This window comes from Lactuca serriola, chromosome 1 (genome assembly GCF_051521515.1).
Source record: "Lactuca serriola cultivar US96UC23 chromosome 1, Lser_US96UC23_V15, whole genome shotgun sequence".
NCBI lineage: Eukaryota > Viridiplantae > Streptophyta > Magnoliopsida > Asterales > Asteraceae > Lactuca > Lactuca serriola.
Window position 1 is genome coordinate 3922277 of NC_136408.1, and position 61128 is coordinate 3983404.

The 61128-nt window shown below is 38.1% G+C and overlaps 3 protein-coding genes across 7 annotated transcripts; 2 read left to right on the forward strand and 1 right to left on the reverse strand.

Annotated features, from left to right (window-relative positions):
• Nucleotides 1-26694: 26694 nt before the first annotated feature.
• LOC145084102 (O-fucosyltransferase 7-like) lies at nucleotides 26695-30683 on the forward strand. Of its 5 annotated transcripts, none has more exons than XM_079023427.1 (12): nucleotides 26695-27099; nucleotides 27720-27806; nucleotides 28074-28173; nucleotides 28266-28333; nucleotides 28463-28551; nucleotides 28643-28823; nucleotides 28931-29059; nucleotides 29142-29275; nucleotides 29372-29585; nucleotides 29706-29890; nucleotides 29967-30062; nucleotides 30203-30683. In XM_079023427.1, the coding sequence occupies exons 1-12, from the start codon at nucleotides 26941-26943 to the stop codon at nucleotides 30357-30359; spliced, it is 1599 nt and encodes a 532-aa protein (XP_078879553.1). In that variant the 5' UTR covers nucleotides 26695-26940; the 3' UTR covers nucleotides 30360-30683. The 5 variants fall into 5 exon arrangements, with proteins under 5 accessions (XP_078879553.1, XP_078879561.1, XP_078879575.1 ...); XM_079023442.1 differs by having other exon boundaries at nucleotides 27085-27099; nucleotides 28065-28173; XM_079023435.1 differs by lacking the exon at nucleotides 27720-27806.
• Nucleotides 30684-32800: 2117 nt separating this feature from the next.
• LOC145084682 (histone H3.3) lies at nucleotides 32801-34575 on the reverse strand. Its single transcript, XM_079023466.1, has 5 exons — nucleotides 34438-34575; nucleotides 33656-33727; nucleotides 33415-33491; nucleotides 33239-33329; nucleotides 32801-33139 (listed from the first exon to the last, which is right to left on the reverse strand). The coding sequence occupies exons 2-5, from the start codon at nucleotides 33725-33727 to the stop codon at nucleotides 32969-32971; spliced, it is 411 nt and encodes a 136-aa protein (XP_078879592.1). The 5' UTR covers nucleotides 34438-34575; the 3' UTR covers nucleotides 32801-32968.
• A 4288-nt stretch (nucleotides 34576-38863) lies between these two features.
• On the forward strand, nucleotides 38864-41554 carry TL29 (ascorbate peroxidase 4). Its single transcript, XM_079023477.1, has 11 exons — nucleotides 38864-39025; nucleotides 39107-39205; nucleotides 39511-39607; nucleotides 39798-39832; nucleotides 39971-40036; nucleotides 40131-40171; nucleotides 40255-40385; nucleotides 40483-40589; nucleotides 40682-40819; nucleotides 40936-41070; nucleotides 41210-41554. The coding sequence occupies exons 1-11, from the start codon at nucleotides 38933-38935 to the stop codon at nucleotides 41318-41320; spliced, it is 1053 nt and encodes a 350-aa protein (XP_078879603.1). The 5' UTR covers nucleotides 38864-38932; the 3' UTR covers nucleotides 41321-41554.
• The last annotated feature ends 19574 nt before the right edge of the window (nucleotides 41555-61128 follow it).

Below are 61128 nucleotides of genomic sequence, written 5' to 3' on the forward strand. Positions count from 1 at the left end.
AAGCCTGGGCACTACGCCAATGAATGCACCCTCAACCAGAAAGCATGTTATGGGTGCAATGAAGAAGGGCACATTTTGAAGGACTGCCCGAAGAAGAAGGAGACAGGAAGACCCAACATACCACCGAAGCCGAAGGCGAGAGCCTTCCAGATGACGCTCGAGGCTACAAAGGAGGCAGCAGACGTCGCTTCAGGTACCTTTCTTGTAAATGGTTTGCCTGCAAATATACTATTTGATTCCGGAGCCAACTACTCCTTTGTATCGCATAAATTTGGTGGGAAATTAGCATTGCCTGTAGAAAAACTAGATAATGCCCTGATTGTAGAAGTTGCCAGTGGCAAATTCGTACCTGTTAGTAATCATATTAGGAACATCGTCATTGACCTAAACGGAAACGAATTCAACGAAGAGCTATTACCCATAAAGTTAAACGGTTTCGACATTGTTTTGGGTATGGATTGGCTTAGCGCTAACGATGCTGAGATTCAATGCCGAAAGAAGATAGTAAAGGTGAACCCACCCGGAAAGGAATCATTTATGGTGTACGGGGACAAACGCAGAGTGAATTCTGGAATCATCTCCTTGATGAAAGCCAGGAAATGTTTGTCCAAAGGATGTGCATCATACTTGGCATTCGTAATTGATGCCAAGAAGGAGAAGAAAGAGGTGCAGAATATACCGGTTGTGTGTGATTATCCGGAAGTCTTTCCCGAAGATCTTCCCGGATTACCACCTGATAGACAAGTGGAGTTTCGTATAGACTTGTTACCAGGAACAACACCAATAGCAAAGGCACCTTACCGATTAGCACCGACGGAGATGAAGGAGCTCATGACGCAACTTCAGGAGCTGTTGGACAACGGTTTTATTCGACCTAGTTCATCACCCTGGGGAGCTCCGGTGTTATTCGTAAAGAAGAAGGACGGAAGCATGAGGATGTGCATAGACTATCGAGAGCTGAATAAGGCAACGGTGAAAAACAAGTATCCATTGCCGAGGATTGACGACCTATTCGATCAGCTGCAAGGTTCGAGCTACTTCTCAAAGATCGATCTTAGGTCAGGATATCATCAGCTGAAGGTGAGAGAGCAGGATATTGAAAAGACTGCATTCAGAACAATATATGGACACTACGAGTTCTTGGTTATGTCATTTGGACTAACCAATGCTCCTGCAGCATTCATGGATTTGATGAATAGGGTTTGTAAACCATTCCTCGATAAATTCCATGATAGTGTTCATCGACGACATTCTCATCTACTCGAAAAGCCAAGAGGAGCATGGCAAGCATCTACGGGAAGTATTAGAAGTGTTGAAGAAGGAGAAGATTTTTGCAAAGTTCTCCAAATGCGACTTTTGGATACGGGAAGTCCAATTCTTGGGTCATGTTGTTAACCAGGAGGGAATAATGGTTGACCCCGCAAAGATCGAGGCTGTAATGAAGTGGGAACGTCCAAAGAGTCCCACGGAGATTCGAAGCTTTGTAGGATTAGCCGGATATTATCGACGATTTATCCAAGGCTTTTCTTCGATAGCTGCTCCATTAACAGCTTTGACTCATAAAGGAGCTACGTATACGTGGAGTGAGAAACACGATGAGGCATTCGAGAAGCTAAAGAAGAAGTTATGTGAAGCACCGATACTTTCTCTACCCGATGGAGTCGAAGATTTCGCGGTTTATAGTGATGCTTCTGGAGTCGGGTTGGGTTGTGTTCTGACCCAAAGAGAAAAGGTGATAGCATACGCATCTCGACAATTGAAAGAGCACGAAAAGAACTACCCCACTCATGATCTGGAGTTGGCAGCGGTAGTTTTTGCCTTAAAGATATGGAGGCATTACCTCTACGGCACGAAGTGCAAGCTCTTCACTGATCATAAGAGTCTCCAGTATCTCTTTAATCAGAAGGAGTTGAACATGAGGCAACGACGATGGCTAGAACTTCTCAAGGACTACGATTGTGAGATACTTTACCACCCAGGTAAAGAAAATATTGTTGCTGATGCTCTCAGTCGGAAAGTCAATCTGGAAAGGAAAAGGCCAAGAGCGTTAAGAATTGAAGTCGTTTCAACGATTGTCGAAAGTATCAGGAAAGCTCAAGAAGAAGCTTTAGAGAAAAATGACCTAAAGGAAGAACGTTTGGGAAGAACGTTAGTGTTCGGTACAAACAGTCGAGGACTGAAGGTATTCCAAGATCGAATTTGGGTACCTAAGACGGGAGGAATAAGAGATCTTCTGATGGAAGAAGCACACAAGACCATGTACTCGATTCATCCCGGTAGCACTAAAATGTATAGGGACCTAAAACCCTACTACTGGTGGCCGACGATGAAGCTCGATGTTGCGAAGTATGTGGCCGAGTGCGTAACATGTGCGAGGGTTAAGGCACAACATCAGAAACGGTATGGGAGTTTAGAACCTTTACTTGTACCCATGGGTAAATGGGAAGACATCACCATGGATTTTGTGACTAAACTGCCCAGGACGAAGAACGGTCACGACATGATTTGGGTAGTCGTGGATCGTTTCACCAAGAGTGCACACTTCATAGCAGCCAACGAGAAGTGGTCTATGGATAAGCTCGCAAATACTTACGTGAAGGAAATTGTAAGACTTCACGGTGTCCCTCTTACGATTGTATCAGATCATGATAGTCGTTTCACGTCAAGGTTTTGGAGGAGTCTACAAGAGGAGTTGGGTACAAAGTTATGTTTGAGTACTGCTTACCATCCGCAAACTGATGGCCAGAGCGAAAGAACGATTCAGACACTGGAAGATATGCTGAGAGCATGTACCCTCGAGTTCCAAGGAAATTGGGACGAGCACTTACCTCTGGTAGAATTCTCCTACAACAATAGTTTTCACTCGAGCATCAAGATGGCACCTTACCAAGCCTTGTATGGACAAAAGTGTCGTACGCCGTCTTGTTGGCTTGAAGCCGGAGAGAAGCAGTTTATGGGCCCCGAGATAGTCCATGAGACTGCCGAGAAGTTGAAGGTGATTAGGGAAAGAATGTTAGCAGCTCAGGATCGTCAGAAGAGCTATGCTGACAAGAAAAGACGACCGATAACCTTCGAGGTTGGGGATTCCGTTCTGCTTAAAGTCTCACCATGGAAGGGACTTATACGATTTGGGAAACGAGGAAAGTTGAGTCCAAGGTTTATTGGACCGTTCAAAGTTCTTCAGAAGATTGGGAACCAAGCTTACAAGCTGGAACTGCCCGAAGAACTCAATGGTATTCATAACACTTTCCATGTGTGTTACTTGAGGAAATTCACGGGAGATGTTCTCGACATAATTCCAATCTCAGAGTTAAGGATGGATGAGAATAAAAGGCTGATCGAAGAGCCTGAGGCAATTGTTGACCGTAAGACTAAGAAGTCACGACGCAAGATGGTCGACTTGGTGCTAGTCCGATGGAAACATTCGAATGGGCCGAATCTCACTTGGGAAACAGAGGATGACATGATGAGTCGCTATCCACATCTGTTTGCTGATGCATGATTCCGGGACGGAATCATCCTAAGGGGGAGAGAATTGTAACGCCCGGGTTTCAGGGCTAAGCATTTTTGTCAATGTAATAGTCTAGGTCGACTCTTGTAACTCTTTTTAAAGTAATAAAGATGATATATTTGAGTATTATGTGAATTATGTGTGTTTATGTGTATATTATCTAATTATAAGTGTATAATTAATAAATAATAAAAATAAGCGTCAAAATTAAAGTATGAGATAATCCCGATATCTCTACATAAAGTTATAGAATATGTCTCAAGGTTTCCGTACATATAAAGAATGCCGAAATCCGAGTTATAACGAAGAAGTTATGACCCGTCGAAGTTTTACGGTAAAACCGGCACGGCACCGGGAAGCGTAAATAGTAAATTTACGATAGAGCGAGATTTAGCCTTAGCGATCTAAACGAAAGTCGTAAAATATGTTAAAATAAGAACATCGATAAAAAGAACGCCCAAATCTGACTTCGTATGAAGAAGTTATGATTTTTCGAAGTTTCGGAATAGCAGTGTACAGCCCGAAATTCGAATATTAGATCGAGCGGTTTTTAGCCGACACGACCTGAACGAGAATCGAAGATCTCGTTAAGGGTAGCGTAACGAGAAAAAGATGGGTGAAAACGGATGTCGGATGAAGAAGTTATGAGGATTTAACGGACCAATCGTGTCCCGGCCCGTTAATAATATAAAATTTAAAATCGAGCCAAAATTAGCCGACGGAGTCTAAACGAAAGTTGTAGAGTACGTTCCCACCTTCGCGTGGATATAAAGAACGTCGAAAACGGAGGTCGTACGCGAAAGTTACGAATTTTTAAAGTTGAAGTATGAAAATGCGAAGTCTGTTGCGAGGCTGATGACGTGGCTGCATCTGGGCCGCCCATCGCTGATGAAGGAACGCGCTTCGGATGATGACACCTGCCCTCGCTGTACGCTCCGCGTCCGAAGCCAGTACGCCCCGCGTACCCTCGCCCTTATCTCTTCCGGAGTGCTAGCCAGCTGGTCCGAGGTGGCGCTCCTATCCGATGACTACGCCCCGCGTAGGTCCGAGGTACGCCCAGCGTACCGAGGCCTCGCAGGGCTATAAAAAGGGGCCGATTTTCCTTCATTTCTCACACCTTTTTCACTTCTCTCTCTAACTTCTTTCTCTCTCTACAACCCCAAAACACCTCTAAACCCTAGTTAAGCCCCTTAGCACCCTAGGGAAGCCCCGAGGCTCCCGGAGTCCCGAGAAAAAGGAGTTTTTCGGTTTCGAAACGTTGCTCCAATCAAGTCCCGGTTCTCGATAAAATTCGCTGTAAGTGTGCTACGCTTACGCAATTTTTAATATAGCTTTCAAATAATTATAGGAATGTTATTAGGTCCTTAAAATAATTATTTGGGCTATTATTATGAGTTATATCGAGTATTATTAACGCTTAATAATACTCGGACTAATTAATTTGTCGCGGTTATCGTTAAACTAAACCCTAGTGGTATCGATACTAGGTTTTATCGAAGGAATATCGTTTTGAGAGTATCGAAGCGCTGTCCGAGTGCTGAGTCACCACCTAATCAGGTGAGTGCATAGTTACTTTCAGCTTACACATAGATATGAAGTATTTTATATAAATTACGTGCTATGTGTGCATATTATCTGAATACTTGCTATCTATGATGGATGAACGTTGTTATACATGTTTTCAATGATTTAAACTGTATATGTATTTTATATCTACGAAAATGTTGGGGTAAAACATGGGTAGATGCAATAGGTGATGTGTGATAAAATGATGAGAGGCCTCGATGTTGATGTTGTTGATTCTGTCATCTAGCGGAGTATGGATGACGACCACGGACTCTTCTAGACAGTCCAGTGGAACGCTAGCAGGCTCGCAACCTGTAGGTGTTTGTGAACGACGTGTTCACCGGTGTACTCCATCCCCCACATGGTTGCCTTTAGGACATTTATTGCTGAGGAATCCCCTTAGCAGTAGTGTCCGTCCCAATGATGATCCTTAGGCTAGGTCCCTTATGATAGGTGTTTAGGGACGTAAAGTGAGGATAACGGGAACGGGTAATCGGGTTATTGTTGATTGATGAAATTAATAAACTTATTTATTGTGGGTTGAAAACCCTATGTGCTCACCAGGCTCCCAAGCCTGACCCACTCAGTTTTATGTATTACAGGTAGTGGCGCATGAGCATAGATGTGATGTTTTGGACGAGGGATTACGGATATAGGCCTGTAGATATGAAATAATGTAGTAAGGCTTATATTGTACTGTTTATGCTTTTGATCTGTACGGACATAACATCCCGAGTCTTTTAATGAAATACATTTCTATGGAAATGCTTTTGATAAATCTTTATCATATTTTTGTTTTGGGACAAATTCCGCAACACTTTCATTTAAAATGTTACTCTGATTTTTAAACAAAGCATAAACAAACCGGTCTTTTTTGGCCGTGATTTTGGGGATGTCACAATATCGGGGCCCCAACTTGCCCCTCTTCCTGAATCGAATCACTCATTTCCAAGGAGAGACCTTCAAGAGCACAAAATCGCCGACCTGAAACTCAAGCTCGGACTAGCGTCTGTCCGCATAACTTTTCTGATGACTCTGAGCGGTCAACAACCTCTGTCTGACCTGCTGGATCTGCTCTGTCGTCTGAAGTACGATCTCGGTACTACCATCACGTGCTGCCCTACTTCTCCCCAACAGATAGGGGTCCGACACCTCCTCCCATACAACAGCTCAAAGGGCAGCATACCAATGCTCGAATGATGGTTGTTGTTGTAAGAGAACTCTGCCAATGGCAAATACGTGTCCCAACTTCCGCCGAAATCCAACACACATGCTCGGAGCATGTCATCGAGCGTCTGAATCGTCCGCTCACTCTGCCCGTCGGTCTGGGGGTGGTACGCAGTACTAAAATGCAGTTTCGTTCCCAATTCCTCATGAAACTTCTTCCAGAATCTGGAAGTGAAACGTACATCTCGATCTGAGACAATCGAAATCGGCACTCCATGCCACGATACCACCTCTCTCACGCACATCTCCGCCAACTTCTCCGCAGAAGAGCTCTCACTGATGGCAAGGAAGTGAGCACTCTTTGTCAACCTATCCACAATCACCCAAATTGCATCGACACCCCTCACGGTTCTTGGCAATTTGGTGATGAAGTCCATGGTAATCTGTTCCTATTTCCACTCGGGAATCTCTAATGGCTGCAACTTACCATGTGGACGCTGATGCTCGGCCTTAACCCTGCGACAGGTCAAGCATCTCTCTACGAACCATGTGACATCCCTCTTCATACAGGGCCACCAATAATCCTTTTTCAGGTCCAAAAACATCTTAGTGGCCTCGGGATGGATCGAGAATTTCGATCGATGAGCCTCCTCCATCAAAATGGTACGCATCCCGCCCACGGACGGTACCCAAATCCGAACCTGAAATGTCATAAGTCCCCGGCTATCGGTAACGAACTCTGATACCAGCCCGACAAATCGTTCCCTCTTCTGGCTCTCAAGCTGCACAGCCTCAGCCTGGGCCCCTCGAACAGCATCCAAAACTGGGGTCATCACTGTCAATCTCAAACATACATCTCGCAATGGGGCGCTCTCCGCCCTACGGCTCAGTGCATCGGCTACAACATTAGCTTTGCCCGGGTGGTACAGGATCTCACAATCATAATCCTTGACCACGTCCAACCACCTCCTCTGACGCATATTTAGGTTGGGCTGATCCATAAAATACTTCAAGCCCTTGTGGTCCGTGTATATCGTACATCGAATCCCGTACAAGTAGTGTCGCCAGATCTTGAGAGCGAACACTACCGCTCCTAGCTCCAAATCATGCGTGGGATATCTCGACTCGTGAGGCTTGAGCTGCCACGAAGCATATGCTATCACATGCCCCCTCTTCATAAGCACCGCTCCCAATCCAGATATCGATGCGTCACAATAAACCACAAAATCCTCCATCCCTTCCCAAAGGGCTAACACTGGGGCTTCGCATAACTTCCTGCGAAGTGTCTCGAACGAGGTCTGCTGCTCCGGACCCCAAGAAAACGCAACACCCTTCCGGGTCAACTTGGTGAGGGGCACAACGATCTTGGAGAAATCCTTGATAAATCTCCGATAATAGCCGACCAATCCCAGAAAACTCCTGATCTCGGTGGGTGATCTCGGCACCTCCCACCTCATAACCGCCTCAATCTTGGCCGAGTCGACTAAAATCCCCTTCTGGTTAACAAGATGCCCCAAGAACTGAACCTCTCGTAACCAGAACTCACATTTGGAGAACTTGGCATAAAGCCTCTCCGATCTCAAAACTCCGAGGATCTCCCTCAAATGCTCCTCATGCTGCTCTCTGGATCTCGAATACACCAGAATGTCGTCGATGAACACGATCACCGAGCGATCCAACATTGGTCTGCACACCCTGTTCATGAGATCCATGAACACCGCTAGTGCGTTGGTGAGTCCGAAAGGCATCACCATGAATTCGTAATGCCCATAATGAGTCCGGAAGGCTGTCTTCTACACGTCCTCCTCCCGCACCCTCACCTGATGATACCCAGACCTCAAATCGATCTTAGAGAACCAAGATGTTCCCTGCAACTGATCAAACAAATCATCGATCCTTGGAAACGGGTAACGGTTCTTGACCGTTAGCTTATTCAGCTCACGATAATCGATGCACATCCGGAGTGAGCCATCCTTCTTCTTGACAAAAAGGATAGGCGCTCCCCAAGGCGAACTGCTCGGTCTGATAAACCCCTTCCCCAGCAGTTCTTGAAGTTGCGAGGACAACTCCTGCATCTTCGGAGGCGCAAGGCGATACGGCGCCTTAGCGATAGGCGCAGCTCCTGGAACCAACTCAATACCGAACTCTACCTGCCTCTCCGGAGGCACACCCGACAAGTCCTCTGGAAACACATCCGGAAACTCACGCACTATCGGAACCTCATCAACTGACCTCGGTCTCTCAATATCAGCCCTCACATCCATCACATATGCCACAAAACCCCTACAACCCTGTTGTAGACTCTGTCTCGCTCTGGCGGCCGAACAAAATGCTGACCCTGAACGTGTACCCTCGTCGTACACCGAAAGAACTCCCCCACTAGGGTCTCGAATCGACACCAATTAACGCTTGCAGTCTATCATAGCTCCATAACGGCTCAGCCAATCCATACCCACTATACACACACGTCCCCCATCGCGATCAGGACCAGATCTATCGGAAACTCCACACCGAAGATCTCAAGGACACATCCCCTAATCACATCCGAAGCATACACAGCTCACTCATCAGCTATGGAAACTCGCAGAGGCCGATCCAATGCCTCTCGACGGGTACTAATACGCTGACTAAATGCTATGGAAACAAACGACCGACTCGCACCCGAGTAAAATAACACCAATGCAGGCACAAAATTCACAAGAAAAGTACCTACGCATATGATCATATAAGCATAAAATCTCAACTTAAATAAAAGATGAAAAGAAAATACATACCGGCCACAACATCAGGCGCTGCGCGGACCTCCTCCACGGTCAACTGGAACGCTCTCCCATGAGCCCTCGGGGCCTCGGCCTTCGCCGGCCGAGTCTCGGTAACCCTAGCAGCAGGCGCAAATCCCTGTAAAAGTTGCGGGCACTCGGCCTTCCGATGGCCGGTCTGGTTGCAATGAAAGCAAACCGAGAATCCCTTGGGGCATTCTCTCGCGATATGCCCCTCCTTCCCACACTTGTAACATACTCCAACCCTGCAAGACCCCTCATGACTCTTACCGCAGTTCCCACAAGTGCGGCCCTTCGCGCCCCCAGATCTCGAATCAGCGGGTCTAGCCCGCTTGGCTGCCGGCTGAGACTGAGCCGAATGTCGATCCATCCTCTGAGACTCGGCCTCCTCCTTGGCCTGAGTCTCCAGCTCGATCTCCCTCTTCCGGGCATTTGCTTGGAGCTCAGCAAATGTCTGGTAAGTCGAGTTCGCCATGAACTCTCGTATATCTCTCCTCAGAACACCCAGATAACGGCTCATACGAGCCTGCTCAGTCGACACCTGCTCAGGGCAAAACATCGCCCTCTCATGGAACTTCCGGGTGATGAATGTCACTGAATCAGTACCCTGCTTGAGGGTCAAGAACTCCTGGATCAACCGTTCCCTCTCTACCGGGGGAACATACTCCTCTCGGAACATAGTAGTGAACCTCTCCTAGGTCACCTCAGAAATCTCAGCCAAAGTGAAATTCGTCGTCACGAACTTCCACCAATCCTTCGCTCCCAGGCAGAGCTGGTTCAAGGCGAACCGAACCCTCAAGTGCTCTGGACAAGAGCACGTATAGAAACATACCTCGATGTCAGAGATCCACCTCATAGCGGCAATCGGGTCCTGTGTCCCGTCGAACTCTGGTGGCTTCGTGTTACTGAACTCCCGGAACAGCAACGAGTCACTTCCCTGGGGTCTGGCAGCAGCAACAGCAGCAGTAGCTGCAGCTGCAGCAGCCTCAGTCAATGCGGCGTACCGCTCATCAAAAGTCTCGATCAACATGGTCTTGATGTCTCCGAACATCTCAGGAATCTCAGCCCAGATGGCAGCAGCCACCTCCTCATGAATCATCCGACGGATCTCCTCGTCGCTGACACCACTGGTCCCAGGTGTGTGTCGAGTCCCAACCATGATGTCTCTGAAATACAACCAAAATTATCAGAGATTCAATCGAACATGCTCATACTCGATAACGCAACCCTACTTGTCCTCCGTCGTCCAAAAGATTCTTACTTGAAATGCCCACTGCTCCGGTGTCTTCAGTAGTACGGGCCCAATACTACTGACCACACCGCGCCAGCATTCACTTCAAGTCCTCCTCCTTGGATCTTGGATTACAAGTACTTTATTCTCATGAGCTCCTAACTGCTATCACTCGCTCTCAAAGCATCTCAGCAACAGAAAACTCCTAGGCTAAGGCATCACAAATCAGGTCACTCTAGTCCTAATATGTATACTTAGCCTACTCTAGCATTCATAATATAACATATCTCATAACATATAAAGTAAGGGTACTTTTGGGGAATTCGTAGCTCGGGCGCTGGCTGATCGTACACACGGCTCTGCTCTGTTTGTCTCAAAACTCTGATACTCTTTTCAATAATTTTATTTTATTATAAAAATTCTCCTCTTCCTCAGTTTGAGTTCGGATACGCCCGGAGATGCATTCGAATCCCTCAAACCAAGGCTCTGATACCAACTTGTAACAACGTAAGTTTTCAAAACAAATTTTTCATTTTCAAAACCATCATTTTTCACAAAATAACATCAACACATTGTTTTAAATGTATTTATTACAAAACATCTCCCCATAATCCATAACATAAACTCCACAAGTGTGTATGGATCATGCCGGCGCCTTCCCGCGCTCATCACTGGTACCTGAAACACATCACCCAACAACTGTAAGCATAAATGCTTAGTGAGTTCCCCAAAATACCACATACAACACATACGCCACTCGAGGCTATAATACGACCCTCCGGTCGATGTGTCTCAGCGGGACCCTCCAGTCCCGTAGCTCGTTGGACCCTCTGGTCCGTTCATAGCTCGTTGGGCCCTCCGGCCCGGTCTGTATCGTTGGACCCTTCGGTCCGGTCTATATCAACATACAACATACACATAGCACATAGCACATAATCTCATACATAACACATAAGACCCTCCGGTCTACACAATATACCACTCTAGGTAAGTATAGTGAGAAGACTCACCTCGATGTCTCGGCAAATATCTGTCTCGGAATAAATGTGATCTAGCCTCCGCCTAATCACACAAGGTAATACACTCATAAATACAACTACACTCAACCCTAAAGGTCAACGGTCAACTTTGACCGGACTCGGCGAGTGCACTAGGGCGACTCGGCGAGTCTATACGTGTCCACTGACTCTCTTGGATCCTCTCTTGACACGCCGAGTACTTCTCTGACTCGACGAGTTCCACCTGGCATGAATCGCGGGGCCACCTCGACTCAACTCGCCGAGTCTCACGAACAACTCGGCGAGTTCCGGATTGACTCAGTCCCCCCTGACTCTCCCTGACTCACTGAGTCGACCCCTCAACTCGACAAGACCACTCGCTGAGTGGTTACGGGCAAACTTCATGCTACTCGCCGAGTCTGTTCTTCAGACTCGGCGAGTTCATGCCATGCATAAACTCAAACTCACTTCTGAGGTCAGATATGTTCCATACAATCATAGATCTGGCCTCCCCAAGCATGATAATCACGTAAAGTCCAAACCTTGGTGCTCAAACAACAACTATTTGCTCCTAAATGATGTTTTAGCCCCATATCTCATAACCCTTGGTCAAAACTCCCATGAATCCTCATAAAGCTTAAGGAATAAAGCTTCTCTGGACCTCTATGGATCCCATTTCAAGCCTCATCACATATAGGGACGAAATGGACATCAAATCTAACCAACAAAGGGGGCAAGAAACCCTAAACCCCCATGATCATCATAATAACAGATAAGGGAGCCAAAATATACCTCCAAATTGATGCTCTGGACTCAAAAATCGAAGGATGTCCACTTCTCTTGCCTCCTCTTGGTTAGAAACTCCTTTGCCTTGCAAAACAAAGCTTCAAAGGTCAACAATGGCCTCCTCTCTCTCCCAAAACGCTCAAAATCTCCTTAGGGTTTCTCTCTGGGGTTGGTGGCCGCAAATGACGACCATAAGCCCCTTTAAATAGGTCTCAAACCCTGGAAATTAGGGTTTCATTAAACAGCGTGTACTCGCCGAGTCCACTTTTGGACTCGCCGAGTCCAGACACGAACCTGCGTGCCAAACCGCGATCCTACTCGGCGAGTTTAGACTTCAACTCGCTGAGTCTCCTCACATCATTCAAAAATTAAAAGAATAAAAATAATACCTGGGAATCCGGGTGTTACACTTGTGCTTGGTGAAGGACTTGGAAGAACTAAAAGGTCATTGATCTTGAGGAGAAGCACTAGATTTGGGATCTCATCCGTCTTTGGCTACTATTTGAGGTAAAAAGTCTCAAACTTGATGCTTAATGGCTTAGATCTCTCTTAGTCTAGTTTTATGTGTCTTTTTGACCCCATTGTTGGAAGCATGATAAACCTTCATAGTCCTGATGCTACAAACTCCCATTCTCAATGTTATTTGGTCCTTAGATCCAAGAAAAGACCATGTCCATAGAAGTAGGTTGCTATATCTCGATATTAGGTCTATTTGAGGCATGCAAATCCTTCAAGTTGTCGACTTTACATAAATATGCCATGGAAACAATGTAGATCTATATTCTGGAACCTTAGATATGAGGAAAGGGCTGAATAGACTAGAAATGCGAGGAACTCGGTGAGTTCATAAAGGAACTTGACGAGTTGAGTCGAACATTCCCGATTCTGTTAATGGAACTCGGAGAGTCCACAAGGGAACTCGACGAGTTGTAATAGGAAAGTCCCATTTCTGTTGAGAATGAGGAACTTGACGAGTTAGATCGCGATTTTACGGTTCTATGATTCATGAGAACTCGACGAGTTGAAGGGTAAACTCGACGATTTGAGTCAACTCGGAGCGTTAACTTTGACTTGACTTTGGCTTTGACTTGACTATAGTTGACCATTAAGGTTTATGAGTATGGAATGGTATCTAAGGGGTTGTTTTAGTTCAGGGAGGGAGTAGAGCTGATTCTGGGCAGAGACGCTTAGTTATCATCCGACAGTGAGGTGAGTTTCCTCCTTTATGAATGGGTCGAAGGCACCAATGCCGACCCGTATATGTATGCTAGTATGTTCCGAGCTAAGGTCCGATGTCGGGCAATGCCCGATGTAGATTTATATGTTCTGGGTTTCGATCTGATGTCGGGCGGTGCCCGAGGAATGTTTGTATGCTTGATGTCTTCGTGATTCTTGCATGTGTCTGTTTTGTATGTTCCAGATTACGGTCCGATGTCGGGCAATGCATGAGGAATGTTTGTATGCTTGTGGATTTTGGTCCAATGTCGGGCGGGGCCCGAAGAATGTTTATATGTTTATGTTATGTGATTATTTATGTGTATTTGTTGATATGTTTATATGTATACCGAGCTTTGCTCAATGCCGAATTTCGATCCGATGTCAGGCAGGGTCTGATGCCGAACATTGTCCGATGTTGGGCGGGGCCCGATGAAGTCGACAAGGCACATGACATGTTATTATGTGATTATGTGCAGATATTTCATCTTCAAGCTACGTAGATATACTCTATTGTGAAAGGCTTGCAAAGCCAAATTAGGAACAACCACTAACATATATATATATATATATATATATATATATATATATATATATATATAATTTATTATCTTAATAATTGTAATCAATTAAATTTTATATTTTAAAATGTATAAATTAGTTCTTGATGTGTCAATGAGGTCCATTTTGAAAGGTTGTTATTATTGAAGTGATGTGGATGGTAATTGCAAAACATGTTGTGTATCATATGAAAGACACATGACATTGCACTGATGTGGGTGACCTTAGTGTAAGTTGAATTTTTTTTGACAAAACTGCAAATTAGTCCCTATAGTTTGCTAAAAACTGTGGATAAGGTCCAAAAAAGTTTTCAACTTGCATGGAATGTCCAAAATTAGAAAATCCCCATCATTTTTGTCCCTGGAAAACCGGAAAAGATTGGTTACCCTTTTAATTTATTTTTTCATTTTCTAATATCAATTTTCAATTATTTTATAATTAAAAAATAAAGATACCCCTATGTATGTATGTAAGCATATATATATATATATATATATATATATATATATATATATATATATATATATATCCTGTATGTGTTTCTCCTTAGCCCTTGATCCGTTTCCCTCTTCCCATTTTCATCTTGAAATCTATTGCAGATGGTGGTGGTGGTTGTGATATGGCAGCGTGAAGACGATAATAAAAAGGGCATGTTATCGGCTATGCACTGTCTTGATTTGTCGACGAAGAGCTTGTAGTCTCCTCATCCCTTGTGTCTTCTCTTATAATCACATTCCCATATGATGAAGGTAAGGCCAAAAATTCCATTTCATATATTCATTCCATTGATCATAAAAACGACTCACATCTGTAACTATCATCAGATTCATAATCAGATTCACATTCATCTTCCGGTAGTCATATCCATATCGATGATGATGGTGTTAGTGTTCCTGATTGAGGTTGTTATCTCAATAAAAAAAAAACCAACTAACCTACGTAGATAGGGTAAGTCGGGTGTCGAATCCACGAGGAGTTCGTGGTGAAACTTTGTGTTATAGTAATCAATGAAAAGAACTAATACTTGTAATTAACACAAAAAAATATTTAAAACAAAGAGTAAACCAAAAAGCTTGAAAATTTATTAATTAAAATGAAACTCTCAATGAGAAAAGTAAGGTACTCTTGGTTCAATTGTTCGGTAATTCATATTCACACACTTTATTCCCTAAAATCCTAGTTCAAATACTTAGATATAATTGGGGTTTATTATCTTGTACCACATAATTTGGGTATGTTCATTCAACTAGTTGTCTTACTCCCTACGTCTAATTGGATTCGAAACAATTAGTGAATTGGCAATAAAGTGTCTTGCAACTACCTATTATAATATTAAGATTTAATATTACAAGTTGGAATAGTATATGTGGATTCAACCAAGTGTCATTGTTCCTAAACTACTTGAACTTGGAACAATCGGTGAATTGACAATGTACTATTTTAATTATGAAATCAAACAAGTTCATACAACCCAATTTCAAGTAATAATCAAGTGTGTTCGTCCAAAAGTCCTAAACATCCCAGTAAGTAACCTAATGGTTTATTCTTCCATTGAGTTCATAAAAACACACAACTTGAATTAAAACAATAAATTGCATATTATAATCCATAAACAAACTTGAAATCATCAAATAAATGTGGCATAATGATTAACAAAGTATGGAACAAAGAAACCTTGGGGAAGAAGTAATCATTTCTGGAAATTGAACGAATTAATCATGTCCACCGAAGGAATGATCTTCAAACGTTAATGGATGATGAAATCGGTGAACTCCTGCCTTGAATCCGTATTGAAATAAAACGAGATTGCATTTTTAAATGTTTCTAAGGGTTTGGAGGCCTAAAAAATGCAAGTAAGAACTCATAAATTCGGCCAAGGGAACCCTAAAAACAAGTGCATATGTCCTTATTTATTTTGTGTGGCTAGAAAATAGTGAAATCAGGCGATTTAGGATGTTAGACGTCTTAGGAGACGTCATTGATGTGATGTATGACGCTTAGGCGTCCTTCGAGCATCTTTTCATGCTCTTTTTCATCCTTGATTTGCACTAGAAAATGGCCTAAAACAGGTAGGCGTCCTATAGGACGTCTTTGACACCATGTAGGGCGTCATTCACAAATCCGAGCACTTCTGGAAATCACTGTTTCAACACGAGACGCCCCAATAATGCCCTGACATCCTTGGTGACGTCTTTGACGCCGTGTAGGACGCCAATGGGGTCTTCTTCATTTTCTTGCTCCGCAATCTACTTGGATGTTGACCTTTTTGACCTTGACGTCCTTCACGGCGTCATTGACGCATGTGGGCGTCCTTCATCTTCCATGCACATTTTGGCAATGAAAACGGCAGGATCAATGGAAACTCAAAACATGAAAGCTGTAGGAAATTATATCTAGTTTATGAAAAACTTCTTGCATCATGTCAATCGAAGCTCTAGAGCATGAGATATAACCAAAACTTTAAAGAGTGGTCAATTTTCCCAGCAACATTTTCTTCATTACTTTAGCAATTCGTCTTTGATGTTTGTTAGGTTCCTTTTGCCCGTTTTTCTTGCAGGTTCCACCTACTTTCAGATTATATAATTACCTTCACATAATGTTCAACATTCTATCAAAGTAGTGCCATTGTTGGGAATTACACATCAATTCAACAAATTTAATATGAATTTATTGTGTTATATACATAAATCGTTCGGTTTTAGAAAACGAAATTAAATTGCCATTATCATGGGATTTACCTCTGCCTCAACCTTAGGTTTTTGAATGGGATTTTCTTAATTTCTTTGAAGGGGATTGGGAACGGACAAATATGGTGGTCATCTCCTCCGTCAAGTAGATATATATATATATATATATATATATATATAGCTTTTTAATGAATAATGGTGGTGATGATATATGGCTTTATATAGAGCATATTCTTAAAAGGGAAAACAATATTTTTTTTTCAAATTGTTCATGAACTAAAACCACAAGAATTTCTTGAATTTAGACCTTTCATGCAAGTTAAATTTTTTTTGGACCATATCCACAAGTTTTTGAAAACCACGGTAACCAATTTTGCAGTTTTGTTAAAAAAATATACACCGAATCAAAAGAAACTAGAAACACAAAGATCATCCATTTTAAGGTGTTGTTTGTTTTTTGTCTGCAAATCTTTTTGGCCACTTTTGTCTACGTCGTGCAGACCACGTGCAGACATTAGCCTTCGCAGACTATTTGTTTTTTTTTAAGACTGCAGACCTAAAAATGTATTCACGTCCTCTTCTTGGCACATATGTGGACCAAAGTCTTCTAACATCTTCAAACATCTTCTAGCTTAAAAAAAACACATATATCTTTATTTTTTTTAGTTTTTTTTTTTTAAATTTATATTTATTCCAACTTTATCAATGATAAACAATTTGGAAATAAGAAAGTTACAGTACTTAAAAAAAAGGTTCGACAACTGATATTTTTGACAAATTTCTAAATAAATATTTCTTACAGTACTTAAAAAAAGGTTCGACAACTGATATTTTTGACAAATTTCTAAAGAAATATTTATTACAATAATGGTTGTTGAAGTTGTTTATATAAATATGAAAAAAATCATAATATATTTTTGTATTTTTTTGTGCCAAATTTTATAAAACATTATTTAATACAATATCGTCAATTTATTGGGAAAATATTTGTGATACATTTTTAATTGATTTAATTGAAAAACTCGAAATTTATTTCCATCCATTTATGTATCAATTTTTTTGATTCCTAAGTACAATATTTAGGTATAACTTTATGATAAAAATTGTTGGTTTTATTCATGTAACATCCTGAAATTTAGGTAAAGCTATTTAACCCTTCTCTTTTGTCAAGTTTAGCCCTTGAGTGAGTTTTGTGGCAAATAAGTATGCGGGGCGTACTGGGGAGTACGTTGCGCGTACTCATGCACTTAATTTGGACGCATACTCGCCTAGGTACGTTGGGCGTACCCAGGGTTACGCTGGGCGTAGAGGCATGCAAACCCTAATATTTGGCTTGTGCACTATATAAAGGATGCTAAGGCTTATTCCTCAGCCACCATATCAGAGAGTGAAACCCTAAAGAGAGCCTTCCTTCGTCCTTAAGCTGGTGTGTGAGTGTTTTGAGCTAAAAGTGCCTTGGTGTGTTAGTGAAGAAGAAGGAGAGGAGCTTGTGGAGGCTAGAGCTTGAAGTGAAAATTTGGATCTGAGATCTTCAAAGGAAGGAGCTTCATCTAGAGGTATAAAGTTCAAAACTTTCCCCTTTATTTTCATTTGGTGTTGCATGGACCATTTCTAGGGTTAAAAGTCCCAAAGGTGGAGACTTTATGAGTGTAAGGGACTCCATGAACCTAGATCTGTCCCATTTCAGTGATATTTGTGTTATAGATCCATAAAAATCCCAACTTGGTCGTTGTTATGGGGTCATGCTTGAGCTATGAGCTTTTCTAGGGTTGGAAATGGAATGTTATGGGTGTTAGTGACTTGTCCAGCCATGCAAAGGCTTAAAGTCACCAACTTTATGGATTAAGAGGCTTAGAAATGGTCAGATCTAGAAGTTGGACGTGTCACTTAACTGTTTAAGACCCCATGAGCTAAGGAGTCTGAAACTGGGAGTTACGTGGGGCGTAATCCCAGTATGCGCGACTAGGGATGAAAGTGGGTCCAAAACCGGACCCGGAAAACCCGGAACCGTTTAACGAGATTTTTTAGAACCGGAAACCGGACCGGTATATAGGAACCGGTTCCGGTTCAGTTCCGGATACGGTACGGGTAAAGTGGGTCTAGAACCGAAAAACCCGGAAATAGGAAAGTGGGTAAGGTGAAACCGGGTAAAATGGGTTTAGAACCAGAAAACCCTGATTTTTTTTGTAATTACCTCAATCGCATAATCTTTCAACCGTTATAAAAAAAAATTAATAAACAAAAAATTACATTTAGGTTATTGACGACATGAATTTTTTTTTTTAAAAAAAAAAAGTAACGTGATATAACAAAGCTGGTTTAAAAAAAATTACATTTAACAAGTATCTGAAGCAAAAAAAAATATGTATTTGACTATTGGATAATTGTTGGTATCGATTATGTTTCTAAAATCTATCTGATCGTTAAAACTAAGCATTGTGAAGTGAGGTGGTCTGTCATTAAAAGAATACTTTGAGGTGGTCTGTCGTTAAAAGAATACTTAGGCTACTCATCAAAAGTTGTCTCGAATCTAAAATCACATTTGTTTAGATACTTATCAACTTTATGGTTGTCTACCAATTCAAAGCAAAATAAAACTTGGCTAAAAGAGAAACACTCATCAAAAGTCGTCTGAAATCTAAAACATTTGTTTCAGATACATGTTAAATATTTTCAAGATATTCAAAACACCGTTACACTTCCATACATTCTTAATAATTCAGCTTTGATTTCATACTTCATAATTCATATATACTATTAATTCTTTTGTTTAAGAAATTATGTATTTGACTATTGTCGTCAATCGTCCACAGAGAAAGCTAAAAAAACGAGTCGCCGAGAAGCACAGAGAAGTCTTATGATGATTGTCGTCGAATCGTTGTCGCTCAAGTACAACACGGGAAAAGAAAACCAGTCGTATTCCGGTTCCACAATAAACCGTTTCCTATACCGGTTCCACATTAAACCTAAATCGGTTCTTTGGCCCACTAAATACGGACCCGATACATTAAACCCGGTTCCGGTTTTTTAAACAAAACCGGTTCAAAAACCCGGATTAACCGGACCCGTTGGACCCATACCCGAAATACCCGGAATCCGGATAAGAGTAATTTTGAAACCCAATACCCGGATCATTTAAGCATTTTCTGGTTATACCGGTTCCGGTTCCGGTTTTCCGGTTTTATAACTCATCCCTACGCGCGACGTAGGGGGTCGCGTTCCCCGTTTCTGTGAGCTCGCCGGGTACGCCCAGCGTACATGTTTGGTACGCGCAGCGTAACCCAGAGAGTTGACTTTTGTTGACTTTTAGGGTTTGGTCAACTTTAGGGTCTTTGAGCCATGTGAGGGGTAAAATGGTCTTTTACCCTTCTGAGAGTACTAAGAGAGGGAATAGTCTAGCCTTGAGAGTTGTATTGATTAAGAGTGTTTATTTCCTTTGATTAGGTGGAGGCTAGACCAGATTTTTACCGAGTTCGAGAATACCGAGTTACCCGAGGTGAGTTTTCTCACTATACTTTACCAAAGAGTGGTAATTAGAGTTATGTGACAGAGTATCTTGTATGCTTTTGTATGATGTGATTTCTATGTGATTTGTGCTATGTATGATTCAGAGTTTACAAAGTTAGGACTGGAGGGTCCATAGAGTTACGACCAGAGGGTCCACAGAGATATGGGACTGGAGGGTCCCACTGAGACACATTGACTAGAGGGTCAAATAGAGTTATAGCCTCGAGTGGCTAATATGTGTTGTATGTGGTATTTTGGGGAACTCACTAAACATTTATGCTTACAGTGTTGTGTTATGTGTTTCAGGTAATAATGAGGATCGCGGGAAGGCGTCGACATGATCAGTACACATATGAGGAGTTTTTATATATATTATGATCTTGGATGTGTTACTATGGATTGTTATGTGATAGAATGACATTTTTATCACATTTATGAATGAAAGTATGTTTTTGAAATTTGAAAAATTTGGGTGTTACAATTCCTAAGGAGCGAAAGATTAGTGAAATCTCAGTAACCCATTTTTCTATAACTCTTTCTCTGAGTTTTAAGTCTTGGATACAATCAATATTGAGTACATTGATCGTATTGGGTCCTTTACCACTATTTCGAATACCATTGTGGACATGCATTTTGAACTCATACTTCTTTCTCTCGCCTCTGTTTGTGACCATATATGAAGATTCTGCTTCCATTTCTTCGTTGCTATCTGAGTATTCGAACTTGACAACGTTTATGTTAGGATTGTCTTCCTGTTCTGATTCGGTATCAGGTTCATTTACTTTGGCTACATTAAAGTATTGATCAAAAAGTTGTGGCTCTTTTTGATATAGTTCTTCGCATTCTTCAGTTTCCAAGGATAAAGGTTGAATGAGTTTTTGGTCAGGTTTATCATAGTCTTCATACTGAAGATTAAAGAAATATTTCTCGAGTTGCTCGGAGACTTTTTCTTTCATTTTTTCTCCTTCCTAAAGATATCAATCTTCTGGGAGTCTTTTGAGCTACCTAAGTCTGGGTTTCCAATACTAGGATTGGGAGGTGAGTATTTCTTAAGACCTGAATATTTTCCAGGTTTGGTTTTTTGCTCTATGATGGAAATATTCTTGATGTGTTCAAGAATGTCTTTATGACAAGGGCAAGAATCAATCTTTTCAGATAACTCTTTAGTAATGTCTGCAATAATTTTTGCAGATGCAACTTCTAACTGGGTAGTGGTTACGTATTTATTGACTGTTAAATCAATGTTTATGATCAGACCAACTATTTTTTCTTCAAGGAGGTTGATCGATCTATTAAGCTTGGCTAGTGAGGTCATCATATCAGTTGTTTTAACTGGTCTTGTATATTAGTGATCTTAAGGTTGGTTTCCTTAAGAGTGCCTTCAATATTTGCCCTTTTGGCAACTTCTTCCACAAACTGAGTATTTTTTAAAGAGTTTTTTAGGAGGATAGAATGTTTATCAATAGATTGGGTTAATTTATAGTCAACCTATTTTGTTTTTCGATTGTTTCGGATAATTTTTCAAAATCATTTTTAAGGGAAGCTAAATCACTTTTAAATTGATTAAAAGGTTTTTTATTTTTTGAAATATCTATAGAAATATCTTTTGAAACACCAAGGTAATGGCTTATTTTTGAAGTCTTTAAAAGACGTCTTGCAATGATCTGGTTGAGATTATTGCAATGATTTACATTTGTTTGAATACCAGCTTTTCCAGAAGTAGAGAAAACGTATTCTTTCTTTTTAGTATTGTCGTCAAGAGTTTTAATTTTGACTATTTTACCTTTTTTATAAAAATCAGGAAAATCTATTTTATTACTCATTTATGATCTCAATGATTTGTTTGATATTCTGACGTAGACTATCAATTTTTAAAGACATGTTTCTTATTAAGTTACTATCTTTTCTTTCTGAGCTTTCTCCTACGTGGAGTGAATCCATAGAAATTCTTGGTCTAAAAGTTTCTCCTAGAACTTTTTTATTTCTAGCTATGTTTAAAACCCAATAGTTTTCTTGAGGATTTATGTCGCATAATTGCTTATCTTTGACATGGCCAATTTCTGAGAAGACGTCGTCTAGTTCGATGTACTCGTCTTTCTTGTAGTCTATGCTATGGTGACTATTGGTCAGGGCATATCCTATGAGATAGGTTATAGTAAATGGTTTTTCACCTGGACTCATAAGGTCACTTCTCTCAAAGTGATGTATAAAAGATAAAGTTTTATCTATATTTGCAAATTTCAAATCCAGAGCAAACTTTGGATAGACTGAAAACATAAACTTTTGGTAAGCAAGGTTTCCTTTAGCAGAACCTAAGACGCAGTCCTGTCGGTCAGTCTGTTGTCAATTAAGGCCATTTTTATGGGATAATTTATTCCTGCTTGGAATTGGGATTTTATCAAGATTTTTATAGCTCCGATATGGACCATTCTTATTTTTGATCTAATCTCAACTGGAATACTTTTCAAGTTATTGTTTATTTGCTCCTTAGTCAAAAGGGGTAGAAAAACAGCTCCTATTGTGTCTTTTATGTCTACATACATTTCTTTAGTACTAACAAAGTAGAAAATTTCATTTTTCCTCTTTAGAGGGTTTAAAATACTAAGTTTAGAAGGAACATTTTTGAAAATGTTTTCTTTCTTTATTTTTAAATCTGTTTTCTTAACTCGAGAGAGAAGGTCTTGTTTTATTAGAAGGTTTGCATGAAAGTCGTCTTCATCTTCAACATAAGTTAAGATTTGTTTTTCTTCTGAATTATTTTCTTCATAATTGTTGAAATTTTTATTATTCATTTTAAGAATTGTTAACAAGTTAAAATTCTTTTTCTGAGTTCTGAAACTGAGTTTAAAGCTCTATCAAGGTGTTCTTGATGTATTTTTTTGCTTATGAAGGAGATACTTACGTATAGTAACCATGGTTGGCATATATTCGTGAGTATGTTTATTTTGTGCTTGTAGAATTCTAAAATTTATATGCACTAAATTTTTCTTATTATTGAAAATTATTTCTTTATGATGAGAAATTTCAACCTCGATATTATGAATTCCTTCAAAAACTTCACTGTAAAGTGTTTTATTATAACGTAATGCCATTTTTAACAAGGCTCTGATACCAGTTTACATCAAAAAGATAAAAAAAATTTTAATCAATTTTCCAAAGCTTTATCTTCCGAACATTGAAGATAGTTTAATTATTGAAACTGATGCTTCTGATGAATTTTGGGGAGGAGTTTTAAAAGCCAAAAATTCCAAAAACAAAGAACAAATGTGCAGGTACACCTCTGGTAGTTTCAAAGCAGCCGAGAAAAACTATCATAGCAATGAAAAAGAATTACTCGCAGTAAAAAGAGTTATTACAAAATTCTCTGTATATTTAACACCGGTAAAATTCCTGGTCCGTACAGATAATAAAAATTTTACTTATTTTTTCCGAACTAAAATTGGAGGAGACAACAAATTAGGCCGACTAATACGTTGGAAAGAGTGGTTCTCTCGATATACTTGATATACTTTTACTATAGAATATCTTGCAGGAGATAAAAATATGCTGGCAGACTGTCTCACCCATGACTTCAGGTATGTCTTACATCATCCATGATCTTACTTGATCCACTCGAGCCCTATAAAAGGATATGATCCCCACGCATATTCCTTACAAACTTCACTCACAGAAAAGAGAGGGGGAGGATAAAAGAGTTTAAAACATTTACAAAATGGAAGACCTCAAATCCTTGAGGATGAAGAAACAAATGCTCCTCATAGAGCTATCAGCAATCGAACAAAAAAATCAACTTGTATGAACAAGTAGCAACGGTCACCGATGTACCGGAAAGCAAAAGCTTAGAAACAAAGGCTATTCCAGTGCAAACGGCACCTGGTAAAGAAACAACAAATCCGTTGAAAGCTGATGCTTTGCTAAAAAGCATAATAAAGGAGACAACTACTCCTTTTCCACATGGAAAAACTAACTTGTTGGTTAATTCCAACCCTTGTACTGAAGGAATCAGTAAAATGACAATTTTGTCACCTACTAACAAATTTGTGCAAGAGCTCAAATCAGATTACAAAAAGGCTCTTAACAAAGAAGCTGAAAGATTCTATGTAATCTACAAAGGGCCACATGCCGAAATACATACAGACTGGGGAATTATAGAGACCTTCTGCAAGGTCGATAAAGTAACATGCAAGAAGTTCATAAATGAAACAAGTGCACGACTTAGTTTTGCCACCTTCAATGACGAAGCCAATCAAACCAAAAAACCTCTTCTAAAGCCGAAAGTCCAGAAGATCAAAGAAGAGCACAGAGATCAAACAATAACTTTTAAAGAGAAGGGAATAAATGCAAAATTAGATCCAAGAAGAGCACATTGTATCAGTTGAGATTAGATCAAAACCAACAATTTTTATCATAAAGTTATATCGGAGCAAATAAACAATAACTTGAAAAGTATTTTTGCTCCTTGTTACAAAAAAACCCAGATGAATTTGGAAATGCAAAAAATGTTCTCCTACTTTTAGAACATAAGACTGATGAAATTATGCAAAACTTCCTTAGAAATAATAATTGGAATGAGGAATTACATGGATTAGACCTTTTAGATAGTCTTATAAATGTCATTTACACTACCTTCTTATGACTAGATTATGTCTCCAATAAAGACTTCACTATAAATAAGAAAGTCGACATAGCAAGAGTCTCAATGACAAAACTCTAGTTACATGATATTTGTCTCCTTGACAAATACACATGTAGATATGAATCATATCTTTATGATATTCCACAGAGAAGTGAATATTCACAATGAATATCTGCTTATCTTATGAAAATACCAATCATTGGAGAAATCTGTACTGAAAAATGGAAAAAAAAAGCCATTGGAGAAATTCAGCAAACCAGTCTTTTTTATGCAACAAAAATTGCAAAAGAAGAAATTGACAGAATATGTCAAGACAAATATAAACAACAAAAAGTTAAAACTATAAGCAAAGATTGTTGTAACATTCTGTCTGATTTCAAAGATTTTGATATCAGAAGGAAAACCTATACTAAGAAGAAGTATAAAGATAAAAACAAAAAGAAATACAAATCTTTTTGGAAGAAGAAAAAGAGAAGATTTTCTCCGGGAAAATACTTCAAAAAATCTTCGAAAGAAACACCTAAAAAGAATACTTCCTGCCCACAAGGAAAGAAAAAATGCAGATGTTGGATCTGCAATGAAGAAGGACACTACGCTAATGAATGTCCAAATAGGAAAAAAAAATACCCTGACAAGGTCAAGGTATTACAAACTGCTAATAACGAAGGCTATGAAGCTCTTGAAGAAGAATACGTTGGTATACAACATGTTTTCATTTTACATGTTGATACTAATTCCTCGTCATCCTCAGAAGAAGATGAATCAACTACTGATGACTCAGAATAGCCTTAAACAGACTCCACCTTTTAAGAAGGAAGAGGTTAACCATTTTTTTGCAAACCTCCAGAAAAATAATGATTCTCTCATGAATCTCACTAATCCAAACTCTATTTATGTTTCTGATTTCCTTAACTTCAAAGGATATAAGAAATTTAGGGTACACTGCTTTGTAGACACATGTGCATCCTTATGTCTTGCAAGCAAGTTCATCATTCCAGACGAACTATGGAAAAATGCTCCCAAAGGAATTATCGCCATACGTTAATTCGTGCCACTTTTATTTTAAGTTTTTATATAATAATACATAAAAGCTGATATAGATTTGTTAATTATTTATAACAAATTTATAAAAATATTAAAAAAAACAGTTTATTTAGATTCCAGTTTATTTTAGTAGCTTGTAAATGTTAAAAAACAAACAATCTTTTTTTTTCAGACTGCAGACGTTTGGTCTACATTTTTTACTACAGAGGTCTACAGACGTGATCCACAGACTGTAGATATTTTATTTCAAAGAAAACAAACATCACCTAAGAGTGATGGAGAGAAGATGATGATGTGGGAGTTTTGTGGGTGTATATAAGTGTGACCCATACACCAACTTAAAGGGTTGAAAGTTCAAATTTCAGATAAATATATGTTTAGTAGTAACATTTAAAATTGTATATGTGAGATGTTTAAAAAAAAGAAAGTGGGCGATAGGCTCTATTTTAATTTCTAAAAATTTAAAATATTCAACAAATGAAGAATCAGAAAACAAATAAAAAATACATAATAATTATTTGGGACCAAAGTCAAATTCTAAACTGTTAGTGTAAGTTGAAATTATTTTATATTGAATAAAAAATACAAGAAACCACAAGGATCATTGGAGTTTTCTCTATTTTTATTTAAAGAAACAATAAATAAAAAATATATCCTTTATATATATAATTTTATTAAATTAAAACGATGCTATTATTTCCATATTGTTTTATTTGTTGTACACCATTTTGATTTAATAATAACATCAAATTAATAGTGTATAAAAATTAATTAAGAATATATATTTCATAAAATAAATATTAACATCTTAAAATAAAAACTTATAGTAGTATTTAATAATGGAATATATGAATAGCATAACTCAATTAAAATAGAAACAAAACAAAATATTGGAGATGAAACTAAATCCTCACATAAGAATCCAAAATTGCACCGAATTTTCTGTTTTCCTATTTAAATTAGCACATAGTCATCCTCATAATAAATGTACAAAATTCTTTGCTGAAAACTTACCAAGCCCTACTTGAAAAGGGCCAGAAGCATTAGACGTCGACGAAAGTATAAAAAAACAACACATATATATACAACGTGTAGATATAGAGAGAGAAAGAAAGAACGGAACCCATCTGGCAAAATCATTCTTTTTGAAGATCTTGATCGACAAAAAAAGAGGAGTGTGTGTTCTTGGTGCTGTGTGTGTAACTGGTCTCTTCATTGATTTCAGCAAAGTAAAAAAGAAATATTATAGAGATGCAAAAAAAGAGATGGAGGAAGTTAGGGTTAATGCGGCGACTGCTAACGTGCGCAATAGCTTCAATTTCATTGGTGGCTTTGCTTTCTGCTCATTTGCATCTGTTCTTCCCTCCTTCACAAGTTTCTATGCTTCCTGATCCTTACAAGCTCCCAACGGTGATTTTTCTTTACCTCTTTCTGAATACGGGTTTTAAATCTTGAACTAGGGTTTTAGTTTTCGTGTTATATTTGTTGTTATATAAATTAGTTTACTCTTCTTGAATTGATTCTAATTTAGTGGTAAGAATGTGATTATTTTTTTTCAATAGTTTACTGTTCTAAACCAAGATTTAAAGATTCATCTTCTAAAAATTCATGTTTGAAGGTTTCTTATGCTAGCAAATCTTTATTTTTCAAAACTTCAATCACTAAAAGTTTCGAAATTGGGCAAATCATTGCTAACTTTATAGGTATTTGGTTAATTTTTTCTTGTGATCAAATGGGGATTTTAAGGGTTTTCCGTAACTTTTTTAAATCTCTGTTTTTTGTTCTTTTTTTTTTTTGTGGGTATTCTCAAATTGTTGAATGCGATTTTCACCGATCGTGGTTCGTTTATAAATCTGTTGCAACATGAATCTGGACACTAAAAAGTTATATTTCTTGATTTTTTTTTTTTTCTGGTTTTACTTCTTAATGATCTTTTGTCGTCTTATGATCACCGAAAGTACTGTTTCTTGTAACTTTATGTGTTTTTTTTAATCGGATTTCAACTTAAAAATGTCTGATTTTGTTTGTAGCAACATGAAATTCGATACCAAAAGTTGAGCAAAGAGCGAAGCTGGATTCAACCACATTTCTCAAAAGCTCCTCTCCCTGCTCTCAAGGTTAATGTGATTCACTCAACAGATAACTTTTATGATTTCCAGTTTCTACTTTTTTTTTATCTTTTAAATCGAATTAAAATCTTTCATCTAACATTTCACAAATGATCTCTCTCGAAATCCTTGTGCCCGAGTCATTAAGGAAGAGTCAATGCGTTTTTCAAGCCACTCTAACTTGATCATTCTTGAAAAATATAAAAAAAAACATAAAAAAATACTATAAGTTTGAAAAAATGATCTTTCATGTTTTCACTCCTTTAGACTTGACAGTTGGATGGTGCCAACAGCTCATTGGACTCCCACAAGTTATGGAAGCCTCCACCAAACCGTGACTTTGCCCCTTGTGTTGATCCAAGTTCATCTTATATAGGTTAGCAATTCATGATTTTGCTTCTTAAATTTATAAAAAAAAATGATTTATTTGTTATCATTTTATGATGTTACCTTAATGATCTTACTTAGTTCCACAAGAAACTCGAGGCTACTTGCTTGTTCATACAAATGGTGGGCTCAATCAAATGCGTGCTGGGGTATGTTTCTCTTACATAACAACATACTTTCAGTTTTTTCCTTATCAAATCATTGTACTTTTGAAATTTTCTTGTTTATATTTGTAAACAAATCAATGAAAGTACATTAAACGTGACTTGTTTTCACAGATATGTGATATGGTAGCAGTTGCACGTATTATAAATGCAACTCTTGTGGTTCCAGAGCTTGATAAACGCTCATTTTGGCAGGACACAAGGTACCATTTTTATTTAAATGAATAAAATAATTGAAATTTGAAGTTTTGGGTTTCTTGATATAATAAAGTTTATACATGTTTGAATATGCAGCAACTTCTCTGATGTATTTGATGAGGATTATTTCATTACTTCATTGGCTGATGATGTGAAAATAATCAGAAAGCTTCCAAAAGAATTGATGAGTGCTACTAGAGCTGTGAAGCACTTTAGAAGCTGGTCTGGGATTGATTACTATGAGCAAGAAATAGCAAGCTTGTGGGATGATTATCAGGTACAAAATTTTATATCATTTTGCAAAAAAGATGATTAATTTGAAAATTGAATTAACCACTGTTTTTGTTTGTAATTGTGACAATTTTGATCCCTATTTTTTTTTAGGTTATTCGGGCAGCTAAATCTGATTCAAGACTAGCCAATAATAACCTTCCACCTGATATTCAGAAGCTACGTTGTCGTGCATGTTACAAAGCCTTACGTTTTTCACCTCGTATAGAAGCAATGGGAAAAGTAATTAAAATAATTTATATATATTTTTTTTTTAAAATTGAATTGTGGGTTTTCCTTAAAGTAAATAATTTGTTGTTTGTAGCTGTTGGTGGATAGGATGCGGGCTTATGGACCTTACATTGCATTGCATTTGAGATATGAAAAGGACATGCTTGCTTTTAGTGGATGCACACATGATTTATCCATTGAAGAAGCTAATGAGCTTACTTCCATTAGGTAAAAAAAAACAAAACATATTTTACAACAATAAATAATACTATTTATCAGGCACATTTGTTGACATTAAATGTAATGGTTTTATTTTTTTGGTAGAGAGAATACGTCGTATTGGAAAGTGAAAGACATTGATTCAATGGAACAAAGAGCAAAAGGGTATTGTCCGTTGACTCCAAAAGAAGTTGGAATCTTCCTAAGAGCCCTTGGATTCCCTTCAACAACTCCTATATATATTGCAGCTGGAGAAATCTATGGTGGTGATTCACGTATGGAGGCTCTTCAATCTCGCTTTCCCACGTTAATGAGAAAGGTGTGTAGTTTGTAATAGTTTTGGCAATTTGAATTTGAAGCAAATCCAAATTTTTTTCATATATATATATATATATATATATATATATATATATATGTGTGTGTGTGTTTGTTTGTGAAGGAAAAATTGGCGAGTGTTGAGGAGCTTGATCCGTTTGTTGAGCATGCATCTCAAATGGCAGCTTTGGATTATATTGTATCAGTGGAGAGTGATATTTTCATTCCCTCTTATTCTGGGAACATGGCAAGGGCAGTTGAAGGTCATAGGCGGTTTTTAGGCCACAGAAAAACTATTTCTCCTGACAGGTAAATCTTTTGCTACTAATGTTGTTTTACTAGCTTTGTAATTGTTATTTATTTTTTTGTTGTTGTTGTGGATCAGAAAACTTCTTGTTCGTATTTTTGATAAAATTAGTAATGGCACAATGAAAGAAGGCAAGAAACTTTCGAGCCGGATAATTGAGATCCACAAAAGACGGTATGCTCCTGGTCTCTCCAACGCTATCTGTCAGTCGTTTTTATGTGATCAAAAAGACCTCACAAGGGTTAAAATGGTCATCTAGTGATGGGGATGTTAATGTTTTTTGATTTGATTTGGTTTTATCTTGTTAATGGCAGGCAAGGGTCACCACGGAAGAGAAAAGGTCCAATCACAGGGACAAAAGGGACGGATAGATTTCGTTCAGAAGAGGCCTTTTATGTCAACCCTTTGCCTGATTGCTTGTGTCAAATGGAAATGGAATCAACAGAGAATGAAATCATCAAAAAGTCGTAAACATAAGCTCTTGTTGTTTTTGAGAAGCAGAGACTTTTTGGGTAAAATCACAGGCATTGTATATCCATATCCATCCTGGGGGGAAAAAGTAGATAGGTTTCTAGAGGGGAGCAACAAAAATATGAGATTTGTGGAGAGATGGTTTATTGGGTGGGAGAAACAAAAAAAGAAAGGGATACATTACTTGATATAGAATTAGTACTAGTACTAGTACTGGTGTCCTTAGAGTAGAGTTTTGTGTATTCTTCAATCCATTCTTAGACAATGTTATTAATAGAGCAATAAAAATTAAGAAAAGATAGAAGAAGAAAGTTATTAGTATAAGTATACTACACATTAAATACAATCTTTCTTATGTGCAACATTTCACAAATCCGCTAGGTTTCCAATTTAATCTAACTAATTATCTTATTAATTTCTTTAGACTGCAATTGGAGTATGAAGACGTTTCATGTATGTCTTTAACACAGACAAGAGGATCAAGAATAAGTCATGAATCATGATGTCCCATCTTAGACTTATATTTTTGATGCCACTCGTCCACTTCAATGCTAATCAAATGCAATACAAGACGAAGACAACATTACCCCACTTCTATACTAAATAGGGTAAAGGGGATGTAGAGTAGGAAACCACTTCCATAAAAGACCTTCGGCTAGAAAACAGAATTTTGTAATCACAGATGGCCTAGACAGAATGAAGGAAAGATCCCTTCGGCTAGAAAAAGAAAATATAAAAATAACAATTTTGCAACCCTATGAAAGATCACTACATACAAAGCGTTAGTCTGTGATGAATAAAATGCGGTGTAAGTCAGGAGAAAATAAGTTGAAAAAACATAATAAATCTGTACGAGAAGAGGAGTGAGGGTAAGCAAGAGAGCATGCATAAATACCTAAGTGGTAAAAACATTCACCCAAAGAAAACCTTTAGCAGATACTAGCTACACATGTTGAAAGTGAATAGAGAAACAAAACTAGGTAAGGCTGAAGAGTGTAGTGATGTTTTTACCTATCAAAATTTGGTGTTATATAAGTTTTGCAATTCTTAACCATTTTTTGTCTACCAGTGGGTGTGGTGTCATCCTTGCCTACCGACTTTTTTTTTTAATTAAAAAATATAATGCTTAAATCCCATGTAATGTATTTTATGTGATGCTAATTGTAAAAGCCTCTCAATGCATATCATAACTCTTCAACGACAATAGTGAAATGTCATCGACAAAAACCCCATGACATCGTGTAGCCTAAGAGAGTGTCCGAGAGGCATAAACAAAGAAGAGGAATCTATGACCTAAGCTACATCAATAATACTCCATAACCCAAATTCTAAGCCTCTCCAATCTCCTATATTAGGTCATGTCCTCAGTAAGTCCTAACTTTTTCATGTTTGACCTAACATTATCTTTCCATTTTCTTCTCGACCTACATCTCCTCCTTGCATCGGACACTATAGTAGCCTAAACTGTCTTAACAATCGTTATCACCAAACCACAAGAATTCCTAATTTTCGTGTTTGGTATCATGTCCAACAAATGACTTGCCACATTTCCACTAAACCTTCTCATTTCTACAACCTTTATCTTCTTTTAATATTCTTTCTTTATCGGCCAACATTCAATCCATACAATAAAGCCTACCTAATGGACACCCTATAAAATTTTCCCTTAAGTTTCAATAGTACTTTCTTGTCACACATAACACCTATTATTGCCCTCCACTTTAACCAATCACCTTCTACCGTGTGCAACGTCATCCTCCACCTCATTCCTTACGGATCATAAACCATAAGGCTGAAAGGAATGGTAGCATTTAGTAGCATATGCTAAAACACTGCCACCTCATATTTTTTTGACACCTAAGCATAATAAAAAGATGATATGGAGAGCCAGATGTGTTTAAAAGATAATGTTTTTTTCTTTAATCAATTAAATGTTTATTTTAAATATTTAAATAATATAAACTTTAAAATAGGGTACAACTTGTTAAAGTGGAATTACAGACGTTAAAGCTGGAATAAATCAAAAGATGAATTGGACCACCTTTCTAGGTGAAATGGGACCACCTTTCTTTATCATCCTGCTCTCTTTCTTCTCGTCAAGAGGATGGCGAACCTGAAATAGCGCATGAGCATAGCGCCTAGATATGGTGTAGTAGCGAGTTGCCATGTAGACTTGGCGAGGGTTGTGGCGAGGCCACTCCCTTAAGCCTAAGTACTTGAAACTCTCATTTTGGGCCTAAAACACACACTTTTATTCCATCATTGTTTTGCTCCTTGCTAAAATTGTACCATAGACATAACCCTAAACCCTAAAGGTCTCAATAATCGCTTTGAAAATGCACATTTAAATGTCCCCTTGCTTTCAGAAGCCCTAATAACCAACATTTTAGTTATTGTACACAAAAAAACGAGCATGATAAAAAGATCAATAAACACCACAATACTAAACAAACGATTAATCTCCATAATATCATCCAACAACATGAATCTCAAGAACAATAGAACTTGATACTAGCACTAAGGAGGTACAAACTAGAAAGCTTAATATCAAACATAACATAACATCTAGATTTAGATTTAAGCAACACAAACATAAATGGGATGACAAATCAAGCCCTCTCCCCTCTGATACGCCTAGCAAGCTGAATGTCTTTGGGCATGATGGTAACACGCTTGGCATGAATTGCACACAGATTGGTGTCCTCAAACAGCCCCACAAGGTAAGCTTCTGCTGCCTCTTGGAGTGCCAGCACTGCATGGCTTTGGAAACGCAGATCTGTCTGCAAATCCCAAAAATAGCAACACACTTTAAGAATCAATCACCACCAATTTTATTATCTTTAAGATTGTTTTGTGATGATACAATATGATCTACTGACCTTGAAATCCTGAGCAATCTCACGAACAAGCCTCTGGAAAGGCAGTTTCCTGATTAAAAGTTCAGTACTTTTCTGATACTTACGGATTTCACTGCATCATATTAATTAATACCATCAAAACATCATCAATCAACAGTATATAAGATTGAGTGAAATGAACTTAAAAAGGTACAAACCGAAGGGCAACAGTTCCAGGTCTGTATCGATGAGGCTTCTTCACACCTCCAGTTGTTGGAGCAGACTTGCGAGCAGCCTAACATGCCACATCATCAAAATCATAACTTTGTTTTAGAACTAATTAAGATCTCTGTTTCTCAATTCTCATCAAGCAAAATTGGGACCCACAATGTAGAAATTTCAAATGGTAAAAAAGGGTGGATTAGGAAAAAAAAAAAAAAAAGAGAGAGAGAATGATACCTTGGTTGCGAGTTGCTTCCTAGGGGCCTTTCCTCCAGTAGACTTACGAGCAGTTTGCTTAGTACGAGCCATCTACAATAATTGTAATAGTTGTTTAAAAGACAATAAAGATTTGCACTACATATCAAATCAGAAACCAAATACACTAGAAAATAAAAATAAGAAAAAGAAAATATGTTGATTGAAGATTTGAAGATGATGATAGCTTGGTAATTTCATATTTCTGTTCTTGAAATCTGAACTTTTTGATCCTAAATAATCATCTAATCGAAATTACAGTAAATTCTTTAACTAACCCTAAAAAAACTGAAGTCGCAATAATATGTTTAAAGGCACATTCAAGCACCCCCATACACATTAATCTGTTCGTCATATTTTGCCCCAATTTCGGCTATTTGAAGAATTTTAAAATCTTTTATAAGCTGCTGACAGTTACATTATAATCATTCCATAGGATAACACCCCCAAAAGGTATATGCAAACACAGAAAAATTAGGGACGAAGGGGATGAGCAACATAAATTCAATTAGGGCTTTACAAGGTGTACGACTACACGAAGCAAACTAATTCATGCTTAAATCAAACAATATGTCCACACGCGAATTACTTTCTCCAACTATTACCAGCCTAATATCAAAATTGATCAAGGAAAGATTTGGGGAACCCCTAATCAAAACACAAGAGCGAAATTAACAGAAACATGGAAAATCGTTATATCCTAAACCCTAATTTGTAAGACAAGCAGATCGAAGATGATACGAGAAATATAGAGAGATGCATACCTTTCACCAGTTATTATCTCCAAAAGCTTCACAATATTTGGTACAATTTCTCTATTCCCTGCAAGATCCTTGTATTTATAGAGCTTTTCCTTTGAGGGGACTGGATAGACCCGATTCGGAAATATTATTGGGTTTGGATCTTTTTTAAATACGAAACCAAACGAATTATTGTGTGTATTTATTTTTGGATCTTTTTGCCCCCTTCTTTTTTATTTATTTATTTATTTTTAATGTTATTATTATTTTTTTTACTGCCCTTTCAATTTTTTGTAGTTTTTGTTTTTTTCCCTGTGTTTTTCTCTTTTGGTAGTGCCGTAGTGGTTTGCTTTTATAAAATTTCTGCCGAAAAAGATATTGTTTAAAACATATTATTTTAATAAACTACAAATATAGATTATCTTATATTTAGATTTTTCTTTGAAGTTTCTAATAATTACGACCTGAAATTTGTCAATCGTTAAAAAAAAATTCTAAGTTCTAGCTTTAAATAAAAAAGAAATTTCTAAGTGCTAGCTTTAAATATCTTTTAAAAAAATCCCTACAATTTAAAATAAATAAAATTATAATCTATGATAATTAAAAAAAAATAAAAAATATAATTTAAAATTAGTGAACTTGAAAAAAAAAATAGTATCTATAGGATTAAAGTTATCAAGATCGGGATCTTACGTAAGATCGTTTCTGATTTTGCAAAATCAGGATTGAGATTCTAAGATCTTACAAAATAAAACATAATTTTAATTTATTATTTTAAAACATAAAAATATTTCAAATATTCAGTTTTTCGTTCAAAAGTTATAAAAACTTCAAAACATTAGTTACAGCCCACAACACAAAATGATAAATGATAAACTAGTAAAAAGATAAAAGATATAAAATGGTAAATTCATTTTTTTTCAAAATAAATAATAAATAAATAAAGGGAAGATAGGATCAAATCGGATCCTGATTCTATGATCCTACCTATGATCCTTTGACCCTACTTCAAATGTGATCCATATACAACCCAACTTGTTTTTCTTACCTATGATCGTAGTACGATCAAATCGCGATTTGACAACCTTACATAGGATTGTAATTTTAGATTTGTGAAATTCTTTTTAAAACAAACCAATTTTGTAAGGGCATTCAGAGTATCCACCACTAACCACTAATGTGGTGGGTGTCGTTTCATCACCAGACACAACCACTAAAAGGTTAATATGACACCATTATAGCCCTCTTATTTCTTTAATTATTATATAAAAAATATATAATTTTAATTACTTAAAATATAGAGAGAGGTAGAGAGAGTTAGAGAGAGAGAGAGAGAAAAAAAAAAGCTCATTGGTTTTGATGGTTCGTCCTCCCCACCACAATTGATAACGACCATTAGCCATCACTAACCATTGAGATGGTGTTCACATTTGTGGTTCGTGGCCAGTTAGACCACACTCTCATTCGTTATATGTATACCAGTTGGTCTAAAAACAAATTTGAGGGGCACTTTAAAAAATGATAAATAAAGACTAACTTATAAAGATGTAAAACTTTTCGGTATTTTCCCCATGCTATCCATGTCAAGGGACGTGGAAAGCTTCCATGTCAGCAAACAACACCGCTACAAAACCACCAATGTGGTGCCCGATATACTTTCATTGTGAAGAAGAGAAAAAGAAGAAGAATAAAGGTGATTGGGTGTGGTCTACTATGATGTTTATGACGACTCATAACAATTGTTGCACAACGATGTGGGTGGTTTGCACGCTCATGATGGCCTTGTCACTTGGCCAAGAGCCCAGGTCGTGAATGGTATACCCTCTGATATAATATTTTGTATTAATATGTTATTATTAACATTAAAACATAATAAAAATCTATCAAAGTTATTCAATATTTTAAATAACTTTGATAGATAATTACTTTTTCAGGCCTTAAATGATAAAATAAATATTTTATGTTAATATTTTATTGTTAACATTAAAACAGAATAAAAATCTTGTTTTTTAAATTAATGTAATTAATCATGTAGACAAATACATACTAGTATATGTTATCATTTTGTAAGTTTTTAGTTTATTATAGAAAGAAAAGTATATTGTTATTAATAGTAAAACTTTATGTATTATAGTTTACAATAAAAAAACGGAAGTTACTATATGTAATTTCCATCGAGTAAATTACAAATTTCACAAAAGATTTTTTTTAATGTCTAGGTCTAATACGTTCGTCCATCTTCTTCCTCATTCTGTTCGCTTTTGTTCTGTTAGCTTCGGTAACGTAAACATGCGAATTCTATACGTCTTATTTACAACAACCGATGTATTTTTTTTTATGAAAGTGTTTATCAATTATATGATATTAAGATGAAGTTTTAAAAAAAATGTTTGAATAAACCTATGTGATATTAAATCCATAAATTGTTTTTGAACGGGTAGCAAATTTTGTTTATATACATAAATGACTTAATGACATAAGTAAAAGAGTAATTAACATGTGTGTATGCACTTGTCATGAAAAATAAATGAGGTCCATCCATAAAGTTTTTAGGATTGTAACAAACTAACAATGGTAAAATGGTAAATTATTTTCTATGCATAACAAACAATTTCTTATAGTAGGAAACAGCTTATCAAATAACAGTTAAAAAAAACAATATGCCATTTTTATTTTATATAATCCAAAAAACTTACATATTTGATGTACCAAATCATAACATCTCTAATATAAACTTATTATCTTTAATTTAATACTAATAAATTTAATTTTTAAAGGACATGCGTTTGATTTTTGTAAGATAAAATTTGTTTTCGCAAAATATTTATGTTTTCGTATTTTCATAACAATCCAATGAGTTTTGAAAATTAAAAAACTAATGAATGAGTTTTTTTAGAAAGGCGCTAATACAAAGTCTTGTCATTTTATATCCAACATGGACGCAAATCGCAACAATAAAATTATCGTAAGGACGGTCGCAAAAATAAAATAAAATTGTTAATGTAATTTCAATAAGGGATAATGACTTAAAAAGGTAATATATTCTTCGATTTGTACATATTTGGTCACTGAGTTTATTTTTTGTTCACATTTACCCCCTTCAACTTGTTAAACTGTACACATTTAGTCCTTATGACTGGTGATTTCAGGTTAACCGGTAAAAATGTCTTAATAGGGTAATATATTTCTTATTTTGTACACATTTAATCCTTAATATTTTTGTACACATTTAGTCCTTAATTTTTTTTGTTTGCAAAATAATTTATTTTTGTTTTTGTACTCATTCAATACTTATGAATGTTTTTTTTAAGTTTTCTCACAACATCTTACATGGAACAATACTAACGAGGTGTTTTAGGCTTTTGATGCTTATGTCCATCGCGATCTCGACTACTTGGTTGCTTAGGTCATGTGTTTTGAACATCATAACTTTTTCATACTATCTCGAATTTTAACGATTTTTATATCTATGCGTTTGTATTTTAGTCTACTACAACTTTCATTTATATTACTCCCGTTAAAGTAGTATATTTTTTAATTATGATCTTTATATCCATACATTTTTATGAATGCATGTATGGATTTTTTTTTTCATAAAATCGTAAATAAAAACATATTAAATTTTAATGGGAGTAATCTGAACGAAAGTTATAGCAGACTTAAAAAACGAACACGTAGATATAAAGATCGTTAAAATCAGATATTGTATGAAGAAGTTACGACGTTCGGAATACAAAATGTAAGCCAAACCACAAGACCTATACAACCAATCAGTCAAGCCTGCCATGGACATAAGCATCAACAACCCCAAACACCTCATCAATCAGGGGCGGGCGCAAGATTTGGTAATAGGTGTTGCCGATAAGTAGAAAAAGAAAAAAAATCGAAAAATTTACACTGCGTATAGAAAAAGCAGGGGTTATCGGTGCCACTGCGGGCACCCAAAGAGAATCGTCTCTGTCATCAATGATAGTCTCATGTTAGATGTCGTGAGAAAAACCCTAAATAAATCATTCATAAGTACTGAATTTGTATAAAAACAAAAAATGACTTATTTTGAAACAAAAAAAATATTAAGGACTAAATGTGTACAAAAATATTAAGGACTAAATGTGTACAAAATGAGAAATATATTACCCTAATAAGACATTTTTTCCGAATAACCTAGAGTAACCGGTCATAAGGACCGGATGTGTACAGTTTAATAAGTTAAAGGGGTAAGTGTGAACGAAAAAAACTCGATGACAAAATATATACAAATTAAAAAATATATTACCCTTTTAATAAGTTAAATCGGTCAATAATTTACTTTTATTACAAATTGGTCCACATGGATTCGGGTCGGATAAATTCTGTTAATGATCCGGGACTTGTCACTAATAAGATCACATAGCCACAGAGGTAGGACTAGAAATTTCCCAATGGATAGGATAAAACCCACGCACACCCATCCACTTGGATTGCACATAATAATCTCAAATTCAAATAGACCACGAGCTCGAAGAAGAAATCAGCAACAATGGGGTTGATTTCCTTCCTCTCAACAGTCCCATCTTTGCTTCCAATAGCTCCATTACCCTCCTACAGTTCCTCCAGATGCCCAATTCATTCTGTAAGTACATTTACTTGAATAATCATCACTTTCATTATTGTGTGTTGATATGATGGTTTCCTGAGTTAATTCCATGAACAGGGTACCATTAGTTGTAAAATTGACGATGCTGGTAGCCATGAGATTAATGGTGTTCGAAGGAGGGACGTTCTTAACTGCTTTGGGGCTGCCATTAGCATGGTGATTATGCTTCTCTTTTACTCCCTTTTTCAGTTTGTATTTTCCGTTATTGTTCAACCCTCGATTTCATTAATTCTAATAATTTTGTAGCAACTGATTACAGAAAACCAATGTACCTTAATGCAATAACTACAGTGATCATAAAAGTAATTACAACCTTCTTAATGTCATAACTCAAAGCTGCAATATCACAATGGGAAAAATACGATGTTAATTAAGATATGAAGAAACTTAAAACTTATAGTTCTTTGATGAATTTGAATGATGTGATCATTGAGTTTCCGCCAGTTGTTCTCTCTTCATAGGAATTGGTGGCAAGCTCCAGCCCAATCTCGAGCCCATTCATTGAGGCAGCTAATGCTGCTGATTTGATACAACGAAGACAACGTTCAGACTTTCAATGTAAGCTCTTCAATTGCTTTTATTTCAACTCATGCTTTATAATATGATTTTTTTTTGAACTTTGCTGATGTGGATGCCAAGTCACAATTACATATCAACTACATCAGTTTATGTGAATTACAGTTTACAAACACTAGTAATTATATTTACAGATACTTGAACTTGAACTTTTTCTTTTTTTATTTGGCAGCAAGTATAAAGATGACCCTCTATAAAGCCATTAAGGTAAACCATGCAGTTTATATTTCTGTTATAAGATATTTAGATAAAGAAATGTAAGCACATTGCGTATTGATATTTCCTGCAATTTACCCTTTAGAATTTCCCTTTTTGGAGAAATCTGAATTGTTATTTGAATTTCAGGCAAATCCAGAGCTGATTTCACCCCTATTAACATTAGCACTTAATGATTCTATGACATATGATAAGGTCTGAATCATAACATATAATTGTTACACTTTAGCTTACTTAGTGAGAGTTGTTTTATTAGTTAAAATTAATTTCGTTATTGTTAAGCTTTTAGCCAACAAAAACTGGTGGCCCTAATGGATCCATACGCTTCAGGTACTTCCCATCTTCCACATGTTACAAAGCTCTTAAAATGTTTGAATTTATATTTTTTTTTGTGTGTGTGTGTGTGTGTGAAGCTCTGAGATTGAGAGACCAGAAAACAAAGGACTTTCTGCTGCTTTATCGATGGTGGAAGAAGCAAAAAAAGAGATCGATTTTTACTCTAAAGGTGGACCAATTTCATACTCCGATCTCATCCAATTAGCAGGTTTGGTGTTTGTCCGATGTTTAGGAAAAATGAATGAGGGCAAATCTGTAAAATATAAAGTCTTGATTAAGTAATTTGGGATTTGAATTTAATGTAGCTCAAAGTGCTGTTAAATCTACATTTTTGGCATCGGCCATTAGAAAATGTGGTGGTAATGAAGAAAAGGGGAACTTGTTATACTCTGCTTACGGATCAAATGGACAGGTTTTTCTTTTTCCCTACATTTATAAATAAATCTAATCTATTCTTTATTAGTATTATTTTATTCAAAAAAAATATATTTTTAAATTTTACAGTGGGGATTATTCGATAGAAATTTTGGAAGGTCAGATGCTCAAGAACCCGACCCTGAGGGAAGAGTACCCAATTGGGCAACCGCAAGTGTTCAAGAAATGAAAGACAAATTCATAGCCATTGGTTTAGGTCCTCGACAGGTGGGTGAATTTTTTTTATATTCTTTTTAAAGGATTTTTAAAGGATATATATATTTTTTTTACTAAAAAATAATAATTGTAAGAAAAAAGTGTTAATTACAAAAATTATATTACAGCTAGCAGTGATGTCAGCATTCTTGGGTCCTGACCAATTAGCAACGGAAGCTAAATTAGCAACGGATCCAGACGTTGTTAAATGGGTTGAGAAATATCAACGAAGCAGAGAGACTGTCTCAGAGACCGACTATGAGGTTAATTAGCACAAAATATTAATATTAAAATTAAAATGCATAAGTTTGAAAAACGAAAAATCATTTATTATAAAAATGGGTAAATTATCAAATACGGTGGACATGGAATCATTGATTTTGTTGTTGTTTTTTTTTACAGGTGGATTTGATTACGGCTCTTACGAAAATGAGTGGTTTGGGTCAAAACATCAATTATGAGGCTTATTCGTATGCTGTTCCGAAGATTGATTTCAAAAAACTTAAGTTGTGAAAAGTTTGATATGAATTATGGTATCATGAAATGAGCAATAAAATCGGTTTTTGTTATCGGCATAACATACATTGCTGTTTTGTGCATGTAACACTATTCTTTATACTTTCATACTTTCATATTCGTACATAGAATTTTATGAGTTGTAAACTTATATTGCCACAATGATGTAAAATACATTATGTATTTCTGTTTTGATTTATCAAGTAACATGAATGATCAGTTTTTTTTAAAGATGATTTGTTTATTCAGTTTTTATTAATTTAATTATCATCGTACAACGAGTGAGATGACAAATGGACAACAAGCTACGCCGCTAAGCCTTTTTGTATGGTAAAACTAATTCTTTTAAAAACTATATCTATAGATCTAGGGATATAACATTGCTATGTATGATCCGTTGTACTCTATTAAAAAGCTCTACCGCATCCGGCGCGAGGAAACCAAACGTATCAAATGCAAATGGTATGAACACGTGTTGATTTTCTATGCACGATTTTTCATGTTTGGTGACTTTGCCTGTAGCAACTTTTATAGTAGTCTGTCCCGCCGTGAAACCCCCAGGACTCAAGCCCACGAGAGGAGATACCCTTGTAAGGTCCATACATGCATGTTTCCCTTCGACCCATCCAAAAATCAAAATGTCCGTCGGTTTAACGGTTAACCTTCCTTTTGCCAGGTCAGTCAAGAAATTCACAGGTGCCTTTTTCTTGGCGGAAACCCCGACACGCTTAAATATGTCAAACAAAACACCCCTAACCATTCCGTGCCTGTATTTGAACCCCATGAGTTTTTTACAGTGAACTGCATGCTCTCCAAAAGAGTCCAAACATGTCTTACGACACACCAAACATATCTCATCAGCTCAGAATATTGGCTAAATCCAAAAGAGACATATGTTGGCTAAACCCATCTATAGGGATAGCTAGAAGAAAATCTTGAGCATGTGGTGCACGTAAGCACTGAAAAACCGCTTCGTGTCGAGTCGTTATGTCGAGATGCACTTCCATATCTTGGACAATTTTACGAAAAAGGAAACTCGCCAATGTGGTATTGTTACGAAGAGAAGCCAATGCACAATCATAATCAGAATCCATACCATATATGTCGCTATCCCATAAGATGTGGTCTTGCAATACCCAAGATTGGGCCCTTGAGGCAACAAAAACATATGAGGTAGCCTCTACTGCCGAGTATAAACCCACACCACCAAACCTAATGGGTAAGGAAGCAATTCGCCACTGTATGTTGCCAAAGAAAGGGCCACCACAAACCATAATTTTCTCAATCGCCCCGCGCAACCCATTGTCAAAAAATATTGCCGCCTCCTCCATGTGAATGGGTTGACACGTCCTCAACCCAAAGAAAATCTTAGCAATCCCAATACAAGACCGAAGCAGAAGGAGCTCACTCTGGAGGTCAGACAATTGTGGAAGAAGACACATCAAATTCACAACGTTTTTGGCTTTGTTTATGGCCACATGTTGCTTCCATTCATCCCATGTATGGTCTGTTTGTAAGAATTATGGAATAATGCTCCCAAGTACATTGGGTCAACATATGGATTATCAAGAGTATTGTTTAAGTTTGCTAATGTAGCTACGTAATGAACGCACCCGTTGATGGGTTTTACATACAATAACGCGGATAAATTCTTATATACTTAAGGGTACATGCAACCTATTAGATCTAGTCACAACTCTATTGAAGTAGCATTTTATTGAACAACAAGAACCCTATAAACCTAGGTGATTTCAAAATTCATAAAAGAAAACATACCTCTTGACTGTTGTAGTAAGCAATCAAACAATCCCTCTTGTAGTTGCTTGGAAACTAGCACCAGATTTCTCGTGCCTTTCACACCCAACCCTAACAACAAGAAGGCTTAAGAGAGGGGAAAGGAGATGATTGAATTTTCGGCTATCTTTTGTAAAGGAGGAGTGGCCAAAAATCCAAGGCCAAGGTTTCTTTACATAGTGTAACTTGGAAATCCTAGATAACCTTAATTTGAATAAAATAATATTAATTCAAATTGATAATTATCTAACTTCCTATTTATCTATAAAGAATATTCCAGATGTCCTAGAATACCCTAAAAACCGTCCACCCATTCCAAAGAAGGTTCTGGAACCTCTCTTGTTCAACTAGTAAACAATTACACTTTAACACTTGCACTTTTAATTAATCCCAAAATTAATTCTAGTTAATTTCTGATTAATTCTTAATTCAATAATACTATTTCTAATTAATATATTATTGTCATAACATATTAATAAATTCATTTATTGTTATTTCTTAATCATATAATAAATCAATAAATCATTCTCTCTCTCTCTCTCTCTCTAAAACTCATCCTATTCAATTACTAGGTTTGAGAGCAACTCAAAAGGACTTTGCTAATAATTCAAGTATATACTAATTCGTTTATCGGCTTAGACACCTAATCCAACAGTCTCCCACTTGGATAATTCTATAACTGTAATTACCAGTATAACTTATAAATTAGACAACAAAGAGTGCTCCTGTAACGACCCAAAAATCAAGGGTAAAAATTTCATTTTTATTATGGTCAAAACACAGGTATCGTTTAATCCAAACATTCCAAAAACATTGCTACCAAAAACATTTATCAGAGTTCATCCCAAATCACATACTGCGAAAAACACGGGCATGTGCGCTGCGATCAAACTAGATCCTTCCTTTCCAAACCGATGATAACTGAAACCATAAACAAAACTGTAAGCACGAAGTTTAGTGAGTTCCCCAGAGCATACCCCACATAATCCACGTAACCGCATAAAACATATCAATCACATAATCTATGCATATAAACATATAGGGATGCTATGGGCTCCCCCTAGGGTCTTACTCTAGGATGTCGTGGGCTCCCCCGAGGGTCTTACACCTATGTGCCATGGGCTCCCCCATGGTCTTTACCTGGAATGCCATGGGATCCCCCACATGGTCTAATATCCAAGTGCCATGGGCTCCCCCATGGTCTTTACCTAGAATGCCATGGGCTCCCCCACATGGTTTAATATCCAAGTGTCATGGGCTCCCCCATGGTCTTTACCTGGAATGCCATGGGCTCCCCTACATGGTGTGATATCCAAGTGCCACGAGCTCCCCCTGGGCACATAGACAACTAGCATACCACATAACAAATAATCAACTAGCATACCACATATCACATAATGGCTAACATACCACATAACACATAATCAACTAGCATACCACATATCACATACTGCTAGTAAACCACATAACACATAATCAAATAGAATACCACATATCACATAATGGCTAGTATACCACATAACACATAATGGGCCAGCCTTGGTGCCTTCGACCCATTGGTATGGTGAGGAGACTCATCTCGCACTATGGAAGTCCCGCAGATAAAACTCTAGTTGCTGGTTGACAGATTCCCGAACTGTCGACCTCAAAACAACACCCAATTAACCATTTGGGTTTCAATGTCTAACCATAAATCCACAATTGGGGTAAAAAGGACCATTTTACCCCCAAACCTAGCTTGGTTCAAAACCAAGGCCCAAACTCACACTCTGAAGGCCCAAAAGCCAAATAATCAACCAAGCCTAACATATGGCCCAATTTTCCAAATTGGGCCCAAACCTTTACATGGTCTTGTTGGATTAGGTGTCTAAGCCCATAACTATTTTGGTATGTACTTGACCCGATTATGAGCATGGTCCTTTTGGGTTGCCTTCACCATAACAACTGATAGGATGAATTAAGGAGAAAGAGGATTAATTATGATTTATTAATATATTATGCGAATAATATATTAAAAGAGAAATCATTATGTTTAATTAATATTGATCAAGAATTGATTTAGAATCAATTTTATGGTCGAAAGAGATTAATTAAATTAAGAGGACTAATATTGTAATTATAAGATAGTTACAAAGTTGGGCTTAGGATCCATAAAGAAGCAATAGACGAATTATATATGGGAGTCCATATAGAAATCGTCTAAGGGGCCTTCTGGAAGGATCTTTGGGCTGCTTAAGGACTAAGCAACTGGATTAGGGTTTCCTAGTTGATAACCCTAGAAGCCTAACTATAAAAGGAACCCTTAAGGCCACCAAAATCGTCCCAACATTCTAAGAGAGCCCTTGGATGAATTTTGTGCCTCCTCCTCCCTCTCCTAAGTCATCTTGTTGCTAATGGTGTTTGTGACTCCATTAAAGGTGAAACACTTGGGGCACTAAGCTTTCAAGAGTCAAGGACTTTGTGGATTGTTCTTGTCATTGCTACATAATAAGTAAGGTAAGATCTAAAACCTTAATTTTATGTCAATTTTGAAATTGGTATGCTAGTTCTTAGGGTTTATGCTTTGGATGATTATTTGCATGATAACTAGAGAAAAACCTAGATCCAAAGTATTAGGGTTGCATGTACACCATATGATTGATGTAATGCTCAAATCCCATTAGTGGTATCAAAGCCCATGGTAGTTTTTCTGTTATATGATGCAAAAGTTAAGTTTTCAAAGCTGAAAAATTGAGTTTTTCGATTCTGAACCAGTCTCGTGACGTGAGCTCAGTCTGACAGTAGATTTCGAAATTTTTTGCTCTAACTTGTTTTGGATAATTACCATAAATTATTTTTCCAAATAAAAATCAGAATTTTCAATTATGGTAATTGATATCCTAATCAAATTAATGGATAATTGTCAATTTAAGATAATTGCTTGTTTTATAAGATAAAGATTAATTATTTGTATTTTGATTTGAATTATCATGTAAGAAAAAATTGGATTAGGTCACATTATGTGATAATTATTAATTATATGATATTTAATTATTTTTCAAATTTGATCTAAAAGATATTTTGATAAGTTTTAAAATTTGCCCTCAAGTTTTGGAATTTAAAATTTGATTAAAAAGTTTTAATTTTGAAATATTAAATTCTAAAACCCTTGTATTTTGAAAAGTTCAAATTACACCCTTATGGTTTTATTAAATTAATTAAATGTTTAATTAAAAGAAATAATTAATAATTCCATAATAATATGGTTTAAGATTAATCAAATTAAAAGTTTAATTTATTAATAGATTAAACTACCTAGTTTTTTAAAAGTGTAGAATACACCCTTATACTATATAAAATTAAAAGTCTAATATTATATATGTATGCGTAAAGAGTTAGAGTCAGTCTTACCGTTAGTAGGCCTCATTCACGAAGCTGGTCTATAAAGGGTGTTTAAGGAAGCGGCCTGTAAAATGACCGCCATTGGGTATCCGCTCTTACCCACCGCACCCTTGACTAGTTGAAAGTCGCTAGTCAAACGGGTAAGATATGACACAACCTTCCATTATAAATATAATGAAATACGAAGTAACTAAACACTTTTAAAAATTCCCAAATCTTAGTTACTTTAGGAAAAATGTGGAGTTGGTGCTAATCCATGAAATTACACATTGCACCTTGTAGGTCGTTAGTGGAGCATGTGTGGTTAACCGACACACTAATATGGGACCGATGAAGGATGGTAATGGGTAGCTCGTAGATTATCATAGATTAATGGAGCATGTGTGGTTGACCAACACATTGATTAGGTGATAGACATCTTCGAGAGTACCAAACTAATTTGCATGGTTATCCACACCTTGTTTGTGATCCTCGGCATCCTAGTCACAAACATGAAGGGCATAATCGAGATTAAACATGCCATTGAAAAGTTCAATGAATCTGAAAAGATCTAGGAGTTTCAATTCATTTAAAACTTAAATTCTTTTTCTTTTTTCGTGGTGGAATTGGTAAATCGTTATTTACCTACCGACAAATATTTTGCAATTGGATTACGACATCTCTTTTCCGAACTGTAGAATATTGTGTTGGATCCTAGCCTTGATATTTCATTTGGGTGTTATATCAAGGATGCTTATCAACTAACTTGAATTTTCACCCTTTTTGTAGATGTCAAATGATTATGGTCTTCCCGAATCCTTTGGAAAAGGCTTTCCATTTGAAGGTGATGTTCCACGATTCGATCATGGAAATGGAAATCATGCTTCACTTCCTCCACATCCTCCAACAGTTCTCCCTGACCCACGTGTTCGAAGACTTGAAAAGTTCACGGTCACTCAAGCCCTATTGGCGAGTAAACACGAAAATGGAAAGTCTGTGTGTGCACACATCTTGGAGATGAAGTCACACATTGACAAGTTGGGAATGTGGTGTCATTGTCTCAAGGAAGTTGGTTGTTGACTTGGTTCTTTAATCACTTCCCGAATGATTTGGCACACTGGTCAAGAAAATTTGTTGGGAAGATCAACCTCCCAAACTTCCATGGATATTGACAATGGAAACATTGGAAGTCCAGAAAAGTCTTCTCTTCCCAATGGAAAGGGATTGGCCGAGGTCAAATCGTTTGACCAAATGGTAAAGAGAAAGGTTGAATCTGAAATTGTCTCATGTGTTGTTCCAAAAGAGTCCGTTTGTATACTGCCAAGAGAAGGGGCATTGGATGCGAAGCTGCCATATGTACCTGAAAGATCGCAAGGATGGGAGACTCAAGATGTATGACCCTACTTCAGGTAAGTTCACTATCTAAATCTATTAAGTTCCTATTTGTAGATTCTTAATACATGATGTGACAAGATTGCATTTTGATGTTTTGTAGGATCGAAGAAAAAAGAGTGAGCTGAGTCTGATCAAGAAGAAATGGATTTCGATCGCATGGTTCGATGATTGGATTTTTGAGCTGCTGCTTAGAGTTATGATAGATTATTTAGGAATATTTAGTAACATAGTTTTCATTTGTAATTGCATTGTAAGGACAAGTTTTTCCGCGTTTTATAAATAAAATAAATTTTGATTTATTTATATATATCCTTGCAATGACTTTTGTGAAAATTGATGTTTGTATGTTTCTATAGTTAGCAATACTGAAATGAATATGATTCATTATTATGTCATTTGTGATAGTGTCAGAAAATTTCTAAATAAGGAATGATTCTCATCGCCCAAGTTTCAATTGGACGGAAACTTGGAGTCGTGCAACTGGTATTGTATGATGAATGCGAACCTTCGTATTTGGGAAATTAAGACTAATTTCTTGTTCACAAAAGTAAGTGAGTCAAGTGAAGGGCTAGGAAATCTAGTACGCATTGTTGTGCATTAGGTCAAGTCCACCACAAAGAACGATAAAATATTCATCGTGATTTACTAAAACTTTAGTAAATATGGTTATGCTTATAAGATTAAGTGTAATTCTGAATCATTGAAAAGGTTTCAATGTATAGCAGAACGAATAAGAAGCATCAATTAGGCAGAAAGATAAAAGTTTCTCCGATCTGAGAAGAAGGGAGAGTACTTTAGTATCGTGTTTTATGATTGAATTATGATTATGAAACCGTGTCATAACTGATCCTCTAAGAACACCTTAGTGCACTCGTATGGCTAAGAAGAGGAATCAGAAATTGTTGAATGATTAAATTAAAAGGTGAATCATACTTCGTTCCAAAATCAAGTCTTAGAGTCGTACTCCAAGATTGTGACTTGAGTGACATCATCTTAAGAAGGTTTATAATGCTTATCAATTGTGGATTAGAAAGGCTTCTTACTCTTGCACATTTGAAATTGGTAAGTTAAGATGTCTTGGATAAGACAAAGACCAACTAAGACCAGTTGTGTGAAGTGCTTGTCTTGATAAGAACCTGCACTAACCCTTGAATATTTGTTTGTCAAGGAATGTTTCTTGACAATAGAATCTTATATGCAAGAGTTCGGTGGGAGTCTTAATGGTCTTGAAAAGTTTCAGGAACTAATAAAAAATAAACCTATTGTTTTACACTAGCACACGACTTGAGGTTTGTAACCTATCGTGTTGACACATTCTTGTTTCTGTGCCATTCCAGTTGAGTTGACTATGCATGTGAGTTCTATTAGTTCTCATTTGAATGCATAAAGGCAAAGCATCTTAATCAATGAAAGTTCATTGATCTGTGTGGGTGATTTGCTCAACAACTTGGAAGACATGATAGGCCCTTGTGCTGCCAAGTGGCAAGAAATTAAGATTGAACAAGTTCAGTCCATATTAGTTTGGATTTGTCACAAACATTGTCTAGTGATTATGGTTATGAAAAATTCACATGGATAGGAACACATACACCATACAATTTAAGTGTCATAAGGTTCTCTCCAATTCATGAAAATGATTGTGCGGAAATGCTTTCGCTAAGAGAATTTTAAGGAGATAGCAGTTGTGTAAATTGCATTCTCAAATTCGATTATGATTACGACATCCCTCTTCCTAGTTCAAATTGCGAGAAATGGAAATTAGTTTGAACATTTGGGACTTACTGTTGTGAGTTCTGAAATAGTTTAGACACACATATGAGTTATCTAAGAAAAGGTGTACGAGCTTAAGAAGCTTACATAAAGTCGTATCAAAGCATCTCGTATCAGAAATATGAACTTTGGAATGAAATTCAATAAGTATTGATTTCTAGAAGTCCAACCAATTTTTGAATACATATCAAAGCTAGCGGGAGCATAAGTGTTATGCTGGTAAGGATATAATCATCATATTAGTGGGAGCATGATTATTATTTTAAGTGTTGCAAGATAACAATATTAATTATAGAAAAAAACAGTTTCACTTTGCATAGTTGCAGGGGTTGAAAAGTTGTTTTGCTATAATTAAGGGAGAGAATATTATACTTCATTTCAAAATCTAAAAGCTTGGATCGCGAAATTTTAATCGAATTTAGTCAAAGGACATATATATGGATGTTATGTTGAAAAAGGTTCAACCTAAGAGAATTCTATATATGGCAATATTATAGCAGGAAACTGGTAAAGTATCACATTTTTTTTTGCTAAATCTTGTCCCATACGCTTCTGGTATAGGATTGATTGCATATGCTGTAATATTCGACCATTCTAAATTTTACAAATTCCTAGGGAATTAAGAGGGAAAAAAGACTAAAACCGGATATCAACTGTCGAGGAAAATCTAAGGTTCGCCAAGGATTGGTCACTTGTGGGCAATTGGAAGTATAGTATTAGATGGACTGTATTGGCATTATTATGAATAGATAGGATTCTATTTAGAATGTGTTGTCATATGGAAAATATGGAAATATTTCCATAATGGGAGTTGGATATTAAGAATCTATGTAGATTAGAAACTTTTATGCAAGAAGGATGTTCAAAGGAATGTACTTTGAATGTGAGACTTCACATCTATGGCATTGTCTTGTAACAATCTCCAATAGAACACTTTGTGATTTCATTGACAGGGTCTTGGTGACTCTGGTGCTATGACATTACAAAAGGATCATTGTATAAAATGTTGGAATCTAACATATTCTAATAGTGGGAAAAATTTAGTATTCTTACACTAATGATAAGGATTAGAAATTGTGAAATGAGCATCATTGGAAATGTATACAATTGATCTATTCCACAAAGTAAGGACCATAGGCAAACATAGTGTGCATGCTTGGAGCATGGGACAACTATTATTTCAATTCAAGTATTAGGTTGATTATCCGAAACATTATACAATGAATAATGTGTAATCAAAATGGTTACTAAATAAAAGGTGTTTTATTTATACTCAAAAGTTTTGGGGCCATATAGGATTAGTATTATTCTTGTGTTTCACTTTGCATGTTTTGACTTCCAGAATGATTAGGTTATTCAAACATCCACAGTCGATCATACATTGGAAGTAAGTATTGAGGCAAGACTGTCATGAATCCGTCTGTAGATTGTCTTAAGTGTTTAGACATAGCACAAGTTTGCTGCAGAGTTCATGAGTGCTCCTAAAATAAGATTTGAGTATTGGATTAAACCCACGCTCACTTGAATTACTTCATGTATTTTATCACGAGTGATTAGTGAGACGATAATATCTTATATTCTTGAAGCGGAGACATATGAGTTGTTGTTTACGAGTTGGTTGCACATTGATAATATGTAAACACATCAGTAACTTGATGTTATAAAACGTATTGTTGTGTGTGATTTGATGAGTAAAGAATGCAAGCATATGATGTCGAAGTTGATCCATTTTTACCTATAGTTGGATAAAAGCGATATATGTGGGCCCGTTGATGATTTAGTGATGACATCCCAAAGCGCTTGGCCAAGCCAGGACTGATTTGATTTGTTCAATTAGTCAGTCGTCATAAATCGGAAATCAGGAAACAACACATAGACTGAGAGAATGATTATAATCCATGTCTCATGTCTATACGATATCTTGAGAATAGAGGAATATATGATCCCTTATCTAAATGAGGCACTTCTGATAAGATCAGAGTTGACAACGACTTTTGAAAGCTACGATTGTTAATCCGGTTCTGAAGTCGTACTTGCAAAATAGTTATTAGACTTATCCAAGTGGGAGACTGTTGGATTAGGTGTCTAAGCCCATAACTATTTTGGTATGTACTTGACCCGATTATGAGCATGGTCCTTTTGGGTTGCCTTCACCATAACAATTGATAGGATGAGTTAAGGAAAAAGAGGATTAATTATGATTTATTAATATATTATGTGAATAATATATTAAAAGAGAAATCATACTGTTTAATTAATATTGATCAAGAATTGATTTAGAATTAATTTTGTGGTGAAAAGATATTAATTAAATTAAGGGGACTGATATTGTAATTATAAGATAGTTACAAAGTTGGGCTTAGGATCCATAAAGAAGCAATGGACGAATTCTATATGGGTGTCCATATAGAAATCGTCCAAGGGGCCTTCTGGAAGGATATTCGGGCTGCTTAAGGACTAAGCAACTAGATTAGGATTTCCTAGTTGATTACCCTAGAAGCCATCTATAAAAGGAACCCTTAAGGCCACCAAAATCGTCCCTAACTTTCTAAGAGAGCCCTTGGACGAATTTGTGCCTCCTCCTCCCTCTCCTAAGTCATCTTGTTGCTAATGGTGTTTGTGACTCCATTAGAGGTGCAACACTTGGGGCACTAAGCTTTCAAGAGTCAATAGTAACGTAAGATCTAAAACCCTAATTTTATGTCAATTTCGAAATTGGTATGCTAGTTCTTAGGGTTTATGCTTTGGATGATTATTTGCATGATAACTAGAGAAAAACCTAGATCCAAGTATTAGGGTTGCATGTACACCATATGATTGATGTAATGCTCAAAACCCATCAGGTCTTACCTTAAGGCCCAACCATCTATTCTAGTCCAAACACTTGGCATTCCGATGATCCAATATCTCATAATCATCAAGGCCCAATTATGGCCCACTAAGGGCCCAATTTTCCAAATTGGGCCCAAGCCTTTCCAATGGGCCTTATCTTAAAGCCTAATAATTTCCCTAGTCCATAAACTTGTACCCAATTGGCCCACGAAGGCCCACAACAAATTAGTCCAAGAAATAGCCCAACAAGAACCCAAACCTAACTAGGGTCAATTTGTGTCAATTTGTGTTTTTAGGTCAATTTGCGTTAAATAAGTCGGGCACCACCCACATCAAAAGCATCCCAAATAACAGTCCAATCACACGTAAAAGCACACAACCACCCAAGGTGGCGGCAGAATGGCGGCGTGAGGTGGCAGCCACCACCTCACAGTGGTGGTGACGGATTTCCTTGATTATTCCGGCCAAAAATTCGATTATACAACATAATATCCAAAAGAAACACACACACACACATACACACGCTCAGCCACCCTTGTGGCGGCAAGCGGTGTTCGGAGGTGATAGCCACTACCTCAAGGTGGTGGTGATGGCTTTTCTTATGATGTTCGACCAAGAAAAAGATACACACGACACGTACACTAGCAACAGAAGCACACACACACGCCTTTGCCTGGAAAATGAACACAACCACCCACCTTGTGGCGTACAGCGACGACAGCAACACGAACGGCGACAACCCCGACTGAAATGACATCCTAACGTTGGTTTTCGTCCTCAACCACAGCAGGAATGATGATAACGGAGATAACCTGGTGGTTTCCGGCTTCGACATCGATGGTGGCGGCTAGAAGGTCACGAGCGGTGGCAACCACGACGTCAACTGCTTCTCTGATCTCCAACTGGTGCAGCGTCATTCCTGGTTTCCCGTCGGTCTTCGTTATCGCCGACAACAAGAGCCGACGGTGGGCTTTCGATGGTGATAAGTGGTCGGAGATGATAGCGGCAGATGGAGGTAGGGGAAAGAAGGTGACGACTGTATGAAGGGTATGGTTATGGTTTGGTTTGGAGAAGGTGACAGGTTTATACTCGCTCATATGAAGTCTTTGCTCATAATACACTTTCAGTCCCTCCATGTCAATTCTTTTCAACTTAAGTACATAATTTACCATTCAGCCCTCAACATTCCAAAATCCCTTCAATTTAAGTCTAATATTTTACCAAACACCCCTGTGTAACGCCCGATTCCTGGTATGTATTTAATTCAAAATTTATTCATTTTTGTATTGAAACTCGATGAGTTGGAGGCCCCAAACTCGTCGAGTAGGGAGGGATTTGGATGCGGGTTGTGAAGTCTACTCGACGAGTTGAGAGCCTAAACTCAACGAGTAGGACAAACAGAATGAAACCCTAATTAGATCTGAAGAATAGGGGCTTAATCCATTAAGAAAGCTTAACAGACTAAAGAACTCGACGAGTTCATAGAGGAACTCGACGAGTTAGGTCGAAGTATCCCGATTCTGTAAAAGAAGGACTCGACGAGTTCAAGGACGAACTCGACGAGCTGAATTGAGAAGTCCCGATTCTGTTGATAGGAGTAACTCGACAAGTTTGTGAAAGAACTTGAGGAGTTGGATCGCGATTTTAGGGTTTTATGATTTATGGAACTCGACGAGTTGATGATCCAACTCGACGAGTTGAGTCAACCCATAATATTGACTTTGACCAGGATGTTGACTTTGATGAGAGTTGACCCTTAAGGGGTCATGAGTATGAAATGGTAATTAAGGAAATCTTTTATGTATAGGAGCTTGAGCTGGGTGGATTGTCGGAGCCGAGGATTTTCAGTTATTTTCCGATATTCGAGGTGAGTTACCTTCCAGTAGAAGAGGGTCGAAGGCACCAATGCCGGCTCACTAGTAGCTGATTATAGTAGAGATGATTGTCTTTATGATAATTGTCTGGTATGCTAATATTTGTTATGCTTTATGTGATAGTTTGCTATGATATTATGTGATAGTGGTAGTAAGGGTGGATTAGGCCCCATAACCGGTTGAGCCAAACCGGAGGGTAGGTCGGGCACTCAGATATGCCCGACAGTATGTTTATACTATGTTATTATGTGGTAGTGGTAGGGGTGAAATAGTCCCTGTGACCGGGTGTAATAAACTGGAAGGTAGGTCGGGCACCTCGATATGCCTGACATGGGTAGGTCGGGCACCCAGGTATGCCTAACAGGGGTAGGTCGGGCACCCAGGCACCCAGGTATGCCTGACAGGGGTAGGTCGGACACCCCGATATGTCTGACATGGGTAGGTTGAGCACCCATGTATGCTCAAAAGGGTAGGTCGGGCACCCAGATATGCCTGACAATATGTTTATTGTATGGTATGTGGTATGATGGGGGAACTCACTAAACTTTGTGCTTATGGTTTTCAGTTTTTGTTTCAGGTACTTCTTCATCAAAAGGAAAGGAGCCGTCATGATTTCAGCGTATCACACCATGATTTCCACACATGAGATTCTTGGGAGTTATACTGATGTTGTTTTATCATGACATGATTTGACTATTGATACATTAGGGTTGGATATGAGTAAAAATGAATTTTTGGTCTTGAATTTTGGGATGTTACATGGTAGTATCAGAGCCTTGGTTTGAGGGATTCAGACACACCTTGGGGGGGGGGGGGTGTGTCTGAACTCAAATAGAGGGTTTGAAAGATTTTTGCAAGAAAAATAAATTTTTCTAAAATTTAAATAAGAGTTTTGAATAAAGAACAAGGTGTGTTATGCGTGCAATCGGCCGAGCTCAAGTAAGTTCTCCCAAATTACCCATACAAAGTTTATGTTATGTTATGTATTGTGAATATGAAGACTACATGCTAGATTAGGGCTAAGGATATAGGAAGGATGCCTTATATGCCTGTTATATGTGTATGAGCTTTATGAACTGCATGCTAGTCCTGATTAGTCAATGATATGATAGCCTGATTAGGATATGCATGGTTTTGGTTACTCAATGCTCAAATGCTGCTTGCTTTGTGCTTTTAGGAGTTATAGTTATCTTTAACTAACTAGTAAACGAATATGTTAAGTTACATATTACGATGACTAAATAATTCCAGAAGGTTAGGTTTAGCTCTATTTTGCAGCTCTCGTCTGAGTCTAACCATTGTAGGGTAGGACCTCTCATTCGAAGAATTATCTGGTCTTAGTGATATGTAATGGTATTTGCAAGCTAGTTAGGGGGAGATAGCATGGACTTCTTATGCAGTTGATGGTGGAGAATGGGTTGGTGATTACCCTAGGGTAAGCCTAGGATTAGATTAGCACAGAGAACAATAGTAGTGAAAGGGACTTGGTGAAGTCAAATCAATCCTTGAGGAAAGTACAGATAGATATGGAAGGTAGTATGGGCCCGTACTACTAAAAGCTGAGGATCCGTTCTCGAGTCAAGGAGGGTTGAGATAGAACCAGGGAACTTGTAGTGTGTGTGAGACCTCTCGAGGTTATGTATGACCTTGATGATTATGTGTTTTGTTTCAGAATGGTGGTGACATGTCACAAAGCAGGAGGTTCTGGGTTTGGGTCAGGTTCGGGTACAGGTTCCGAGCCAGTTGATGACGGTGTGCACGAGTTTATTGCATCCGAGATTACGTGAGGTATCCTTGAGTTGACCCCAATGATTTTCAGGTCGATCAAGGAAGGTATCATTGAGCTGATGGAGGATTGCCTTAGGGCATTCAGGAGTGACATGGCATCTGGCCAGTCTGGGACTCACACACTCTCCTTCAAGGATTTCAGGGGATGCGGTGCGCCAGACTTCAGCGGGGTGAAGGACCCCATTGTGGCTAGGAGATGGACTGCAAATATCGATTATGTACAGTTGACGAGCTTCTTGTTGGGTTATGAGCATTACATCAATCCTATGATGTTCATGCAACCCTAATTGCTTTGATCTAGATTTTCTACTATGAACATAACAACATTGAATACCAAAGCAATGATCCTAAGAACTAGCATACAACAATCAAATTGATATATAAACTAGGGTTTAGATCTTACCTTTCTTGTTATGTAGTAATAGCAAGTTCTTTTTAAATATCCTTGACCTTTGAAAGCATAGTGCCTCAAATGTTGCACCTCTAATGGAGTCACAAACACCACTAGCAACAAGATGACTTAGGTGAGGGGAGGAAATTGGCTAGGGCAACACCAAGAAGCATAGGGTCGAAATCCTTGTCTTACAGGGTCTATTTATACTTGTGGTTGCTAGGGTTTTCAAGTGGAAACCTTAATATGACTGCTTAAGCCTTAAGCAGCCTGTGGACTCCTTCTAGAATATCCCTTGGACGATTTCCTTTTGGGCTTCCCATATAATTTGTCCAACCTATATTCTAAGGTGATCCATAAGTCCAATTGCAATTATCTTATAATTACAATATCAGTCCCTTAAGTTTAATTAATCTCTTTTGACCACAAATTAATTCTTGATCAATATTAATTAAACAATATGATTTCTCTTTTAATATAGTATTCATATAATATATTATTAAATCATAATTAATCCTCTTTCTCCTTAATTCATCCTATCAGTTGCTATGGTGAAGGCAACCCAAAAGGACCATGCTCATAATCGGGTCAAGCACATACCAAAATAGTTATGGGCTTAGACACCTAATCCAACACTTCTAACCTGAGGGGTCGAAAGCCAGTGATACGTTGGGAGCCCCATCCATTGAGTTTGTGCTAGCTATGGAGATCCAGCAGCTTGTTAGGGAGTTTCTGGATATGAGACAGACTACTGAGACAGTGGCGGAGATTACCGTCAAGTTCAGGGAGAGGGCCTTACTTGTGCCTTAGTATGTGGGTGATGAGGAGATGAAGAAAACTCGGTACCATGACATGTTGAGAGTTGACATTCAGAAACATGTCAGCTACTCGGCATGCCTAACTTTGGATGAGATGACAGCCAGGGCGAGAGAGATGGAGATTGATATAGAACACATCAGGAAGTGGAAGGCAGAGACTGGGAGGTCGAAGGGCCACCAGGGTAGAAGACGCTGTAGGAAATGCGGCAAACCACACGAGGGAGTTTTCAGAGCTGTGGAATCGGGCTGCTATAAGTGCAACAAGACTGGGCACTTTGGCAGTGATTGTACTGCCCCTACCCTCACTGTTCAAACATCAAACCTAATTTGCTTCCATTGTAATCAGAAGGGCCATAAAAGGCCAACTTCCCAAGGATGACATCAGGAGCGCCAGTGGCGGCGCCAAATCCAGCGACCCTACGGATCACAGATGGCCGACAGGGCAAGGCAGATGCTCCAGTGGTGAGGAGTCGAGCCTTCTAGTTTGCATCGGACCGAAGTCCGAAAACTGCATCGGACCAAAGTCCGGAACTAACTGCATCGGACCGAAGTCCGGAACTGACTGCATCGGACCGAAATCCAAAACTGACCGGGACCTTGTCCCCTGTATCGGACTGAAGTCCGGAACTAACTGCATCGGACCGAAGTCCGGAACTGACTGAATCATAACATAGCATAGACATATCAACTAACATGAACACATAAACTGCATAATGCATCGGACCAGAGTCCGGAGCACATAACACAAAACATGCTTGAATCACAAAGACATCAAGCAATCTAAATACTACGTCGGACCGAGGTCCGAAACTACTGCTAACTAAACGGGCCGACATTGTGGCCGTAGACCCATTCCTACTGGAAGGAAACTCACCTCGTATTGCTGACTGCTGAACACCTGAATAAGGAATCCCTGACTGCTGCTCCGGCTGCTTCCCGGCTATCATGGACATATAAGATACTTAATCAGAATAGGGATTTTTCTATGGGTAAAATGACCATTTTACCCCTGCTATGGTGTGGGTCACAAACATAGCTCAAACCCTTAATTCATTCTTAGTCCTCCAATGGCCCACTAATGGTCAAAGTTTCTATATTGGGCCCAAATCTCTTTATTGGGCCTTACCCTAGGCCCAACACCCATACTTGGCCCATAATCACCGACTTCTGATGGCCCCTAAGGCCCAAAGACTCTAAGTCCAAAGCACAGCCCACACCAAGGCCCAAATGCTCGAAACCCAAACTGGCAGTGTACGCAGGGAGTACCTCTAGGTACGCTGAGTGTACTGGCTGCTGGCTTGTACGCCGTGCGTACCTCCTCATACGCCCATCGTACAGCCCTGTTAAGCCAACTTCCTATTAAGTGCTTAATCTGTCGATTCAGAAGCTATAAATTCAGATCCACGTCTTATTCTCTGTCCTAAGCCATAAAGTGGCTTACTTGATGGCTTGGACGACTCAAAAATGCTCAAACTTAAAAAAGTAATGTCCTAACTCCATAGAAATGGCTAGATCTCTTGCATGGCCTCATGCAAACCTCCAAGGTCGAAACTTTATTGCTAAGAAGGTTCTTTGAGCCTAAAGGGTCGCAATCCCATGCTCAAAAACAAATCTTCATGATCAAGGTCCAACCTTTGGACCTAAAAATGCCCAAAACTTCACTACCTCTAGATCTAGCATATGAGGAAGAAAGTTCAGTGCTTTATACGTCTTTTGGATGCCAAATGAAGAAATGATCCCAGATCCTTGAGCTCAAGATACTCAAGTTCTCATTCTTCCACTTCTCTTCTTCTTCTTCCAAACTTTTCTTTACAAAAATGAGTCCAAAAGATCAACCACACACAAACAAGGAGTGAGGGATGAACTAGGGTTTTCTGGGAGTGAATGATATGTGAGGAGGCCAGATGGGAGGCTATAATGGGGTTTAAATACGTCTCAAACCCTAAAATTAGGGTTTTTGCCACCTGGTCGCGTACGCTGGGTGTACCTATAGGTACATTGCATGTACGCCTCTCACAACCCACGTATACTAAAGGCACTACGTCCCGCGTACGACGGGTTACGCCCCGCGTACGGCTTATGGGCAACTTACATCTCGGCCCAATAATCATGAAGGTCCAATCCAATCCAAGATGTCAGTTTACCAATTATATCCCAACTAAAATTCAAGAAATTAAATTCATTTAATACCTCAAAAGTTGATCGTTACAATTCTCCCCCACTTGAATCAGACTTCGTCCTCGAAGTCCGCTGCTACTGAATTTGAAAACAAATCCGGATAATGCTCCTGCATCTCCTCCTCGGATTCCCACGTCCACTCTAAACCCTTCCGGTGTTGCCACTGCACCTTCACTAGATGAACCACCTTATTCCTCAAGGTCTTTGTTCTCCGATCCAAAATCGCAACCGGTCTCAATATAATTCAGGCTGCTATCAACCTGAATATCCTCCATGGGTACAACTGCTGACTCGTCCACCAAACACTTCCTCAATTGGGAAACATGGAAGGTGTTGTGGATCTGGCTAAGCTTCTCTGGAAGATCCAACCGATAAGCGGCCTGACCCACCCGGGCCAAAACCCTAAAAGGACCGATGAACCTGGGGCCCAACTTGCCCCTCTTTCGGAACCTGATAACACCCTTCCAGGGTGACACCTTCAGGAGGACCATATCGCCCACCTGAAACTCCAAGTCCGAACGCCTCCTGTCGGCGTAACTCTTCTGTCGACTCTGCGCAGTCTGCAACCTGCTATGGACCTTCTTGATCAACTCCGTGGTCTTGAGCACCACTTCGGTGCTCCCGATGAATTGCTGACCGACCTCGCCCCAACAAATAGGGGTCCTACACTTACTCCCGCAGAGCATCTCGAAAGGAGGGCGGTCAATACTCGCACGGTAACTGTTGTTATACGAAAATTCCGCTAATGGAAGATACGTATCCTAACTGCCACCGAAGTCTAGGTCACATGCTCGAAGCATGTCCTTAAGAGTCTGAATCGTCCTCTCGCTCTGCCCGTCCATCTGAGGGTGGAAAGCGGTGCTGAAATGGAGACGAGTACCCATCTCGTCGTGAAACCGCTTCCAGAATTTGGAAGTAAAACGGACGTCTCGATCTGACACCACCGAAACAGGCACTCCATGCCGTGCCACAACCTCTCGCACATAAATATCGGCTAGCTTCTCAGCCGATATGCTCTCCTGAATCCGTATAAAGTGAGCACTCTTCGTCAACCGATCCACAATAACCCAAATTGAATCCACTCCACGTGCGGTCCTGGGAAGCTTAGTGATGAAATCCATGGTGATATCCTCCCATTTCCACACTGGAATATCTAACGGCTGCATCTTGCCGTGGGGCCTCTGGTGCTCTGCCTTGACCTTCCTGGTCAGGCACCTCTCCATGTACCATGCGATATCCCGCTTCATGCAGGGCCACCAATAATAGGGTCGAAGGTCCATATACATCTTCGTCGCCCCTGGGTGGATGGAAAATCGATACTTTTGGGACTCGTCCATCAATACCTGCCGCACACCGCCCCAATACGGCACCGAAACTCGGCCCATGATCCTCTCACACTTATGCTTCTCCTCCTTGAGGCCCTTGACCTGTGCCTCTCTGATCTGCTCCAACAATGGAGTAATCATTGTCATCCTCAGACATATATCCCTGATCGGGGCTGCTGCCACCTTGCGGCTCAGGGCGTCGGCCACTACGTTGGCCTTCCCCGGATGATAAAGGATCTCACAATCGTAATCGTTCACCACATATAACCACCGACGCTGC

Coding starts and splice junctions, on each gene's coding strand:
- LOC145084102 (XM_079023427.1), top strand. CDS start 26,941: ATGCAAAAAAAGAGATGGAGGAAGTTAGGGTTAATGCGGCGACTGCTA. Junction 28,334..28,462: donor TCAATCAAATGCGTGCTGGG/GTATGTTTCTCT, acceptor TTGTTTTCACAG/ATATGTGATATGGTAGCAGT. Junction 29,891..29,966: donor AAAACTATTTCTCCTGACAG/GTAAATCTTTTG, acceptor GTTGTGGATCAG/AAAACTTCTTGTTCGTATTT.
- LOC145084682 (XM_079023466.1), bottom strand. CDS start 33,727: ATGGCTCGTACTAAGCAAACTGCTCGTAAGTCTACTGGAGGAAAGGCC. Junction 33,492..33,655: donor GGAAGCAACTCGCAACCAAG/GTATCATTCTCT, acceptor GTGGCATGTTAG/GCTGCTCGCAAGTCTGCTCC. Junction 33,140..33,238: donor AGATTGCTCAGGATTTCAAG/GTCAGTAGATCA, acceptor TGGGATTTGCAG/ACAGATCTGCGTTTCCAAAG.
- TL29 (XM_079023477.1), top strand. CDS start 38,933: ATGGGGTTGATTTCCTTCCTCTCAACAGTCCCATCTTTGCTTCCAATA. Junction 40,037..40,130: donor ATTCTATGACATATGATAAG/GTCTGAATCATA, acceptor TTAAGCTTTTAG/CCAACAAAAACTGGTGGCCC. Junction 40,590..40,681: donor CTTACGGATCAAATGGACAG/GTTTTTCTTTTT, acceptor TAAATTTTACAG/TGGGGATTATTCGATAGAAA.